Below are 72,089 nucleotides of genomic sequence, written 5' to 3' on the forward strand. Positions count from 1 at the left end.
CCTCATATATGCTCGGATGACTGTTTCGGGCCATGAGGATGTCATAATACGAAATTTGTCCTTTTTCATGAAAAGTTGTGGGAGTGGCATTGCACTGTTCGTCAATAAAACAACGCTGATTATGAGGTTCTAAATATGAACAACAACTCGTGAAACTTTACACACACATCAGGCCGAGCAAATTTATCAATATTTTATACGTTAGTTGTGCAGCTTTTTTGAAATGGCTCACCATGGCCCTCGAGAAATGTTCAAAAAAGCAGCCCTGGTTGAGTGTTTCACCTCGCTTTTTGTAAATTTTATGGAGTACAGTGAGCCCTCGGTTATCGCGGTTAATGGGGACCGAGACCACCCGCGAAAACTGAAAATCCGCGAAGTAGCGGCCACCTTCAAAAATGCTTAAAAAAAATATACAATATATATAATAAATATATAAATATATATATATATATATATATATATATATATAAATATACGGGGGGAGAGAGAGAGAGACAGAGAGTGAAATTCATGTTATAACAAAAAAAACAAATTATTATTAAAACTTATTATTTTTTTATTCCCCATCCATTCTTTTTGTATTTATTTAATTACTCCGACTTTTACCTGCTGGTACGCCGTCCGGTGTGCCCTGTGAAATGAAAGGTGGCATTCTTTATTTATTTATTCATTTATTCATTCATAACTGACAGCCTCGCGCTCCGCTCGTGCCCGGGCAGAAGAGGTGCTCTAATTCGGCTTAACTGTGACACACGCCCGCCCTCCTCCCCCGGAGCTTCCATTCGGTTAAACTTAGGGGCCGCTTGGCACTGCCCGTGCCCGGGGAAGGTGCTCCTCTTCGGCTTACTGTGACGCGAGCATGCCCTCCTCCTCCGGAGCTTCCATTCGGTTAAACTTAGGGGCCGCTTGGAACCGCCCGTGCCCGGGGAAGGTGCTCCTCTTCGGCTTACTGTGACGCGAGCATGCCCTCCTCCTCCGGAGCTTCCATTCGGTTAAACTCAGGGGCCGCTTGGAACCGCCCGTGCCCGGGGAAGGTGCTCCTCTACGGCTTAACTGCCACGCACGCCGGCCGGAGCTCTGGTACGGTCCGAACCGCGCGAAACGTCGCCACCGATCGTGTCCGGGGGAACGTGCTCTTCTTCGTCCACTCTCCTCTTCGCCCACGCTCTTCTTCGGCGCCCGCCGGCCGTCTAACCGCTGCAGCGCCCCGTCGTGCCGCTCGGCGAAACTACAATGCCCCCGAATATTTTTTAGACCCGCGAAGCACTGAACCCGCGAAAGGTGAACCTCGAAGTAGCGAGGGTTCACTGTATGTATAAGACCAAGACCTACAAAAAAGTCTCTTGGAGCAATGAGCTAGGTTTTACAGGAAGTCGGCCATTTTGAATTTACTTAAAAGGGGGCGGGTCTCCACAATGGACTTTGTGTAGAAATTATTATTGGGGCCCGAGCAGCGACCGCGGCGAGGTCCCTATTGTTTTTGTAGAAAATATTATTACTTTTATTATTATTATTATTATTATTATTATTATTAGGGCCTGAGCAGCGACCGCTGCGAAGTCCCTATTGTTTTTGTAGAAATTATTATTATTATTATTTTTCCGATTGTTCGATCGCATTTTTGACCCCCGAAACATGCACAAAAACTCACCAAACTTGGCAGTCTCATCGGGCATGGCGAAAAATTTGATATTTTTTAACGTCTAATATGAACAGGAAGTGAGTTATGAATTTTTGAAAGTCCGACTTTTGCCCTTTTTTGCATGTTTACAGGGGTCATTCTTTTGCACCCTGATCCTAAAGGCTTCATCTGATTGCCTTAAAGTTCTGTCTGGAGCATCTTAAGACCTGGGACAAACACTGGGGCTAAAATTTTTTGTTTCCGAAATACTATATGACGGGGGCGGGGCTTCAAAGTTTTCACTTAAGATTTCCTTCGCCGCAATGGACAAAATGCTTAATAACTCTCCTGCACGTGCTGCTAAAAATCCAAAACTTCACATGTACATAAAGAGTCGGTACCTGAAGACATCTATATGTTTATATTCAGTTATACACCTTGCGCCAATCAATATAAATTTTTACATTTTGACGTACTGCACGGTGCCCTTTTAACGAATCCGATTGAAAATTGGCTAGAAAAGACTCAAGACATTGATCTTACTCTATCCCTATTTTTATGACTTTCCTTCAAAGGGCGTGGCTATTACGGTGCCGCAGAGTCTGATTATTCTCCGTGGCAACAAAAGTTCCTGCAAAATGATTCAGATGATCCATCTTCTGGAAATCTTTCACATTTGAGGATATTCAGGCCCTGAAGACGGCTGCCAACTTATTTTTGATCGCAGTGGTAGCGCCACCAACTGGTTAAAACAAATACAAATTATTTTCGTTGATGTTTTTCTCCGGGCAGGTTAACAAAATCTACCTTATATTTGCTCGGATGAGTGTTTAGGCCTTGAGCATGTCACAATACGAAAGTCTTTCGCCTTCTTCAGAGTGTCACATGATGGTGTCTTGTGACCCGTCTTTATCAGTTGATGTTCCATGAGGGCGTGACTTACCTGTCACAAGAATGAAGGCAAGTCACGCCCCCCGCTGTCCGTTCACTCCGCCAAGATGCTGGTCCAGGTGGTAGAGAGGATGAAGGCTCCCTTGTCTCTGTTCATGGTTTTTATGCCTCGCTTGCAGATCTCAATGGCCTCTCTGATCCAGCGCTGTTGTTTGTTCTCTTCTGTGCGGATGACCCTGCCCTTCTCCCGGTCCATGATGTGGTTTTCCCTTTTGCAGTGGTCAGTGATTGCTGATTTGTAATGTTCATGTTGTGCTTGTTCTTTTACTGCTCTGATTTTTTCATTTTTTTGACAGGTAAGTCACACCCTCATGGAACATCAGCTCAAGACACCATCATGCGACACTCTGAAGAAGGCGAAAGACTCGCCGAAACATGTCAGGTAAAAAATTAACCTAAAACATAATTGTCTGCTTTTAATGAATCAGTGAAATATCAATAATAAGAAGACAAAATGAACCTAATACAAATAAATGAATGCTTAATAACTCCCCTGCACATGCTCCTAAAAATCCAAACCTTCACCTGTAAATAAAACGTCCCGACCTGAAGACATCTTAATGTTATTATTTTGTTATACACACAGTGCCGCCAAGTGGAATCAAAAATGTGTTTTTATTTTAATTTTCACGTACTGCACGGTGCCCTTTTGACGAATCCGACTGAAAATTAGTCAGAAAAGACTCAAGACAATGATCTTACTCTCTGCCGAATTTTGTGACGTTTTGGCAAAAGGCGTGGCTATTAAGGTGCTGAAAAGTCCGATTGTACTCTGTGGCAACAAAAGCTCCGGCAACATGACTCAGATGATCCTATCTTCTCGAAGTTGTACACATTTGAGGATACTTCAGCCCTGAAGACATCTACCAACTTATTTTACATCGTAGTAGTAGCGCCACCAACTGGTAAAAGCTAATACAAGTTATTTTCTTGGATGTTTTTCTCCGTGCAACTCAACAAGGTCGCCCTCATATATGCTCGGATGACTGTTTCGGCCATGAGGATGTCACAATACGAAATTCGTCCTTTTTCGTGAAAAGTTGTGGGAGTGGCATTGCACTGTTCGGCAATAAAACAAAGCTGATTATGAGGTTCTAAATATGAACGACAACTCGTAAAACTTTACACACACATCAGGCCGAGCAAATTTATCAATATTTTATACGTTAGTTGTGCAGCTTTTTTGAAATGGCTCGCCATGGCCCTCGAGAAATGTTAAAAAAAAGCAGCTCTGGTTGAGTGTTTCACCTCGCTTTTTGTAAATTTTATGGAGTACAGTGAACCCTCGGTTATCGCGGTTAATGGGGACCGAGACCACCCGCGAAAACTGAAAATCCGCGAAGTAGCGGCGCACCTTCAAAAATGCTTAAAAAAAATATACAATATATATAATAAATATATATATATATATATATATATATATATATATATATATATATATATATATATATATATATACGGGGAGAGAGAGAGTGAAATTCATGTTATAACAAAAAAAACAAATTATTATTAAAACGTATTATTTTTTTATTCCCCAGCCATTCTTTTTGTATTTATTTAATTACTCCGACTTTTACCTGCTGGTACGCCGTCCGGTGTGCCCTGTGAAATGAAAGGTAGCATTCTTTATTTATTTATTCATTTATTCATTCATAACTGACAGCCTCGCGCTCCGCTCGTGCCCGGGCAGAAGAGGTGCTCCAATTCGGCTTAACTGTGACACACGCCCGCCCTCCTCCCCCGGAGCTTCCATTCGGTTAAACTTAGGGGCCGCTTGGCACCGCCGTGCCCGGGGAAGGTGCTCCTCTTCGGCTTACTGTGACGCGAGCATGCCCTCCTCCTCCGGAGCTTCCATTCGGTTAAACTTAGGGGCCGCTTGGAACCGCCCGTGCCCGGGGAAGGTGCTCCTCTTCGGCTTACTGTGACGCGAGCATGCCCTCCTCCTCCGGAGCTTCCATTCGGTTAAACTTAGGGGCCGCTTGGAACCGCCCGTGCCCGAGGAAGGTGCTCCTCTTCGGCTTACTGTGACGCGAACATGCCCTCCTCCTCCGGAGCTTCCATTCGGTTAAACTTAGGGGCCGCTTGGCACCGCCCGTGCCCGGGGAAGGTGCTCCTCTACGGCTTAACTGCCACACACGCCGGCCGGAGCTCTGGTACGGTCCGAACCGCGCGAAACGTCGCCACCGATCGTGTCCGGGGGAACGTGCTCTTCTTCGTCCACTCTCCTCTTCGCCCACGCTCTTCTTCGGCGCACGCCGGCCGTCTAACCGCTCCAGCGCCCCGTCGTGCCGCTTGGCGAAACTACAATGCCCCCGAATATTTTTTAGACCCGCGAAGCACTGAACCCGCGACAGGTGAACCACGAAGTAGCGAGGGTTCACTGTATGTATAAGACCAAGACCTACAAAAAAGTCTCTTGGAGCAATGAGCTAGGTTTTACAGGAAGTCGGCCATTTTGAATTTACTTAAAAGGGGGCGGGTCACCACAATGGACTTTGTGTAGAAATTATTATTGGGGCCCGAGCAGCGACCGCGGCGAGGTCCCTATTGTTTTTGTAGAAAATATTATTACTTTTATTATTATTATTATTAGGGCCTGAGCAGCGACCGCTGCGAAGTCCCTATTGTTTTTGTAGAAATTATTATTATTATTATTTTTCCGATTGTTCGATCGCATTTTTGACCCCCGAAACATGCACAAAAACTCACCAAACTTGGCAGTCTCATCGGGCATGGCGAAAAATTTTATATTTTTTAACGTCTAATATGAACAGGAAGTGAGTTATGAATTTTTGAAAGTCCGACTTTTGCCCTTTTTTGCATGTTTACAGGGGTCATTCTTTTGCACCCTGATCCTAAAGGCTTCATCTGATTGCCTTAAAGTTCTGTCTGGAGCATCTTAAGACCTGGGACAAACACTGGGGCTAAAATTTTTTGTTTCCGAAATACTATATGACGGGGGCGGGGCTTCAAAGTTTTCACTTAAGATTTCCTTCGCCGCAATGGACAAAATGCTTAATAACTCTCCTGCACATGCTGCTAAAAATCCAAAACTTCACATGTACATAAAGAGTCGGTACCTGAAGACATCTATATGTTTATATTCAGTTATACACCTTGCGCCAATCAATATCAATTTTTACATTTTGACGTACTGCACGGTGCCCTTTTAACGAATCCGATTGAAAATTGGCTAGAAAAGACTCAAGACATTGATCTTACTCTATCCCTATTTTTATGACTTTCCTTCAAAGGGCGTGGCTATTACGGTGCCGCAGATTCTGATTATTCTCCGTGGCAACAAAAGTTCCTGCAAAATGATTCAGATGATCCATCTTCTGGAAATCTTTCACATTTGAGGATATTCAGGCCCTGAAGACGGCTGCCAACTTATTTTTGATCGCAGTGGTAGTGCCACCAACTGGTTAAAACAAATACAAATTATTTTTGTTGATGTTTTTCTCCGGGCAAGTGAACAAAATCTACCTTATATTTGCTCGGATGAGTGTTTAGGCCTTGAGCATGTCACAATACGAAAGTCTTTCGCCTTCTTCAGAGTGTCACATGATGCTGTCTTGTGACCCGTCTTTATCAGCTGATGTTCCATGAGGGCGTGACTTACCTGTCACAAGAATGAAGGCAAGTCACGCCCCCCGCTGTCCGTTCACTCCGCCAAGATGCTGGTCCAGGTGGTAGAGAGGATGAAGGCTCCCTTGTCTCTGTTCATGGTTTTTATGCCTCGCTTGCAGATCTCAATGGCCTCTCTGATCCAGCGCTGTTGTTTGTTCTCTTCTGTGCGGATGACCCTGCCCTTCTCCCGGTCCATGATGTGGTTTTCCCTTTTGCAGTGGTCAGTGATTGCTGATTTGTAATGTTCATGTTGTGCTTGTTCTTTTACTGCTCTGATTTTTTTCATTTTTTTGACAGGTAAGTCACACCCTCATGGAACATCAGCTCAAGACACCATCATGCGACACTCTGAAGAAGGCGAAAGACTCGCCGAAACATGTCAGGTAAAAAATTAACCTAAAACATAATTGTCTGCTTTTAATGAATCAGTCAAATATCAATAATAAGAAGACAAAATGAACCTAATACAAATAAATGAATGCTTAATAACTCCCCTGCACATGCTCCTAAAAATCCAAACCTTCACCTGTAAATAAAACGTCCCGACCTGAAGACATCTTAATGTTATTATTTTGTTATACACACAGTGCCGCCAAGTGGAATCAAAAATTTGTTTTTATTTTAATTTTCACGTACTGCACGGTGCCCTTTTGACGAATCCGACTGAAAATGAGTCAGAAAAGACTCAAGACAATGATCTTACTCTCTGCCGAATTTTGTGACGTTTTGGCAAAAGGCGTGGCTATTAAGGTGCTGAAAAGTCTGATTGTACTCTGTGGCAACAAAAGCTCCGGCAACATGACTCAGATGATCCTATCTTCTCGAAGTTGTACACATTTGAGGATACTTCAGCCCTGAAGACATCTACCAACTTATTTTACATCGTAGTAGTAGCGCCACCAACTGGTAAAAGCTAATACAAGTTATTTTCTTGGATGTTTTTCTCCGTGCAACTCAACAAGGTCGCCCTCATATATGCTCGGATGACTGTTTCGGCCATGAGGATGTCACAATACGAAATTCGTCCTTTTTCATGAAAAGTTGTGGGAGTGGCATTGCACTGTTCGTCAATAAAACAAAGCTGATTATGAGGTTCTAAATATGAACGACAACTCGTAAAACTTTACACACACATCAGGCCGAGCAAATTTATCAATATTTTATACGTTAGTTGTGCAGCTTTTTTGAAATGGCTCGCCATGGCCCTCGAGAAATGTTAAAAAAAGCAGCTCTGGTTGAGTGTTTCACCTCGCTTTTTGTAAATTTTATGGAGTACAGTGAACCCTCGGTTATCGCGGTTAACGGGGACCGAGACCACCCGCGAAAACTGAAAATCCGCGAAGTAGCGGCGCACCTTCAAAAATGCTTAAAAAAAATATACAATATATATAATAAATATATATATATATATATATATATATATATATATATATATACGGGGAGAGAGAGAGTGAAATTCATGTTATAACAAAAAAAACAAATTATTATTAAAACGTATTATTTTTTTATTCCCCAGCCATTCTTTTTGTATTTATTTAATTACTCCGACTTTTACCTGCTGGTACGCCGTCCGGTGTGCCCTGTGAAATGAAAGGTGGCATTCTTTATTTATTTATTCATTTATTCATTCATAACTGACAGCCTCGCGCTCCGCTCGTGCCCGGGCAGAAGAGGTGCTCCAATTTGGCTTAACTGTGACACACGCCCGCCCTCCTCCCCCGGAGCTTCCATTCGGTTAAACTTAGGGGCCGCTTGGCACCGCCCGTGCCCGGGGAAGGTGCTCCTCTTCGGCTTACTGTGACGCGAGCATGCCCTCCTCCTGCGGAGCTTCCATTCGGTTAAACTTAGGGGCCGCTTGGAACCGCCCGTGCCCGGGGAAGGTGCTCCTCTTCGGCTTACTGTGACGCGAGCATGCCCTCCTCCTCCGGAGCTTCCATTCGGTTAAACTTAGGGGCCGCTTGGCACCGCCCGTGCCCGGGGAAGGTGCTCCTCTACGGCTTAACTGCCACGCACGCCGGCCGGAGCTCTGGTACGGTCCGAACCGCGCGAAACGTCGCCACCGATCGTGTCCGGGGGAACGTGCTCTTCTTCGTCCACTCTCCTCTTCGCCCACGCTCTTCTTCGGCGCACGCCGGCCGTCTAACCGCTCCAGCGCCCCGTCGTGACGCTCGGCGAAACTACAATGCCCCCGAATATTTTTTAGACCCGCGAAGCACTGAACCCGCGAAAGGTGAACCGCGAAGTAGCGAGGGTTCACTGTATGTATAAGACCAAGACCTACAAAAAAGTCTCTTGGAGCAATGAGCTAGGTTTTACAGGAAGTCGGCCATTTTGAATTTACTTAAAAGGGGGCGGGTCACCACAATGGACTTTGTGTAGAAATTATTATTGGGGCCCGAGCAGCGACCGCGGCGAGGTCCCTATTGTTTTTGTAGAAAATATTATTACTTTTATTATTATTATTATTAGGGCCTGAGCAGCGACCGCTGCGAAGTCCCTATTGTTTTTGTAGAAATTATTATTATTATTATTTTTCCGATTGTTCGATCGCATTTTTGACCCCCGAAACATGCACAAAAACTCACCAAACTTGGCAGTCTCATCGGGCATGGCGAAAAATTTGATATTTTAACGTCTAATATGAACAGGAAGTGAGTTATGAATTTTTGAAAGTCCGACTTTTGCCCTTTTTTGCATGTTTACAGGGGTCATTCTTTTGCACCCTGATCCTAAAGGCTTCATCTGATTGCCTTAAAATTCTGTCTGTAGCATCTGAAGACCTGGGACAAACACTGGGGCTAAAATTTTTTGTTTCCGAAATACTATATGACGGGGGCGGGGCTTCAAAGTTTTCACTTAAGATTTCCTTCGCCGCAATGGACAAAATGCTTAATAACTCTCCTGCACATGCTGCTAAAAATCCAAAACTTCACATGTATATAAAAAGTCTGTACCTGAAGACATCTATATGTTTATATTCAGTTATACACCTTGCGCCAATCAATATCATTTTTTACATTTTGACTTACTGCACGGTGCCCTTTTAACGAATCTGATTGAAAATTGGCTAGAAAAGACTCAAGACATTGATCTTACTCTATCCCTATTTTTGTGACTTTCCTTCGAAGGGCGTGGCTATTACGGTGCCGCAGAGTCTGATTATTCTCCGTGGCAACAAAAGTTCCTGCAAAATGATTCAGATGATCCATCTTCTCGAAATTTTTCACATTTGAGGATATTCAGGCCCTGAAGACGGCTGCCAACTTATTTTTGATCGCAGTGGTAGCGCCACCAACTGGTTAAAACAAATACAAATTATTTTCGTTGATGTTTTTCTCCGGGCAGGTGAACAAAATCTACCTTATATTTGCTCGGATGAGTGTTTAGGCCTTGAGCATGTCACAATACGAAAGTCTTTCGCCTTCTTCAGAGTGTCACATGATGCTGTCTTGTGACCCGTCTTTATCAGCTGATGTTCCATGAGGGCGTGACTTACCTGTCACAAGAATGAAGGCAAGTCACGCCCCCGCTGTCCGTTCACTCCGCCAAGATGCTGGTCCAGGTGGTAGAGAGGATGAAGGCTCCCTTGTCTCTGTTCATGGTTTTTATGCCTCGCTTGCAGATCTCAATGGCCTCTCTGATCCAGCGCTGTTGTTTGTTCTCTTCTGTGCGGATGACCCTGCCCTTCTCCCGGTCCATGATGTAGTTTTCCCTTTTGCAGTGGTCAGTGATTGCTGATTTGTAATGTTCATGTTGTGCTTGTTCTTTTACTGCTCTGATTTTTTTCATTTTTTTGACAGGTAAGTCACACCCTCATGGAACATCAGCTCAAGACACCATCATGCGACACTCTGAAGAAGGCGAAAGACTCGCCGAAAGATGTCAGGTAAAAAATTTACCTAAAACATAATTGTCTGCTTTTAATGAATCAGTCAAATATCAATAATAAGAAGACAAAATGAACCTAATACAAATAAATGAATGCTTAATAACTCCCCTGCACATGCTCCTAAAAATCCAAACCTTCACCTGTAAATAAAACGTCCCGACCTGAAGACATCGTAATGTTATTATTTTGTTATACACACAGTGCCGCCAAGTGGAATCAAAAATTAGTTTTTATTTTAATTTTCACGTACTGCACGGTGCCCTTTTGACGAATCCGACTGAAAATTAGTCAGAAAAGACTCAAGACAATGATCTTACTCTCTGCCGAATTTTGTGACGTTTTGGCAAAAGGCGTGGCTATTAAGGTGCTGAAAAGTCCGATTGTACTCTGTGGCAACAAAAGCTCCGGCAACATGACTCAGATGATCCTATCTTCTCGAAGTTGTACACATTTGAGGATACTTCAGCCCTGAAGACATCTACCAACTTATTTTACATCGTAGTAGTAGCGCCACCAACTGGTAAAAGCTAATACAAGTTATTTTCTTGGATGTTTTTCTCCGTGCAACTCAACAAGGTCGCCCTCATATATGCTCGGATGACTGTTTCGGCCATGAGGATGTCACAATACGAAATTCGTCCTTTTTCGTGAAAAGTTGTGGGAGTGGCATTGCACTGTTCGGCAATAAAACAAAGCTGATTATGAGGTTCTAAATATGAACGACAACTCGTAAAACTTTACACACACATCAGGCCGAGCAAATTTATCAATATTTTATACGTTAGTTGTGCAGCTTTTTTGAAATGGCTCGCCATGGCCCTCGAGAAATGTTAAAAAAAGCAGCTCTGGTTGAGTGTTTCACCTCGCTTTTTGTAAATTTTATGGAGTACAGTGAACCCTCGGTTATCGCGGTTAATGGGGACCGAGACCACCCGCGAAAACTCAAAATCCGCGAAGTAGCGGCGCACCTTCAAAAATGCTTAAAAAAAATATACAATATATATAATAAATATATATATATATATATATATATACGGGGAGAGAGAGAGTGAAATTCATGTTATAACAAAAAAACCTAATTATTATTAAAACGTATTATTTTTTTATTCCCCAGCCATTCTTTTTGTATTTATTTAATTACTCCGACTTTTACCTGCTGGTACGCCGTCCGGTGTGCCCTGTGAAATGAAAGGTGGCATTCTTTATTTATTTATTCATTTATTCATTCATAACTGACAGCCTCGCGCTCCGCTCGTGCCCGGGCAGAAGAGGTGCTCCAATTTGGCTTAACTGTGACACACGCCCGCCCTCCTCCCCCGGAGCTTCCATTCGGTTAAACTTAGGGGCCGCTTGGCACCGCCCGTGCCCGGGGAAGGTGCTCCTCTTCGGCTTACTGTGACGCGAGCATGCCCTCCTCCTCCGGAGCTTCCATTCGGTTAAACTTAGGGGCCGCTTGGAACCGCCCGTGCCCGGGGAAGGTGCTCCTCTACGGCTTAACTGCCACGCACGCTGGCCGGAGCTCTGGTACGGTCCGAACCACGCGAAACGTCGCCACCGATCGTGTCCGGGGGAACGTGCTCTTCTTTGTCCACTCTCCTCTTCGCCCACGCTCTTCTTCGGCGCACGCCGGCCGTCTAACCGCTCCAGCGCCCCGTTGTGTCGCTCGGCGAAACTACAATGCCCCCGAATATTTTTTAGACCCGCGAAGCACTGAACCCGCGAAAGGTGAACCGCGAAGTAGCGAGGGTTCACTGTATGTATAAGACCAAGACCTACAAAATAGTCTCTTGGAGCAATGAGCTAGGTTTTACAGGAAGTCGGCCATTTTGAATTTACTTAAAAGGGGGCGGGTCACCACAATGGACTTTGTGTAGAAATTATTATTGGGGCCCGAGCAGCGACCGCGGCGAGGTCCCTATTGTTTTTGTAGAAATTGTTATTAGGGCCCGAGCTGCGACGGCTGCGAGGTCCCTATTGTTTTTGTAGAAAATATTATTACTTTTATTATTATTATTATTATTATTATTATTAGGGCCTGAGCAGCGACCACCTTGCACCACCCAGTGGTGACAAAAATTATAATTTTTTACATTTTGACGTACTGCACGGTGCCCTTTTAACGAATCTGATTGAAAATTGGCCAAAAATGACTTTAGACATTGATCTTGTTGAATCCTTTTGGGCAATTTATCGATACTCATAGTGGTGTCTTTGAAAAAGGTACCGATGACGCGCTGGTCCAATGATCAGCATCTCGGTTTTATCTGAGTTAAGACGCAAAAAATTGAAAGACATTCATAGTTTAATTTCGGCAAGGCATGCCTCTAATTTATAGCAATCACACGGATTCGTTATATCCAACGGCATGTATAATTGCGTATCATCAGCATAACAATGAAAACTAATGTTATATTTCCGTATAATATCACCAAGCGGTAGCATCTAGTACCAATCCCTGCGGAACTCCGCGTGTGATCTTACAAAGATCAGAAGTCGCATTGCCATGAATTACACGGTGCCTCCTCTCCGACAGATACGAATTAAACCAAGAAAGCGCTGAACCTGAAATGCCAACACAAGTTTCAAGGCGTTTTAATAATATGTTATGATCAAGTGTCAAAAGCGGCGCCAAGATCGAGTAAGAGTAATACAGTGAACCCTCGGTTATCGCGGTTAATGGGGACCGAGACCACCCGCGAAAACTGAAAATCCGCGAAGTAGCGGCGCACCTTCAAAAATGCTTAAATTATATATATATATATATATATATATATATACGGGTAGAGAGAGAGAGAGTGAAATTCATGTTATAACAAAAAAAAATTATTATTAAAACTTCTTATTTTTTTATTCCCCAGCCATTATTTTTGTATTTATTCAATTACTTATTTTTGTATTTATTTAATTACTTCGACTTTTAACTTCTGGTACGCCGTCCGGTGTGCCCTGTGAATGTTATGATCCTCCAGCAGAGCTGGAGGATTGAGCAGGACTCTCCAAACGCAGACACAAGTAGGATAACAATCCGACGCCAGGTAGTCAGTGTAGGTGGTAGTGAGTGTAATCAGTGAGTGAATGGGAATCCGGTGCGGGGCTGGTGAGCGTCTCGCAGCAGCTGACCGCATGGCGCGAGACGATCGCTGGAGGAACGCCCACACAGCTGAAAAAACAAAAACACACGCGGCATGACAGGCACGGATCATGCCAGTGAAATGAAAGGTGGCATTCTTCATTTATTTATTTATTCATTTATTCATTCATAACTGACAGCCTCGCGCTCCGCTCGTGCCCGGGGGGAAGAGGTGCTCCTCTTCGGCTTAACTGTGACGCGAGCATGCCCTCCTCCTCCGGAGCTTCCATTCGGTTAAACTTAGGGGCCGCTTGACAACGCCCGTGCCCGGGGAAGGTGCTCCTCTTCGGCTTAACTGTGACGCGAGCATGCCCTCCTCCTCCGTAGCTTCCATTCGGTAAAACCTGATTGGAAAGGTTCAAATTGATTATTACTAGTCATATATTCATTAAGTTTTTCAAGATTTTTGCAATAAACGGAAGATTTGAAACCGGTCTATAGTTGTTGAGACTCTCTGGGTCGAGGTTTGGTTGCTTAAGTAGCGGTCGCATAATGGCGGTCCTAAAGCTGCTGGTACTATACCCGTGGTAAGTGATAGATTAATAATATTTAAGACAGACGGTCCTAGGGTCATAAACAGTTCTTTAATTAGTTTGCCAGGAAGCGGATCGAGCACACAAGTTGTCGGTTTTGCCCCACTAACCAATTTTGTTTGGCTTTCAAGAGATACTTTTTTAAATTGAGATAAGGTTATCGGACAGTTATCAGCCCTAATGTCCCTATTAACACCATTTATGACGGAATTCAACGGAATTGTAAGAACAGTGTCTTTAATCTCATCACGAATACACTCAATCTTCTGAGTAAAGAATTGCATGAAATCGTGAGCTGAATAGGAAGAGCTATCCGAGGTTGGTTGCTGTTGCGTTAGCATTGCTACAGTAGCAAATAAATATTTAGGGTTGTTTTTATGTAAAACAATTAATCTAGAGTAATAATTAGTTTTGGCTAGATTGAGCGCTTCCTTGTATAAACTAGCGCACCATGCCTGACGGAAGACCTCCAGTTTGGTCGCACGCCATTTGCGCTCAAGCTTCCTACAAGAATCGTTTCAGTATGCGTGTTTCCTCATAAAACCACGGAGTCAGCCTCTTTGGACAAGTTTTAGTTTTTAAAGGTGCGACGGAGTCAGGCGCATTTAACAGAGCGACATTAAAGTTGTTTGTAAGATCATCAATCGTACCAATATAATTAGGAAACGAATCGGTTACTAAAGGGAGTAGCTCAGAGAGCGCAGCGGTGGTTAAGGAGCTAATGTTGCGGCTGCTATAGCTTTGATCATGGTCAGAACGATGGCAATGCGCCAAGACTTCAAATTTGATTAAGTAATGGTCAGCTATAGCACTAGTATATGGTAATACAATTATTTTTGAGGATGCTAAGCCCCGGGTTAATACCAAATCTAACGTGTTACCATTTATATGCGTTGCTTCATCTATTATTTGCATGAAACCAAACATATCAATTATTGTCCGAAACGCCACGGTAAGTGGTTCCGACGGGAGATTCATATGAATGTTGAAGTCGCCCATGATATATTATCCGCATGAGTTACCAAATCAGCCACAAATTCAGAAAATTCATCTAAAAAGCCTGAGTAAGAGCCAGGGGGACGGTAAAAAACGGCAAGATAAAACGGCAGTGCGGCCGTGGATCGCATAATGAGAACTTCAAATGTTTTGAAGGAATTGCTAGGACGAGGACTAAGTTTTAGATTAAATTCGGAAATGAGGGCTACACCCCCATCTTTCTCATCATTGCCTCTCGCAGGCAAGGGGCCAGAGACAATTACTCGACTCAGACTCATCTTTCTGGCGAGATCACAAGTCCTTGCTATGTTTTTTCTTTGTGATCTCTGATTGCTTCATCCTAGTTGTTGGAGCAGTTTTCTTTTGAGTAATGCAGTATGGCAACACCACCACTAGGGCAATTGATGACGTCAGCACTGGTTGCGTTCATCCATAAATAACAAATGCAGGACAGGTGGGGGAACGCTGGTCGGATACCGTTTTTCAACCGCACTTACTCAAGACGCATTATTTATGTACAAACTGGAAGATAGAAGATAGTATATTGTATTGATTACCGCATATGCGCGGATGTTTTTGATTTGAAGTTTGGAAGACCGTAGCCATTGATTTATTTATTTGATTTACTTGACTTCACGGCATGACATCTGGACTGAAATGACTACGATTAAGACTAACCCTTGACTGTTTGACGTGACATACATAACTACACATCAACATCAAGACCAGTGAAGCCGAGCGAACGTCATCGCAACTTCAACCCATGGTGAGTGAGTGCGCGTTAAAACTTTCTTTAGCCAGCGTATCATTGAAACGGCAGTAACACTAGTGTCATTGGAGCCGACGTGTATTACTATATCTGAATAGCTAGCGTTGTTTGCACTGCGCTGGTGTCTAGGTCTCTTGTGTGCTAGCTCCATAAGATTAGCTTCAATGTCGGGTGCTCTGGCCCCAGCAATACACATTCTGTGGTTGGATTTTCAAGCTTAATGTATCGAGTAATGGAGTCACCTTTCACTAAAGTGCGGGAGCCAGGAGACCGAGGTGGAATGGAACTGCTCTGTGTCTTAACAGGCTCAACGCGATTAGCAAGCCGTTTACGGCCAATGCTAACCGGTGCTGTCCGCCACATTTACGCTTACCACAGTACTCTGCTCTAGCTGGCGGACACGTCCCTCCAGCAGGGAGAGTCTTTCCATGAGAATGGTGCAAGTGTTGCATGTGGTGGTGCACGAAACCATAGTTGCGTTTTCACTTACTTTTGATACATTGTATCTGATAGTCCCTTGCAGACTAACCATGTGTTGCACGTCATCGCCCAAACAGACTCTATTGTGAGCTACTTCTAATAATTTATTGACGTCCTATTTTGTTCTTCCAAATGTAGCAACCGATAATAATGTGCCCTTTTAAAGTTTTGACGTTTGTTTGAATTCGCCCTTGCTTATTGACTCTGATATTAAGGTCCAATTGTGTCAGTGTATCACGGCCTAATAAGTAAAACGCACGTTCATGTAGAACTGCTTCTCCACTTGCTTTTTTTGTTTGTTTTTTACGTCACGTGATCCTCCGTTGCTTTCACGACTGGTCCTGACAAATCACAAATTTCTTATCAAACTTGATTCTGTCTGTGTAAATTGTAATCGGTTTTCCTGGGTGGTTGACGGCAGTTTCGAGCAAAGTGGCCATGTTTCCTACAGTTGTAGCAGACGTCGTCTTTTGTTGGCAGGTGTCCTCTTCCTCTTCCACGTCCTTGGTAGAAGATCGGTGCTGACGGGGTGGTCGTGAGGCCCGCAGCCCATTTACGCATATTATCTTGGATTGGTGTGATTGTTTGGCAGGCCGCTTTGCATTCATCTCTTGTGGCAGGCTTCCCAGGGCGCTGTTGTCCACTTGTTGAGGCAATCCCGGCTCCTTTTCTCGCTGGCCCTCCTCCTCAGCTCTCTCACCCTGACTTCCTTTTTCACTGTCACTGTCTCTTTGATCCTCGGCTGGTGCATTTCCTCCTTTTTTTCTCGCTCCTGTTTCTTCGTCTTTCTTTATCTCCATATTAAGTACTTTCTGCTTCTTCTCTTAAACGTCTTTCACTCTCTTTCTAAATCAGCACACATCTTTCTTGGAGATGATAACCACCGGACTGCACCACTCCGACTTGGAAGGCTCAATGACTCCAAGCTTCAGCATTTCCTGGAGCTCCTTGGTTAGTCTCTCCACCAAGTGTTGCGGAACTCGGTAGGGGCGCTGACGAATTGGTAATCCTTCTTTGAGACGAATGACGTGTTCTACCACCGTCGTCTTCCCTGGGCTGGCGGAAAAAAGAGAAGGCACCGTCTTGAAAATTAAGCACATCTCTGTGACTTGCTTGGGTTTCCGACGTGCCAGTGCAGGCGCATCTGTCGTCGTCGAGGACTCCAGCTCTGCCTCGTCATCATCATCATCATCATCATCATTGTCGTCGTCCTCGTCCTTGTCGTCGTCGTCGTCCTCCTCCACCTTCCGCGCGAGTATGACCTCCTTTGGAGCCTGGTTTGAACGCTCCTTCCACTCTTTGAGGAGGTTCACATGATAAGTTTGTTTATTTTTTTTCTTCTCCGGATGGAAAATCTCATAGGTCACTGGACCCATCTTCCGGGTGACCTCATATGGCCCCTGCCACTTTACTAAAAGCTTGTTGTTGCATGTGGGGAGAAGCCGCAATACTTTTTGGCCGGGTTTAAACTCCCGGTGGCGAGCTTGCTGGTCATACCAGGTCTTCTGGCTTTTCTGGGCCTCCCGCAGGTTGACCTCTGCCTCCTACTGGTACCTGGCCAGTCTCTCCCTCATTTCCAGCACAAATTTCACCACCCCCCGATCACTTCACGTGGTGGAAGGTGCCTCCTAGGCCTTTCGGAGCAAGTCCAATGGCCCCTGAACCTCCCAAGCATGCAAGAGTTCAAAGGGAGAGAAACCTGTTGACGCCTGAGGAACTTCGCGATAGGCAAACAGCAAAAAGGGCAGCCACCGGTCCCAGTCTTTTCCAGTATCATCCACAAATTTCTGGAGCATCTTCTTTAAGGTCTGATTGAACCTTTCCACTAGTCCATCAGTCTATGGGTGGTATGGAGTGGTTTTGATGGCGGAGATGCCCAGTTGTTTGTTGAACAGTTGCATTAACCTTGAAGTGAAATTGGTTCCCTGGTCTGTTAGAATCTCATCTGGTATGCCAACTCTGGAAAGGAGTTGCACCAAGGCACAAAGTACTGCCGGAGCAGTGATTGTGCGCAATGGAAATGCCTCTGGGAAACGTGTGGCGTTGTCACACACTACACCACTGCTTTTTGTCAAAGGACCCACAATGTCCATAGCAATCCTGCGGAATGGAATGTGCAGCTTTTTTAAAATGGCTTGCCATGGCCCTCTAGAAATATTCAAAAACATCAGCCCTGGTTGAGTGATTCACCTACTTTTTGTAAATTCGATGGAGTATGTATAAGGCCAAGACCTACAAAAAAGTCTCTTGGAGCCATGCGCTAGGTTTTACAGGAAGTCGGCCATTTTGAATTTACTTAAATGGGGGCGGTTCACCACAATGGACTAAATGCTTAAAAACTCCCCTGCTCATGCTCTAAAAAAATCCCAAACTTACCCTGTACATAAGGTGCTAACTTTGATAGGTAAGCTAAACTTTAGCCACAGTAGACGCGTCAGCGACTATGCAATCGGTGGGTGGCATTCATGAGAATCGGGATCGCTCAACATACAGATAATAAATAAAATCACTGTAACTGGAGGGATTGTAAACTGCTAAAGCAGGTACAACAAGCGGATCCAAAAAATTTCTGAGAGTTACCGGTGAGCAGTGGCAGCCAAACGTGCCAGCGTCCACCCAACCGGGAGTTGATTCAATATTCACAATATTTTATTATTTTGTCGTACAGTTGTTTAAAAATGGCTCGCTATCGCCCCCTAGAAAAAAAAAACAACAAAAAAAAACAGCCCCATATCTCTGTTTCACCAAACTGAAAATTTGATGAAGTGTGTAGAAAGCCAAGACCTAATAAAAAGTCTCATGGAGCCGTATGCTAAATTGAACAGGAAGTCGGCCATTCTAAATTTATCAGAATCCGAAATCCTTTTATTGTCATTGTACAGTGTGCAACAAGATTAGGGAGCTCCCCTCTCCAGTGCAATACAACAATAATTTAATCAAATATATAAATTAGATAAATAAGAGAATAAATATTGTGATGGAAAATAGTATGAAATTGGAGAAATACAACACAATACGTCGCTGTTCAGCAAGGTAAGGGTGGTCGTGTGTGTGTGCATGTGTGTGAGAGTTCAGAATGGTGATGGCTCTCGGAAAGAAAATGTTTTTCAGTCTATTAGTCTTTGATTTGATGCACCTGTAGTGCCTGCCAACAAATTTACTTCAAACATTGACGAGGCTTTGAAAACAAAAGCTGCTCTAACTTTAACTACAAGCAAATTCCTCTTGAAGATTCCTCACGTTATTTCTCGGAAATATTTCACATTTCCAACGTGCCAGTACCCCAACGTTGTCCGGGTGGCGAGGGCCCTTTATAGCTGCTCGCAGCTCTAGTTTTTAATTAATTTTTTAAAATCAATGGTGATGACAGTGAAATATGTCTGGTCTGGTATCATGATAGCTGGAGGATATTTTGTCATGATATTTTAGTCAGGCGTGATAACAGTGATGTATGCTGATTTCAGGCTACTTTTATTTTGAAATGCCGTATCACATTTTGGTGGGACCGCAATTGATGGACAACTGGGGTTGTCTAGTGTCCCCCAAAATGGGTCTGATATCACGATAGCTCGAGGGTATTTTGAAATGATTATTTTAAAATCAGTGTTGATGACAATGAAATGTGCATATTTCAGGTGTTTTTTTTTTTATTGTGAAATTACACCAGATTTTGATGGGACCACTTTTGATGAACAGCTGGGGTCGTCGAGTGTCCAACAAAACTAGTCTGGTATTACGACAGCTCCAGCTCTTTTATTTTAAAATGCCTCCTTACATTTTGATGGGACTACTTTTGGTGGAAAGCTGTGTTGTCTAGTGTCCTCCAAACCTGGTTTGGTATTACCATAGCTAGAGGATATTTTTTAATGAAATTTTAAAGTCAGGCATGATGACAGTGAAATGTGCAGATTTCAGGCAACTTTTAGTTTGAAATTACAAATTAGATTTCAATGGGACCACTTTTTATGGACAGCTGGGGTAGTCTCGTGTCCCACAAAACTGGTCTGGTATCACGAAAGCTCGAGCTATGTTTTTTTTTAACTCAGTGGTGATGACCGTGAAATAAGCGAATTTCAGGCTACTTTTATTTTGAAGTGCCACATCACATTTTGATGTGACCACTTTTGGTGGACAGCTGGTGTGGTCTAGTATCCCCAGTCCTGGTTTGGTATCACGATAGTTTGAGGATATTTTTTAAAGATTTTTCTTTTAAATCAGTGTTGATCACAGTGCATATTTCAGGTGATTTTTTTATTTTGAAATGCCACATCAAATTTTGAAGTGACCACTTTTTGTGGACAACTGGGGTGGTCTGGTGTCCCGCAGAACTCGTCTGGTATCACGATAGCTTGAGGATTTTGTAATGATTTTAATTTTTTTAATCATTGGTGACGACAGACAAATAAGCAAATTTTCACGCTTTTATTTTTAAATATCCAATCAGATTTTGATGGGACCACATTTGTTTTTCCGGTTCCGTCGCCACGCGAGTGGCTACCTGCTAGAGCAGCACGGCTCACTATTTGAGCCTTTTTCGCGTGTTTTTCCCTTTACCCAGTTTTATTTATTTTACCTCATCGCAGCAATGGACATCCAAATTGCGGTGGTTTTATTGCTGCTGAGGGCTGTTTTTTGCGTGATCGTGTCCGGAGATGTCACTGGGAGCTACGGATCAATCGTTTACACAAGAGATCAGCTGTTAGCACTTCGTGCTAACCCCGTGCCGACTCCCGGAGCGAGACCCGATATCCCCCACGAGTTGAGGAGGAAGAGACGGGGGATGTCGCGCGGGGGCGAAACGCCAGGCAAAGAGGAGGCGTGACCACCCCGTCCTCCCGTCCGTTTTTATGGGAAATGTTAGATACCTTCCCAAGAAAATGGACGAGCTAACAGCGCTAACGCGGCACGAGAGGAACTTCCAATGAGCTAGCTTGCTGATGTTCACGGATTCATGGCTAACAGAGCTAACGCCGGACACCGTTGTGGAATTTGACGGCTTCCAAATACTACTTGCGGACAGGACACTGGAAAGCGGTAAGAGGAAAGAGGAGGGCTGGCTGTGTTTGTTAATGATAGATAGTGTAACCCTAGGCACATCACAGCTAAGGAGCAACTTTCCAGTCGGGACAATGAGCTGCTAGCTGTTAGCATGCGTCCATACTTGACAAGCATCGCGAGTTAACAAGGACGCGCACGTAACAGGTGCGTGAGTAAACTGCTTAAAACTTTGATCGTCATTCGGCTGACCTGCAAATTGAGACGCTACAGTCAGTTTGACGTTTTTGTTTGCTTCATTGTGGATTGACATGGAGGAACAAGACAGTGGAAAGCGGACATTAAAAATGACGGAGAAAAGCTGTAGAAGATCACAAGCCTAAACGGATGCAGGCACGCAGCTGCAAATTTGCTCAATTGACCTCCATGCAACGTCAAATTGAACAATTGATGGAGGATGATGCAAATGTTGACGCTGTAAAAAACTGAGGTTCGTGTTTGCTTTAGCGGCATGGAGCAAGAATTTGTGGACCTCAATTCCGGTCTGCAAAATTTAAAGACTGAAGAGGATTTTGCCGATGACCAAAATAACTGGTTTGATCCAAAAAATGTAATTAATGGAAATGTGAGCAATGGAAGAAGGACGTTTTGAAACGTGCAGAGGAAGGATGCAATAAACAAATATCACCTGCTGATAGTAGATCTGCATCAACTAACTACACCCATAGAAGTAGAAGTAAAGAATCTAACAGACAGAAGCTCACTTCTGTCAACGTCTTCAATTAAATTAAAGGCTCAAATGGAACGAGCATGTTTAAAGGCAAAGGCTGCTGATTTACAACAAAGGTTGGCACTTGAGCAAGAAGAAGCTGCAATTAAAGCAAAGAAGGAAATGCATGCAATGCAAACGGCACTCCCTGAGTCTGATGCTAAATTGGATGTCTTGAGAAGATATGAAAATACCCAGGAGGATGGTATCCACATTCCTGATGAGTGTGTTACAATTTAAACAAAGAAAAACATTCAATTACCATCACAGCCTATCAGAGCAACAAGCAGTGTTGACCTGAAATGCTCCCACTTCGACTATTCCAATGGCTAGATTTCCACATCAGACAGAAAGTAGAGAACAACAGGGACATGTGCTTGATGGCCTTTGCCACGCAATCTCACAGCAAGCCAGTGTCGCAGAATACTTAGCAAAGAGTCAAAAAGCATCGCTTCTTCCCGAACTTTCCATTCCTACGTTTTACAGGCGACCCTCTGCATTATAAAACCTGTATAGGTGCCATTGAACATGGGATTGAAGGCCGTACAAGTGATAACCGTGATCATCTTCAATTTTAGCTGCAGTATACTAGTGAACAACCACATGAGTTGGTGAAGAGCTGCATCCATATGGAACCTCTGACAGGATATACCAAAGCAAAACAAATCTTGAAGGAGTTTTATGGTGATGACTTCATGATAGCAGAAGCATATTTAAAGGAAGCCATGGATTGGCCAACAATCAAGTCTGAAGATGGTGTTGCACTTCAGTCTTTCACATTATTCCTTATGGGCTGTTCGAACATAATGGCAGATGTTAATTACATGGAGGACTTGGACAACATGGCTAATATAAAGGCATTGGCAAACAAACTTCCATACAGACTTATAGAATCTTGGAGAAAATTTGCCTGCAATCTCCAAGAAAGAACAAATAGAAGAGTGAAGTTTAAGGATTTTGTTGACTTTGTTGACAAGCACGAAAGATTTCTATAAAACAGAAAACAAAATCACAACACACAGAAACAACAAAATCAAAGAAAGTCTTCACAACAGTCATTGTGCCCGCCAAGATGGAAAACAACAAAACCACCACGCCAAAGGCAGAACCTGTTTCAGTGGATGCTATTGCCAAACCATGTGCTAATTGTAATGGAGAGCAACACAGTCTCACAATTGGTAAGGAATTTAGGAGAAAGCATCACAAGGATAAGATTGACTTCTTGAGGAGCAAGGGTCTGTGTTTTGCATGTTTGATGCACGGTCGCATTAGCAGTTGCTGGAAACAAAAGCTTCAATGTCAAGAATGCTCTAGACTGCATCCTACAGCACTACACATTGTCCATAAACTTCTGCAAAGAAACAGCCTAAGACGATTGTGAATAGCAGTACCTATTAAGCGCCCTCGTACAAACAACAGAAACCTGGGGTGTCACTTGGGCCTGTAAATAGGACTGCATCCTTTCAATAATTCCGGTATGGGTCAAGGCACAAAAAGGAACCAAGACAGTGGCGACTTACTGTCCGGTTTAAAAATGCCCTGACGCCTTTTTTAGACTGAAATAACTTACTAAAGTTTTCGTTTTGTGCCATTCAGAATGGGAGAGGGAGCCAGGAGGTGAAACAGCCGTCTTGCCAGTTCAATCCCGCACACCCTCTGACTCTCACCCTCCGTTCTGCCTTTTTATTGAAACTAACTCATCAATAACTAATCACCAGAAGACAGAAAAGCATCAACAACTAATCACCAAGAGACAGAAAACATCAATAACTCACGGTATAAAGGTCAGTTTAACTAAAGCATCAATAACTAATCACCAGGGACTCCAGCAGGCAGAAAATCATAACCCAAGGTCAGTTTAACTAAACACATCTTCAGGATACGGTGTCTGTGTGTGTGTGTGTTAAAATAACAAGTAAGTGTCTCTGTGTGTGTTCAACATTAATGAGTGTATAAAAACATGATTATGAATACACAAACTGATTACCTATCCTCAGCCCATCTTACATTTCCCCCCTGTTGTGGATTTAAAAATCATGTCCTTACGGCTTTAAGACAGATCATCATAATGAAATCATACAACAGTGTGATCATCAGTGGAGGAGCGAAAACCTCACATTAGGGAAAAATTCCCCTCCTCCCTTCCAGCGTAGAATGAGATCCTCATAATTTGATGACCATCAGGGAATAAAACTTGTCCCTGGGGTGACTTGGTGGAGGCCCTTGCCTCGTTGTAGGAGAGATAAGATAAGATAAGATAAGATAAGATGTCCTTTATTAGTCCCACAATGGGGAAATTTGAGGTGTTACAGCAGCAAAGATATAGATCACACTGAGTCGGCGGCGTAATGTAGCCGTTAATGTATAACATTAGCAGCAGACATTCAGAAAAAGCATGCAAATATACACAGTATAAACGTATCTAAGTGTAAGGAAACACTCCTAATGTTTGTCCATTATACGGAGGGGGAAACGCTGTAATGATAAAAACTACTGAATGATTGAAAATACTGCAATCATAAAAATATTGCAATGATAAAAGTACTGTAATGGTAAGAGTACTGAAATGATAGAAAAGTACTGCATGATAGAAAATACTGCAATGGTAAAAGTACTGTAATAGTAAAAGTACTGCAACGATAGAAAAATACTGCAATGATGAAAGTACTGCAATGGTAAAAGTACTGCAATGGTAAAAGTACTGTAATAGTAAAAGTACCGCAATGATAGAAAAATACTGCAATGATAAAAGTACTGCAATGATAAAAGTACTGTAATAGTGAACATCCTGCAGTGGTAGAAATACTACAGTGATAGAAGTATTGTAATAAGAATACTGTAATGGTAAACAAAATACATCATTGGTCAATATTTAAGTACACCCTTGGCTGAAAGTACAGTAGTAGTTAATATTGCATCCTAGGACTGCACAATTGCACTAATGCCCTCCCGTTTGTAGGCCTGACCCAATGTTCTTGTTAAAAAGTCTGACAGCAGTTGGCAGGAAGGAGCGGCGAAATCTCTCTTTGGTACAGCGAGGGTGTAAAAGTCTGTCACTGAAGGAGCTGTAAAGTGTTCTCAGAGTGTCATTGAATGGGTGGGCTGGTTTGTCCAGCATTGATGACAGTTTTGCCGTCATCCTTCTGCCCCCCACTGAGTCCACAGAGTCCAGGGAGCAGCCCAGGACAGAGCTGGCCCTCCTCACCAGTTTGTCCAGTCTCTTTTTGTCTCGGCCCGAGATGCCTCCTGCCCAGGAGACCACTCCATAGAAGATGACTGATGAAACCACCGAGTCATAGAAGTTCCTGAGGAGTGTTCCCCGAACGCCAAAGGACCTCAGCCGCCTGAGTAGGAAGAGTCTGCTCTGACCCTTCCTATAGAGAGCGTCTGTGTTGTCGCTCCAGTCCAGTTTATTGTTCAGATGAACACCCAGGTACTTGTAAGTTGAGACCCTCTCAACGTCTGTTCCCTGGATATTCACTGGTGCAGGTGGAGAGTGCCGACGCTTGCGGAAATCCACCACCAGCTCTTTGGATTTCCCAGCGTTGATTTGGAGGCGGTTCTGCTGACACCAGTCCACGAACCCCTGCGTAACCCCTCTGTACTCCCGATCGTCATCGTCAGTGATGAGGCCGACAATCGCAGAGTCATCAGAGAACTTCTGCAGGTGACAGGTTGTGGAATTGTATTTGTAGTCCGAGGTGTAGAGGGTGAACAGGAAGGGAGCCAGCACAGTTCCCTGCGGCGCTCCCGTGCTGCAGAGGAGCACGTCAGACACACAGTCCTGTGTTCTCACGTACTGTGGCCGGTTTGTGAGGTAGTTGTGAATCCATGTGATGAGGTGGTGGGCCACTCCCGCCTGCTCCAGCTTGTCTCCCAATAAGGCGGGCTGGATGGTGTTGAAAGCACTTGAGAAATCAAAGAACATGATCCTCACCGTGCCCCCCGCCTTCTCCAGGTGGAAGAGTGAAGTGTGGAGCAGGTAGATGATGGCATCATCCACACTGATGCCAGGCTGGTATGCAAATTGGAGTGGGTCCATTGAGGAGCTGACCAGGGGGCGCAGATGGACGAGGACCAGTCTCTCCAGGGTCTTCATCAGATGAGACGTCAGCGCCACTGGTCTGAAGTTGTTGAGCTCCTTCGGATGGGGTGTCTTTGGAACCGGAACCAGGCAGGATGTTTTCCACAGCTGGGGGACTCTGCCCAGCTTCAAGCTCAGGTTGAACATGTGCTGGACGATTCCACACAGCTGGTCTGCGCAGGATTTGAGGAGCTGGGAGCTGGTCCCATCTGGGCCTGCCGCCTTCCTCGCCTTCATCTTCCTCAGCTGGTTCTTCACCTGAGATGTTGTGAGGAACAAGGCTGAGCAGGAGGAAGTGGTGGTTGTCTGATGAGGCTGGGAACTGGAGCCTGTGGAGAGAGAGAGGGGCGAGAGAGGGGGAGAGAGGGTCTTGTTCGCAGTGGCAGGAGGGGTGGGTGGGGGCTGCATCAGGGAAGCCTGAGCGGGGTCAGACATTTGATCAAACCTATTGAAAAATAGGTTCAACTCATTTGCCCACTGAAGCCCCCCCCCCTTCTGGGTCTTACCTGCTTGTCCGTGGCCTGAGATGGTCTTCAGGCCCCTCCAGACATCCCTGGCATTGTTCCGCTGCAGTTGTTCTTCCATCCGCATCCTGTAGGACAGCCGTCCTTACCTCCCGGATCTTCGTGTATGGTGTGTGTGTGTGTGCACGTGTGAGGACAGGGGCAAGAAGTCCATGTGTTTTTACGTTTCAGTGTCCAGTTTGAGTTCGTCATTCTCAACATTAATCAGGTTGTAATGGTACATTTGGGCAACAAACCTACGATTAACCATCGTCTTTGTCATAAAAATAATGCAACATGAACAGACTACACATAACAAAATGAAAACTATAATTATCCCTATATATTGTTTTTTAAATTCTTCATAGTGGTCATAACATCAATAATTGTTTCATTTTTATTAAAAATTTAAATGCAGTAATGTACTCCAATCAAGGCTGATATTCCTTTATGTACGTCATTAATTTCCAAACAATATCTAATCTTTTTGTTCTGTGGCTTCAACATATTTATCATCTCATCAATATTAGCACCACAGAGTACTGAGTTTCGAGATCCTCACAATAGTCGTTCTCAAAATGATATTTTATTTTTATCAATTTAGCTTTGTTAAGGTAAGATATTTTATTGACAATCTAACATTAATATGCAAAGAACATGTACATTAGTACGAAATGTAAAAGAAAATTGTGGTGGGGGGGTGTGAATTGTTTTCTTCTTGGTAGGGGGGGCATGACAGGAAATAATTGAGAACCACTGGTCTCGTCACACACCAGCTCGGGTTCATTCCCTACCAGAGAAATGACATTCCATGTCCCCAGAGCTAGGCGCTTTATGTTGCCGGGGATTGGACTGCCTTTGACTGCCTCCTAGCTCAAAGGAAACCCAAATTCTTTGGTCCCGCCCACTGGTAGTGAGCCGAAGCCCTTGTATTAAATAATAAATAAATACATAAAATAAAAAAATTAATAAATTTAAAAAACGGACCGATCCACTGCTTGGGTTAGTTTGACCCACCTTGAGATCCGTTCCCACTCAGTGACAGTGTCTACAAGCCACTGCCACCAGGCCAGTGAACCCAACGTCCAGGCAGTGACAAAAAACGTGATCAAATTACATTGCTCATCATAAGGTGTTTGTGAGACGCTCTTTGTATGTTTCCTCAATTAAGACCTGTTTTCCATTGGTGTATTTGAAAAAAGTGGTGAACCTGTTAAATTCACTACAAAACGTTAAGAAGATGAAAGTAATGTTTGAAGGAATATTATTTTTCTATCGACGTGCCGGCGGGCGGGCACAGATAGAGAGTGATAAAGCAGCACCACCCGCGCGGGGCGTGCTGACGAAAAGGCAAGCGCTCCTCCTCTCATCGCGTCCTTATTAAGACAGAAAAAAGACGCTGTTGAATTTGACCTATTCGCAGTTCGAGCAGGTGCTTAACGCTGGAGAATATCACCACTTCGAAGTTCGAACTGCTGTTGAAACGGAGAGGTAAGTGTTTTTCGTTGGGTTTTTTTCAAAACATGCGTCGAGTGCATTTGTTCATAGTTAGAGATAGTTGTGTGGAAAACACTATACAAAGTAGCACCATGGATGTGGGCCTACAACACTGGCCTAGCAAACATGTGCTCCTACATCGACATAATTGACGAGCTCCAGTTAAGCATTGAATAATTATAAAACGTCATGGTGCTTTTACTCATTTAAAGAACTAAACCGACGCGTATTGTCATCCGGTGGTCAGGTTTGCATTGAATGTGAGCACGAGGGACGCTAGCTTGTTGCGTTAGCTTTGCGGAGCTAACAGCTTGCACTTTTGTTATAGAACCACAGAATGCAAGTACCATGATAATTTCTGTCATTAATTTTTGTGTAAGACACGATGTTCACTGGTTAATTACATGATTCTTAAAGCAAAGGTTACTGTGAATGCAATTTTGGTAAGATTTTTGTAGTCGCACTGCATAAATCTGTCTGTGTCTGTTGTTTAAACTTCAATATAAACTATTATGGTTGAAATCGTTAATTGGGATGGAGGAATTGATATTTTTTTAATTTATAATTTATTTTTCTTACACTGATATTGTTAAAACTCCATTTAGCCCATAGTATTAATAATTCTCAACACAATACTGTCTTTTTTCTTTATAGAATAAACAATGCCTTCCCTGAGATGCAGGAAGTCCCCAAAGCAGGATACTATTGAACATGCAGTCAAGGGTCTGGACAAGACTGCAGAGTTAGAAGCGAAGTATATAAACTAATTTAAAGGTATGATGTTAACGCTTTTGCTAAGATATATTATTGTTTTCTGATAACCAAGCTGACATCGTTTTTTAAGTGGTTATTTTACATTAAGAGTGTCTTGACCTTTTCTTTTGCCACTTTTGTCAGTTTCAAGTTATTTCAGTGAGTGTGAAACCTGATGGTAGGAGTTCTATCTAAATTAAGGCTGTACTTGATGACGCCCTCCGGCATTTTTATACCACAATAGACCGGTGAACAAGTCCGATATTGATAGTCTAGTGTAAAGCACGTAATACGTCACAGAGATCACGTGACGCGATCCAATATGACTGTGTACAGTGTATGTCATTGTTTTGAAACTAAATAATCTTAAAGTTTTTTTTTTTACGTAACCAGGTGCAATTGACATTTGTACTTTCAGTCCTAATACATACTGGCTAATGCAATGCTGGAAAATGAATTTTGGCTGGTCTGTTCCTTTAAAATCATAAAGAAGGGCTCTGCTCTATCCCTCACAAGAAGCAATGTTTCAAACCACCCTACATTAGTATAGTGGCCCAAATGAATATGATGACTCCTTATTTGTGTGCTTAAAAATATGACGAAGCTAACTTGATTTCCCTGTTAACTAGGTCGAGGAGTATTTACCAAGGCCCCTTTCAGGAAAGACGACTTTATTCTTTATTATGGAGTACAGAGGAAAATTGATAGATTCTGATGAATCTCAACGCAGGAAGATGGATGGAAGAGGCACTGTCTTTTTGTTTGACTTCCGCCGGCAAGAAAAAACTTGGAGGTGAGGCAAAGATTGAGATGTTATCTTATTTTTGTTTTTATTTAAAAAAATAAACACATACTCATCCCATAAGTGTTAGGGGAAAAATCATTCTCTAAGCAAAAATGTATAATTACTTTTATTCATGCGTTGAATCTGTACAAATGAAAATATAGATCATGAAGTCTCAAAGACAAGCTGTTAATAGGGTCTGATTCCAATAGAAATTTCTTGTATGATTTGATTTAGATTTAAAAATTGTGGATTTCCTATTTTTATGTTTTGTGTACACAAGATTGTCTCAAAGATTAATTTCTGACATTGATTGAATAATTGTTTTTGTTTTTTTTAATCTATTTTAAGTGTTGATGCAGCTCAAGAAGATGGCAGTCTGGGAAGACTGGTTAATGATGACCACATGCACCCCAACTGTAAAATGAAGAAGATGACAACAGAGGACAGACCACACCTCTGTCTGTTTGCGCTCCGAGACATTGATGTTGGCGAAGAAATAACTTAAGACTATGGACCAGCTGGCCTTGGAGAACACAGGTTTGTAAGATGCATCTTTAAGTACAATAACAGAGCCCACTTGTGGTGTTCTGGTGATGTAGTTTCCAATTAGTTTGGCAATCTAATAAATGTATGTGAAGTTTCTATGGAAGTTGAACATGATGACTGACTGGGGGAGTTCTCCATTGTCCACTATCTGTAATTCAAATTTGTGGGTCTGAGTCAAAGTTTGGCTCTGCAGGAACAACGAACTGGTCAGGGAGTGACAGTATTACAAAGTTCTGCGTTACTCCTTTCTGGGCGGTGGCCCTGTTAGGCCATCATATGCCATATTGCAAATATCCCCATTGTGGGACTAATTAAGGACATCTTTATGTTGTGGTTTCCCTACCAGAACCAGCACCAACCCTGTATATTCATGATATAAAACACTGTTTCAATTTGATATTTAGCCTTTCTATACTGTAAAAATAGAAGACCCCAGGCTTTCCTGCGCTCCCTTGCCCAATTGGTGGTGTTCAGGAGACAACCTGGGACTGAAATATCAGTCACAACCAGTGTTGTTTTCGTCACTGATGACTATGACGAAAATACTTCGTTAACGCCCCTTTTTTAATGACGATGACAAGCTATACGAGGTTCTTTTATGACGAAAACATGACGTGATGTACATGAATTTTTTTCGTTGACTAGACAAAATTGTTAGCATGTGGTTCATAAATTATTTTATGTTGCTTTTAGTGAAATAAAGCCACAACAGTTGCCCAACAAAATGTTTTGCTTCTCTGCTTATTTTGGAGTAGTGAGTATTGATTCCACTGTTGCCACTTTTTTCTGTTTGTAATGAAGAATCCTTAGTAGTCCATCCAAAAGTCTTTGTTATTGGGTGGAAACCTTGAATGCCTTGTTTTAACTCAAATGGACTTAAACCCATCCATCCATCCATCCATCCGTTATCTGTACCGCTTCTCCTCACTAGGGTCGCGGGGGGTGTTGGAGCCTATCCCAGCTGTCTTCGGCAGTAGGCGAGGTACACCCTGAATTGGTGTCCAGCCAATCGCAGGACATGCATAGACGAACAACCATCCACGCTCACACTCATGCCTCGGGGCAATTAGAGTGTCCAAGCAACTTGCCATGCATGTTTTAAGAATATGGGAGGAAACCGGATTACCCAGAGGAAACCCACGCAGGAAGGCCGGAGCCAGAATCGTACCTACGACCTCAATATTGTGAGGCCATCATGCTAACCAGTTGGGCCACCGTGCCGCTTGGACTAAAACCTTTGTGAATAAATTGACGAAAACTAGGGTAAAACTTTTTTTGCGTTTCCGTCGATTAAAACTGGACTAAAACCCTTTTTTTAGTTTTCGTTGACTAAAACTGGACTAAAACTATAACGAATTGGGATGACTAAATGTGATGTAAACAAATCAGCACTTTGTCCAAATGACTTGGACAAAATCTAAAATGCCTGCCAAAAACAACACTGGTCACAACACGTGTCTACAGAAGATTAATTGGCATGGGCGAAATTAATTAGTTTTATTTCATTCATGAGCTTATGTTTTGTTTTGGGTGGCTAAGGCTTAAAATGTGTAAAAATCTAATCCAACCTCAAATATAATTAATTCAATAAATTTATGATGCTACTAAAACATCGAAGCAGCCTCCTCCAGGCTTTACAGACTCAGAAATGGAGGTATGCGTATCGTGTGCTCATCCTGTCGTGTCTCGAGATGTTAAAATTGCAGTTAGATAGACGTGTGCTGATTAGACAAGACTTCTAATATATCTGGTGTCACAGGATATTTGTCAGTGAATGTGTATGTCTGGTTTGAGGCTCACTCAGCTTTTTCTTGTGTTGTGGGGTCCAGTTGAGTTGAATTGCGAGTCAGGTATGTTGGCCATCTGACACCCAACTGTCAGGTTTGCGTTCGTGGGGACCCCGTAGAGCCATTTTTATTGTTGACATAAATCATAGCTAATCATCTTTTCCTTCATTATCATATGAAATACAGTTAGGAGTTGTATGTGCCTTTACTATGTTATAATCTTAGAACCTACCAGCCACTACAGCTGTCCGACAAGAAGACTTTTGGCTGTCCTGTACTCCATTGCGGCCCTGGTGGCGTTCAAAAGACAACCTGTGACTGAAATATCAGTCACAACATATCTCTACTGAAGATTAATTGTCATGCGCTAAAGTAATTGGTTTTGTTTCATTCGTGAACTTGTTCGTTAAAATGTGTAAAATTCTGATCCATTTTCTTTTTTTTAATTCATTAAATTAATATTCAACTTGTTCATTAGGATGGAGGACAACCGACAATGACTGAATCGGCTGAGGTTGATGCCACCAGAACATCGAAGCAGCCTTCTCAAGGTTTGACAGACTCTGAAAAGGAGGTATGCGTATCATGTGGTCATCCTGTCGTGTCTTGAGATGTTAAAATTACAGTTAGATAGACCTGTGCTGGTTGGACAAGTTTTCTAATATATCTGGACATAAATCGTAGCTAATAATATTTTCCCTCATCATCATATGATATACAGTTATGCGTAGTGTATGTCTTTACTATGTTACAATCTAAGAACCTACCAGCCACTACAGTTCTCTCATTGGGAGACTTAAGCTTTCGTCAGGCTGTCGACTGCTGCATTGCCCTCTTATTGGCTTTAAGTACACAACCTGTAACTGAATTATCTGTCAGAACAGAACCTATGTGTCCACAGCAGGTGATTTGGCATGTGGATTCTTCAGATTTTTAGAAAATAGGTAAAATTGTGATCAAAAGTTTAAAATGTATAAAATTCTGGTATAGTTTGCAATAGTATATCTATTAAATCATTTCAAAACTTCTTAACAAGGATGGAGAACATTGGCTGTGACCGAATTGGTTGAGGTTTACATTACCAGGACCATTGAGCAGCCTCCTCGGGATCTACAAATTTAGGAATGAAGATATGCATCCCATGTTACAATCCTGTTATGGCCCGAGGTTTTGAAGTTGCAGTTACATATTGGGCTGGGCGATATGGCTGATAAGTACATAGCGATATAAGTATTTCATATGGGTCCATCGATACACATTGAATTCTTTTTTCGTATTATTTTATTCATTATTTTTTTTATTTTCCAATATTTTCACTGCCCTGTTAAAAAAACATTTAATGTAGTTTTCCTCCCGGGAGCTTTTTGTTACGGTCAATTAAGTGTTTTTGTTAAATATAGCTGCGTAGAATAATTATATGCATTATTATCGTACCACAATGTTTTGGTTTTGCAAATAATTTCCTAAAATCATTCTAATTTTATGACATTATTTTGTCATAATATCATTCATCAATATTTTAGTTTTTTTTTTTTTTCAAATAGAATTAAGACCTTTTTCTGTGCAGATTCCTCTGGGGATTAAGTATTTAATGGGTTCTCAATTTTCTCTTGGACTCTGATGCAACCCAGTCTCCTCCCTTGGACAAAAAATATGGGCTGAATCTTCCTTGGAATAACGACACAGATTCTGACGAATCATTGTCAAATCCTGCCCCTGAACTTTGTGCCTCAGACCCAGACCATATTACTATCCCAAGGCTCAGGAGGACCAAAAGTATACAGGTAAACAACCCATATAGATTTCAGGGAATCTTACAAGCAAATTGCATATATTTTATTGGTCTCCTGCCTTCTATCCTTTATATTTCGTTGTTGTTGTTGTTTTTTAGATTAAAAAAACAGGCTGACTTTGGAATGGAGAAGCATTATTACTCCAACTCAGATGACGGTGGAGATGAATATATTCCGGATACAAGTGAGGCCTCTGATTCAGACGGAAGTGAATCTTTGAAAATTGTGGACCCTCTCTTGAAGTCTAAGAATGCCTTCAGAGATTTTTCTCCCACACCACGAATCTCAAAAGCCACCTCAACGCAGGTTGTTAATCAAGGGCGTTCACCCGTTCGGAGGAGTAGCAGCACTGGTGTGATTCTTGAATTCTATGGCTCTTCAAATATTTGTGCAGTTTAACACAAATCATCCAAAATAGAATTCAAGCACATCTGTGACAGAAATTCAAATTCAGAAGTCAAAGAGAGAGAACAAAAAAAAAATCTAATGCTGCGCTTCTTCCGAAGACATATACTGTAAACAGTAAATGTATGTTAGGACAATCTTGAAAAAAGTATTAGAACACCCTTTACTTTTATTTCTTGTTAATTTTATTAACCAAAATATGTCCATTTTTATTACAGATTAATGAATACAAAATTAAAACTCTAATCAGCTACTTTTTAATCGTTATATTTGTATAAACAAATGTTATACATCTGTGTGTTAACTTATACAAGAAATGACGGAAAAGCAAGGGTGGTTTAGTATTTTTTTATCGTATATAGTCTGTATAATATCTTTAACCTATGCTGATGCTGTTTAATACTGATTTAAATAATAATAATAATGTCATAATCTGTTGGTTTTACATGAACAAAACCTTTCAAGCACTTTTTAAAATTCTAAATACTACCTCTTGTCAGTAAGTTGGTTCACAGCACTGCCTTGGAGTGAAAGTGTGTAGTGCTGAGACAGTCGGTATGTGCTGAGTCGTCTGACGTTTGTGTGACTGGTACCCAGGAAGGTAGCAAAACCAGGCAGTGTGTATGTCGTACCCAGGAAGGCAGAGAAACCAAGCAATATGTATGTGGTACCCACGAAGGCAGAGAAACTAAGCAGTGTGTATGTGGTACCCGGGAAGGTAGCAAAACCAGGGAGTGTGCATAGATACAGACCCCAAAAGTGATTAAAACCAAATAAAGTCCCCAGAAGATCATCTGTAGTCAGGTGAAGGACCCTGTACTTTGTTCAACTCATTTACTCCCTTAGACGTACAAAGACGTCTTTTAATGCAATGGCGCCCTCTACCAAAGACGTATAAGTACGTTTCCTGTCTTTTTTACGTCATAGTGTACATAAGGGTCTGATGCAACCTCTGACTGAGAATCAGCCTTGTCCGCATTGTGAATCATGTAAAAATCACCCAGCAGGGGGCAGAGGTGCAAAAGATCCGCCTTGAATCTGCGCCAGAGGTACAAATGGGGGGGCGGGATCCTGGGGTAGACTTATAAGTGTGGAGAGCAGCGTGGGTAGCAGCAGCATCGGCAGCACTAGCAGCAGTCGCATTAGTAGCGTTAGCAATGAAATCCTCCAAGCAAATGACGATCGAGGAATGCTTTTTTTTTAAAAAAAAGCTTCCTAAAAGCATCAAGGCGATGGAGACGCTTTGGTTGAGAGGATGACGCTTCGTCGTCGTCACAACAAAACGGCGTCTAAAGAGGGTGCGCGTGCCTTGCGGCCTGCATCGCCTGCCTTCGGACAATAGCCAAAGCAGCTGAGAGTCCTCACCAGATCCCCCCGAACGAGGAGGTAAGCGCTCGCAAGTTACCATTGAACATGTGGTTTTACCCCTCATGCTTTTATTGTACATATCATGCATCTTGCGGGCAGAAAATGTCGCGTAAATGTGCAGTTAGACGCGAGCTTGCTCGCTGACTTCCTCATCCGGCCGCCTCTATTGCACAATTACACGCGAGCGTAAGTCCTCGCCGACGAGGAAGTAAACGCTCGCAAGTTACCATTAAACATGTGGTTTTAGCCCTCATGCTTTTATTGTACATATCATGCATCTTGCGGGCAGAAAATGTCGCGTAAATGTGCAGTTAGACGCAAGCTTGCTCGCTGACTTTCTCGTCCGGGCGCCTATTGCACAATTACACGCGAGCGTAAGTCCTCGCCGACGAGGAAGTAAACGCTCGCAAGTTACCATTGAACATGTGGTTTTAGCCCTCATGCTTTTATTGTACATATCATGCATCTTGCGGGCAGAAAATGTCGCGTAAATGTGCAGTTACGCGCGAGCGCATCTCCTCCCCGACGAGGAAACAACAATACTGAATGGTGTGGTAATCATGCATACTTTCTAAAATTCACAGATTGTGCATCCCGCGGCAAGAAAGTTCCTCCTCGTCTTGTTGGTGTAAAGAAAGGTAAATTATAATATGAAACTTCACACGCCAGCAATAAAATGCAGCAATAAATATATATTTCCAATTGTTTGTATTTCTGTAATTTACAGGTTGTGCATCAGGAAGCAGTGGTTCCGGATGGCGTCACACTGGATGGCAACCGAGGAAAATCGACTTTACAGCAACCCCTGGACCACTGAATGCCGCTGCCCATTTGGAGTCTGAGGAGCCAGCTGATTTCCTGCAGCTGTTTCTCACGGATGAGCTTCTGCAGCACATCGCGGATGCCAGCAATCACTTCCCAGACAATTATTTTCACACAAACCCCAGTGGACAAACACAAGCTCGCCTATTTTCCACGGACCAGCAAAGCCAGACCACAACGAAAGTGTCGGGTCTGTTTGTGCAAAGGCAAACGGAGTGAAACAAGAATGTGGTGTGAACTATGTTGTGTGCCCTTGCATCAAGGCAACTGTTTTATTTTATATCACACAAAAAAAAAGTATGTATGACACTGATGTATTTCATTTTTGTACATAGTTCAACAGTTCAGTCGTTTAGTGTTATGTGCAAATAAATTTATTTTATCAAAAACATTTTTTGTGCTTTTTTTTGTTATTTTATAGAAGGCATGCATTATTTAGATGTTAGAGGTGTCATAAAAGCCATAAATAATAGTGTCAAAATTCAAATTATGGTCAAAATGCATCAGTTTACAAAAAGCTCATTTTCTCAGTTTTTTCCCCAGGGATTGGAGTTTTCATGAAATTTAGCTATTTTCAAATGCCGATTGCTCAAGAATGGAAAAAGATAGGAACAAACATTTTTTTCTGTTGAAAGAAGAGAGTCTCATCTTTCTTCGGGTGTGCTCCATGTCTATATAGCATTAGAATACTATATTCTGTGGGCCTTGCAATATTAGTCAAAACCCAGGAAAACGCTGGGATTGAGCGGGTTGCTCCAGTGAAAATGGCTGGTATTTAATGAGTTAAGACTGGTTAGGACATCCGGCTCGCAGTCCCAAGATGCAGGGTTCGATCCCGGGACCCAGCTTTCCTGTGTGGAGGTTGCATTTGTGAGTGAGTTTGAGCGCAGATGGTTGTTCGTCTTTGCGTGCCCTGCGATTGGCTGGCAACCACTTCAGGGTGTGCCCCGCCTACTGTCCGTTGACAGCTGGGTAGGCTCCAGCACGCTATCCTTGTGAGAATAAGCGGATTGGATATTACATGTATGTGTTTATGCCCTAGGCCAGGCGAGGGCAAACTACGGCCCGGGGGCCACATGCGGCCCGTTAAATTTTAATCCGGGCCGCCGAACTTGAAAAAAATTTAATGAATAAACCTTGTTAATGTTTTATTTTCTAAACACTGTGGTTTTCAAAGACAAATATTATTGTTGGAATGCTTTTATTCACTTTCCTTTAAAATTAAATGTATTTTTTTTCTCAGATGAGGTGAGGTTTCCAAAACACTCCATCCATCTGCTCCTGGTCCGGCCCCTCTGTCATATTTTAGAACCCATTGTGGTCCTCCAATCAAAAAGTTTGCCCGCCCCTGCCCTAGGCTTTGTGTCTTTGCTTGGTTGACTGTGTAATGAGTGTATGAATGCATTTCTTTCTACCAGACACCTTGGACTTCCCATGGCAGATTAATAATCTATTTTATCTATCCATCAGGGTCACGAATGTCATTTGATGAGTAGAGAATTTAGAGTCTCCAATTAACCTAATATACATGGATTTGCGCATGGAAACCTGAGAAAAAGCCCTTAGTCCTACTTTTCCATCTGAACCACTTTATCCTCACGAGGGTCACAGCCGTGACATCCCAGCTGACTTCAGAAAGTAAGTGGGCGACGACTCATGATCTCTTGGTTGAATAATATTGTTAGGGGCTCAAAATGGCCCTCTACAATAAAATGGCAGAAGAATATTACATACTCTCTGGCAGAAGAATATTGCGTTTTTTTTGTTTTGTCCAATTAACTTAAATAAAACTTGGGAAAATTTAATGATTACATGTAAACCAGCTGGTCTTCCCCATACCAAGCCCTGGCTAAAACTGACTGAAAAATGCATGATGTGTGCCTTTTAAACTCCTCGGCCCATCCACTATGCCAGGGATGGGCAAACTTTTTGATTGGGAGGGGGGGGGCACAATGAGTCCTAAAATACATTTAATTTTAAACGAAAGTGAACAAAAGCATTACAACAATATATATGTCTTTGAAAAACCACAGTATTTAGAAAATAAACCATTAACAAGGCTTATTCATTTAATTTTTTTCAAGTTTGGGGGGCTGGATTGAAACGTTTAACGGGCCACAAGTGGCCCCCGGGCCGTAGTTTGCCCAAGTGCCCTAAGCCAATTGATTCTAAAAAATAACAGTTTTCTTCATCAAAACAACATTTTATGATCAACATAAATGTTAGTGAGTACATAAAGGTATACTCATTCGATCTATCATAACCCCATGCACTTAGACTGTACAAAAAAAAGAAAATTTTTATTTTAAAACCTAGTATTTCGCCATGACGTCACACGCTAGCGTCAAGTGCTTGGCGCTAAAAACCCGGAAGTAACAGCGGCGCTCGGTTTGAAAGTGGAGAGTTGTGCATGGTAGGCGAATTCGGGAGAAATGTTTGTTGAACACGAGGACTGTGGCGTAGAAGATGGTTTAACAGCGATCTAGTGCGCACCCAACCGTGATGGCTGACCAACGAAATAAATGCGGACCGACGGAGTGGACTGACAGGACGTGGAAAACAGGTGTGAGGCATGTGTGCGTGTGCACGAATGTGGGAGCGCGTTCACTATGGTGGCAGCGATCGCAAAGCAGCAGCACCACTCCTTGACAAAAGTATTGTACTTTCTCTGATGTTTTGGGTTTGCTCTGCTTTGGGGTTTGTAGTTCTGGCCACGCAAAAGTAACAAAGCAAGTTCTTGGATGTCTGCTTTTTTCTTGAACTGTTAATTGGTTAACATCGTGGCTCTTATTTTTATCTAATGTATGGAGTTTGGTGGCTATCTATATGCACAACTATATTAGTTGCACTTGAAATTGCATACAGAAAATTAGTATAAATAGGTTACGCTATAAAGTATAACAATATTAACAATCGTTATTGTTGTTACTGTTTATTTATTTTATTTTGCAATAACTGTGCTCCAAGCTTAGCTGTTGTGCCAGCTGCCAAGTAAAAATATGTAATCTCACTCAATAATAGGAATAAATACTTAACTAACATCTCAATTTTTCGGGTTGGGCTGTGGGGGAGGGGAGGGTGGCTGCCTGACATAAAGCAGACTGTCCTGCACATGCGCAGACCAGCCGAGTGTGTGAAGTGTGCGTAAGTGCAGTACCGGGACCGACCACTAGACAGCGATCCTGAGTAATTTTTCCGCACACACATTTCTAGCACACTCGTCTTGTTTTTGTGACCTTCCTGGGAAGCCCTGAAACTTTGACAGGACCTCCCCCTGAGCTTCTTATCACTGAATTCAATGCTCTTTTTTGTGGGGCCCAGATTTTTGGTCCCCACAAAAATTTTGGTCCCCTACAGTGGGTGTGCTGTCCGATGTTGGTCCCCAACATGTAGCTTATACAAACACACACACACACCCCTACTTGTTTTTGTGACATTGTTGGGCCACCTGAGCAAAACTCACATTGTGGGAACCACCCTTTCTAGTGGTTGTACAGCTCTGAAAAAAATCAGGCAGTGTCCAGGAATTTAGTTAAACACAAAAACCACTTCAAATTACCAATTAATGACCTGGAGGTCAAATGAGTGACTCAAGTGCATGTAATTCAGTCACTGTAGCCCAAAGATTCTCTGGGCCAGTGGATGAACCATTATTCGTCTTGGACAGCATTGAAGCAGGCCGTAGCCTGGTTTCTAAAGCTGAAAGACTTACTGACAGAGTAAAGGAAAATAGAAAGGAGTTAATCACATTAGGTGAAGAAGGCAAGATGAATTTATTCAAGAGAACTGTCAAAGGAAAGTATTTGACCTGCGACGACTTGGATAAAGCAGAAAGAGAACTTGTGAAATACTGTCAAAGGCGAAGTTTCAAAAAAGATTTAGCCATATTTGAAAAACAAAAAAGGGTGAAGAAAAGTAGCCCACTTTACAAGTTCAATATAGTACTTCAAGATGGTGTCATGAGGGTTGGTGGACAGTTGAGCCACGCAGCCATGCCTGAAACAGCAAAACAGCAAGCCATCTTGCCAAGGATTCACATAACACAAAGCTAGTCCTGAGATACATTCATGAGATTACAGCTCACGCTGGAAGGAACCACATGATGGCTAATCTGCATCAACAGTTTTGGATACCTCGAGCTGCTAGAGTCATCAGAAGAGTGCTACCTGACGATCCGCCTTTCAAGAGAATTGGCGTTGATTATTTTGGTCCATTCTAAGTAAGTAGGGTTAGAGGACAAGTAAAGAGATACGGCGTGATTTTTACATGTCTCGCTGTACGAGCCGTACATCTGGAAATTGCATCTTCACGTGACACAGATGCTTGTCTCAACGCAATCCGAAGATTTCTTGTCAGAAGAGGACAAGTGAGAGAGATGTATTCTGATAACGGAACCAACTTTAGATCAGCTGACAGTGAAATGAAGAAATCAATCAAAGAATGGAACACTAAGTAAATCGAGAAACACTTGCTGCAAAAAGGTATTCAGTGGCATAGCAATCCCCCAGCAGGTTCCCACCACGGAGGAAGCTGTGAGCGACTTATTTGGTCTGTGAGAAAAATCCTGAATGTCACTGTAAAAGAACAAATTTCGGGTGAAGAAAGTCAATATACCTTGCTTGGTGAGGCTGAAGCAGTTATAAACAGCAGGCCTATCACAAGGACATCTTCCGACCTCAACGACTTGGAAGCACTCACACCCAACACTCTGTTGTGGCTGAAGGTCAAACCTGAGTTACCTCCTGGAGTCTTCTGTAAAGACGACCAATACGCCCCAATACGTACCTCTGGGAATGAGCTGGTCAGCTCTTTAAAGAGTATTATGTAAGTTGAAATACATTAATCCATTTTTCTTTTTTGGACCATCTTTAACTGTGTAGTGTGTAATGTCTAAAATACAAAATGATCAGATTTTAGGGTGCAGTTGACGACTGTGGCACAGGTCCTCGCTCTACAAGTGCTAATAGTCTTCGGCAAAGAGAAAAATCTGCCATAAGGTACAGAAAACATTGGCATCAGAGTAAATGGATGCATGTTTTTGCAATGTGCGAGGAAACTGGCGAACTCAGAGAAAACTACGCAGGCTTGGGAGAACATGCAAACTCTACACAGGAAGGCCGGAGCCGGAATCGATCCCACAACCTCTGCATTGTGAGACCATCGTGCTCACAAGTCGCCCACCGTGGCGGCCGTCCATTATGAATGCCATCCCACCATCCATTATCTGTACGGCTTCTCCTCACAAGGGTTGCGGGGGGTGCTGGAGCCTATCCCAGCTATCTTGGGGCAGTAGGTGGGGTACACCCTAAACTGGTTGCCAGCCAATCGCAGGTCACACAAAGACAAACAACCATCCGCGCTCACACTCACACCAATTTAGGGTGTCCAAACAACCTGCCATGCATGTGTTTGGAATGTGGGAGGAAACCGGAGAACCCACGCAGGCGTGTGGGAAACATGCAAACTCCAAACAGGAAAGCCGGAATCAATCCCGCGACCTCTGCATTGTGAGACCATCGTGCTAACAAGTCGCCCACCATGCATCCCTGCTAAATAAATGATTAATTTTTACATTTTAGTATTTGTAAGCGATATTGTGTTCATGACAGCATTTTCAACAGTGTGGGTGTTTGTATGAAAGCATTTCACTCGTGTATGGGCATGAGCATGTTTCAGTTGTATTTATGAATAACAATAATTTCACAATTGTGCCTGAGCGCCTTTCACTGGTGTGTATGAGAATGTTTCACCTATGTGTATGAGCGCATTTGACGAGTGTATGAGCAACAACTATTTCACTAGTGTGTATGAGAGCGTTTCACTCGTATGTATGATAGCGTTTCATAAGTATGCATGAGCAACAACAATTTCACTGGTGTGTAAGAGTGCATTTCAGAAGTGTGAAGCGATTCCTGACTTTTGTCCCCAACGGCACCTCATACTCCCCATCTCCCGCTCACTTCTCCTGACCCCATGAGCCATCCCCGTTGCTACTACATGGAGATTTGATGTGTTTTTTTGTTTTTTTTGTTATTAGCTTCTTCAACATCTCTTCTGATTCTCATCTCTTCTCTGGCGCTCGTCTCCGCCTGTCTGATTTGAAGTCGACCTCAGAATTTGCACTATTTTGACATGACTTCTGTGGTAATCACTACTGACATATTGTGTCATTTGCTCAATAATACATTAAAATTATAATAAATAATTAAAATGGGTCCGGTGCCGAGCTCTGGCTTCATATCTTTAAAAGTGGTCTTCTCAAATCTGTTACTAATGGCCTCTAAATCAGTTGTGGTAGAGAAGGGGCAAATTAGACCTTATGGCATCTTAATTTGGTCAAGTCTTGTACCCATTTTCAAGGCCAGCGACTATTGCTTTAGCTATATACAAGAAAAGGATTACTCTGAATATACACAACAACAAATCCCAGATGTCCAACCCAAATGTTGTTTCAAAATAATCCAGTTCAGATGATAAACAAATGTATTGGTATGTTGAGGTCATTATTTCAAATCAAAATATACACTTCTTTTTCAGACAATGGGGAGGATCGAAGAAGTGGAAAAGTTGCAGGAGTAACTTCAAAACAATGCAAAGAGACAGAATCTGGAAGAATGTCAAGTTTGTCCATGTTTATATTTCTGGAATTTAGTGGGCGTGCATCTCGAAATGTTTGGGGATGGTTCGGGCTGCCAGACAAGACTTTCACTGCGAGCGCTGGACCACTGGATGCTGCGGCAAACAGCGGACTTCTTGCAGCTATTTATTACCAACAAGCTACTCCTGCACATCAATGATGCGGATGGCACAGACTGCTTTGCAGACAATTATTTTGAGGCAAAACCAAGAGGTCTGTAAGCACTCTGAAAACAAAGTAAAATATTTGACACCCACGGCAAAAAAAGCCATGCTACAGCATAGGGCTGGGCGATAAACCGAAAATTTACCGTTACCGAAATTTATTACAATGACCGAAATCATTTTGCCCATGTCGGTAAATTCGATGAATAAAAAAAGAAAAGCCTTTTGTCTGCGGCAATGTTCATGCCCCTTTAAGACCGCTACAGCGCCTCTAGTCATGTGACTCCACCCGTCTGTCGCTCTCGTTGCTGGCGATTCAAATCCAGAAGCTTTCTCACCACCCACAACACAACCATGCTGTGCTGAAAGTTCAAAGTGAGAAGCAAGGTTCGACAAGTGACAACAGCCCATGAACGGAGGCGACACCATACGAGAGAACGTCTCAGAGGTGGACGCGATAGCTTAGCACATAGCTAAAGATAAAGCTCCTCTAGTTACGTGGCGCGCACAGGATTTAAACGCTTCATGAAAGCCGTATTTCCCGATATGGACTACATCGGGCCGGGAGCTTAGACATGTCAAGCATTTTGCATCTACATCCGACTTGTGGTCGGGTCGCAACATGGATCCCTGATTGAGCCTAACTGTGCATTACATAGATGACAAGTGGCGACTGCGCAGCAGAGTACTCGAGACGGCACATTTTCCCCGATAATACCCACTTGTTTATTTGGCTTGCATTGACATTTTCTTTCATTTTATTTAGCGTTTTTTTATTTGCCATTATTTACATCATGAGAGCATCTTGGCGCAATCTATTTGCAGAAAAAGATTTCGCAAGAGGTACCCTTTTTCTTTGTGACATTGTTCAAGTCATGCAAAGCAAGCTCAGGGTTCGCGGTTAACCGCTTCCCGATTGCCCGGGGCAAGTGAAATTTGGCCACGGGCAAGGTAAAATTATGGGCAACTTGCCCGACCGGGCAAGCATTTTTTAAAGCAGCCAAATATCTTTAATTTTGACGAAAACGGTGGTGTGATCTGTTTGTGTGCACTGTATGGTGATGGTTTAACCCAGACAACCCCTTATGTTTTGGTATGGTCCATTGGCCTTATCGGGGGCAATGGGCGGGCGCTACGGGGATCAGTTAGTTCAGTGAATGTCGAGTTAAAGTGGACGTCAATAAATCCCGCAGTATTGGAACTCGCTGTCGTAGCATCCTCATTTGAAGTTTGAAAAACACAACAAAAACCTACGATATTTTGGCCGAAAATTGGCGACGAGTTCGTTCAAATCCGAACATTTCGGATTCCTCTGACATGACTAAAATAGCTCGAATATTTTTAAGTAGACAATTCAGTTGTGAGTAAGGAAGGGAGTAATATTTGATTATTGGCTGTTAATTCATTAGCTCCATGATGTGACCTGACATAGTGTCAGTGACTGTGTTCTGTTTATGCTATGAAACTTATGGAGGCAGCACCACAGGCACTGGTCTTAAAGGAATACACAAATTTGCCACACTCATAATTTACTCATGTGATTCCTCAATTAATACGCTCTCCTGGACTTAAAATTGATCATCTGGATTGCTGTAATATCATTTTCCCAATTTAACATGCAGATTTGTTAATTATTAAAACTACAATTAACATTTTCAATAACTGCACAGGATGATACATTTGCTCTTGTGAGTAGGGTTTCATGGTTGACGATGAAAACAAGATTAATTTATGCTTATCAGATTATATGTTTATTTACATTTGTGGCGCACATTTTACAACCATAAACATTTTATTCTTAGAGAAAAAAAATTGTCACTTGCCCAAGTCGGGCAAGTAATTTGGCCACTCGGGCAAGGCAAATTTTAGTGGCACTTGCCCTATGGGCAAGCAGTTTTTAAAGTTAACCGCGAACCCTGCAAGCTATTTGGAATGTTCATACAAATGATTTTTGTACTTTTATTTTTCATTGAAAGTAAAGTGTACCAGTTGGTCAATAAAAAAAACAGTCAATATGCAATTCCTGCATTTATTTTGATTTTAGTCCACGTGGGAATTTATTGTGCATTTATCGTTATCGAGGTAAAATTGCTCGATTTCTCGCGATATTGATTTGAGGTCATATCGCCCAGCCCTTCTACAGCATGTATACAGTGTGAGACGTGTTGTGTTCACTTGCTCCAAGGCAATTGTTTTTAAGTGTATACCACATACCCAACGAATTGTGTAATTTGTATGGCGGGGTGTACACATGCGTTGCAAAAACACATGCACACACTGTCACTCACGCACTTCCGTATATAGTTTATTTCAGCACCTTTTGTCATGCTGTTTTTATTTTATAGAAGGAAAGCATTATTTTGATGTCTGAGCTGTCACAAAAGAAAAAATAGAACTGTTGAAGTCAAGTCAAGCTTGTGCTTGAAATGTTTGTTCTTAGTTTCTCAGTTTTTCGTGAGCAATGGGAATTCAGTTATATTCAAACGCTGTCAGGTAAAGGCTCCATATTTTTATAGCATTATAGCACACTATTCTGTGGGCGCTAGAATTGAAGGGTTTGCGTTAGTAAAAATAGGTGGGATTAAATGAGCTGAAGTGTATCTCTTGAGTGCTCCTTAAATATTTGCCTGTGTTGGTATATTTTATTTTGGTCGTGTCATGTTTATTCTTACGCTGAAAGAGACATGAGGTGTTCGAAAAAAATAAATGATTTTTTTTTCCCGGTCAAAACTACCAATGGTGTCTGTTTTTTTTCCCTCCGTGAAATGTACGAGTTATCACTTTGACGCGCATGATGTCACGTGGCTGGAGGACTGGAAACTTGCACGAACAACATTTACGTTGAAATGTAACAATGACACATATATCGACATCTAACAAACATGCATGGGCATCTAACATTGACACTTACATTGACGTCTATAACATAAACCATTACAATCACATCTAACAAACACGGACATCTAACAGACACATCGACATCCATCATAAACATTTACATAGACATCGACATCTAACCAACCTTTACATAGACATCTTACACACATCGACATCTAACAAACATTTACATAGACATCTAACATAAACACATCTAATATAGACACATAGATTGACATCTAACATCGACACATTGAGATCTAACATAGACATACATTGACATCTAACAAAGACTGTTACATCGACAACTAACATCGACACAAGGCTTTGTCAAATGACACGTCATGACGACATATACAGAGACACAAGGCACAACAGCATATTTTTGGTACAAATTGAACCCGATATGTTAGCTACCTCGTTCGACTTAAAGGGTTAGCGAACTTGTTATGGTGGTTGAGGCGTGGTGGCTACCCAGCTCGTGTAGTGTATATTAAACTTAAGTTAATAATTTATGACCAGTAAACACGGATGTTGTAACGCAAAACAATGTTCAAATGTTAGTTTTTTTTCAACACATTTCATGAGAAAAAGCTCTACTTGTCTGTGAGAAATGTATGTTGTAGACCCATTATATAACACAATATTACACAATTTTACATTGGAATTTCATTTAATAAAACATTGACAATTATCTTTACAAACACTGTGTATGATTCATCTTTTCATTTGTTGTTCAATGAGCAAAACAGTGGCGATCAAAACAGTGCAAATTAAATGACATTTTATAGGTATCTGGCTGCAATACAGTGAACCCTCGCTACTTCGCGGTTCACCTTTCGCGGGTTCAGTGCTTCGCGGGTCTAAAAAATATTCGGGGGCATTGTAGTTTCGCCGAGCGGCACGACGGGGCGCTGGAGTGGTTAGACGGCCGGCGTGCGCCGAAGAAGAACGTGGGCGAAGAGGAGAGTGGACAAAGAAGAGCACGTTCCCCCGGGCACGATTTGGGGCGACGTTTCGCGCGGTTCGGACCGTACCAGAGCTCCGGCCAGCGTGCGTGGCAGTTAAGCCGAAGAGGAACAACTTCCGCCCGGGCACTAGCGGGGCGACATTTCGCTCCGTTCGGGACCGTGCGAGAGCTCCGGAGGAGACCGGCCGGCGTGCGTGGTTGTTAAGCCGAAGAGGAACACCTTCCGCCCGGGCATGAGCGGAGCGCGAGGCTGTCAGTTATGAATGAATAAATGAATAAATAAATGAAGAATGCCAGGGCACACCGGACGGCGTACCAGCAGGTAAAAGTCGAAGTAATTAAATAAATACAAAAAGAAGTAATTGAATAAATACAAAAATAATGGCTGGGGAATAAAAAAATGTTTTAATAATTTTTTTTTTTGTTATAACATGAATTTCACCCTCTCTCTCTCTACCCGTATATATATATATATATATATATATATATATATATATATATTATTTTATTTATTTATTTTTTTAAGCATTTTTGAAGGTGCGCCGCTACTTCGCACTTTTTTTTTTTAAGCATTTTTGAAGGTGCGCCGCTACTTCGCACTTTTTTTTTTTAAGCATTTTTGAAGGTGCGCCGCTACTTCGCGGATTTTCAGTTTTCGCGGGTGGTCTCGGTCCCCATTAACCGCGATAACCGAGGGTTCACTGTAGTAAGTTACATTCTAATTTACATTTACAGGTAATGGAAATGACTACTGGTAACCTCAATTTAACTGTATTTCAGTCAGAATGCCTCAAACATCATAAAAAAATAAAACGTTGAGTATTATTTCTCCTTCAAAATGTCAGAAGAAATACTCTATAATGGCCTGACGACATTAACATAGTTTATAGTATATAGCAGGGGTGGGAAAACTTTTTTATTGGCGGGCCACAATGGGTTCTAAAATTTGACAGAGGGGCTGGACCAGGAGCAGATGGATGGAGTGTTTTGGTAACCTCATCTCATCTGAGAAAAAAAATACATTTAATTTTAAATGAAAGTGAACAAAAGCTTGTCTTTGAAAAACCACACTATTTTGAAAATAAAACATTAACAAGGTTTATTTTTTTTTTTTTCAAATTCGGCGGGCCGGATTAAAACGTTTAACGGGCCGCATGTGGCCCCCAGGCCGTAGTTTTCTCACGACGGTATATAGCATAGCGGCATAGGTTCCCTCGTCAACATCAAGTGAGTTACCCTCTTACCAAGACCAAAATACGGGGCTCCCCATCTCCCGGTCACTTCTCCAGACCCCAACAGTCACCCTCGTTGCGAGAACTTTAAGATTCGATGTTTATTTTTTTTCGCAACTTCAACTTCGTGTCTGATTCTTTTCTCTTCTCTGGCTCCAGGATTCCGCTGTCAATCAGATGACGATTGAGGCGGGACTTCCGGTTCAAAGTCACCCTCAGAGTTTGCAACCATTTGAGATGGCTTCTGTGGTAATAACAACTGTCATAGGTGCAATTTGCTCTATAAAGCATTAAAAAAAAAAAATAATAATAAATTACAAAAAATAGTCAAGTACAGCACTCGTCTCATAAACTAGGTAAGAATTTAGCGTTACTAACGTTGCTACACTATAAAGAGTGTTTTACTGACTAGCTAAACCCAGTTTTGGTTTAGCTGTTATAAAAGTTTGGTTTTTTAGTGCTGTAAATGCATTTTCAGCTCGCGCTGTACACATTTGCTATGATAGGCATTATCTCATAAGGGAAATATTGGACAATCAAATTAATGACTGCCCAGGCATCAGGATGTCTTTTTACACTATATAAAGGTGGAAATTTACATTGGAAACGTTTAGTTTAGCTGTTAATGAAGTTTCGTTTTTTTTAGTGCTGAAAATTCATTGTCTGCTGGCGCTGTACACTTTTTCTAAGTGTTGCAATATCTCATGAAGGAAATACTGGACAATCAAATTAATGACTTTCCAGGCTTCAGGATGCCTTTCTACACTATATAAAGGTGGAAATTTACATTGGAAACGTTTGGTTTAGCTGTTATAAAAGTTTGGTTTTTTAGTGCTGTAAATGCATTTTCAGCTCGCGCTGTACACATTTGCTATGAGAGGCATTATCTCATAAGGGAAATATTGGACAATCAAATTAATGACTGCCCAGGCTTCAGGATGTCTTTTTACACTATATAAAGGTGGAAATTTACATTGGAAACGTTTGGTTTAGCTGTTATAAAAGTTTGGTTTTTTTAGTGCTGAAAATGCATTTTCAGCTCGCACTGTACACATTTGCTATGTGAGGCATTATCTCATAAGGGAAATACTGGACAATCAAATTAATGACTGCCCAGGCTTCAGGATGTCTTTTTACACTATATAAAGGTGGAATTTACATTGGAAACGTTTGGTTTAGCTGTTATAAAAGTTTGGTTTTTTGTGCTGAAAATGCATTTTCAGCTCGCACTGTACACATTTGCTATGTGAGGCATTATCTCATGAAGGAAATACTGGACAATCAAATTAATGACTTTCCAGGCTTCAGGATGCCTTTTTACACTATATAAAGGTGGAAATTTACATTGGAAACGTTTGGTTTAGCTGTTATAAAAGTTTGGTTTTTTAGTGCTGTAAATGCATTTTCAGCTCGCGCTGTACACATTTGCTATGAGAGGCATTATCTCAAAAGGGAAATATTGGACAATCAAATTAATGACTGCCCAGGCTTCAGGATGTCTTTTTACACTATATAAAGGTGGAATTTACATTCGAAACGTTTGGTTTAGCTGTTATAAAAGTTTGGTTTTTTAGTGCTGAAAATGCATTTTCAGCTCGCACTGTACACATTTGCTATGTGAGGCATTATCTCATGAAGGAAATACTGGACAATCAAATTAATGACTTTCCAGGCTTCAGGATGCCTTTTTACACTATATAAAGGTGGAAATTTACATTGGAAACGTTTGGTTTAGCTGTTATAAAAGTTTGGTTTTTTAGTGCTGTAAATGCATTTTCAGCTCGCGCTGTACACATTTGCTATGAGAGGCATTATCTCATAAAGGAAATATTGGACAATCGAATTAATGACTGCCCAGGCTTCAGGATGTCTTTTTACACTATATAAAGGTGGAAATTTACATTGGAAACGTTTGGTTTAGCTGTTATAAAAGTTTGGTTTTTTAGTGCTGAAAATGCATTTTCAGCTCGCACTGTACACATTTGCTATGTGAGGCATTATCTCATAAGGGAAATACTGGACAATCAAATTAATGACTTCCCAGGCTTTCAGGATGCCTTTTTACACTCTATAAATGTGGAAATTTACATTGGAAACGTTTGGTTTAGCTGTTAATGAAGTTTCGTTTTTTTAGTGCTGAAAATTCATTGTCTGCTGGCGCTGTACACCTTTTCTAAGTGTTGCAATATCTCATGAAGGAAATACTGGACAATCAAATTAATGACTTTCCAGGCTTCAAGATGCCTTTCTACACTATATAAAGGTGGAAATTTACATTGGAAACGTTTGGTTTAGCTGTTATAAAAGTTTGGGTTTTTAGTCCTGTAAATGCATTTTCAGCTCGCGCTGTACACATTTGCTATGAGAGGCATTATCTCATAAGCGAAATATTGGACAATCAAATTAATGACTGCCCAGGCTTCAGGATGTCTTTTTACACTATATAAAGGTGGAAATTTACATTGGAAACGTTTAGTTTAGCTGTTATAAAAGTTTGTTTTTTTAGTGCTGTAAATGCATTTTCAGCTCGCGCTGTACACATTTGCTATGTGAGGCATTATCTCATAAGGGAAATACTGGACAATCAAATTAATGACTGCCCAGGCTTCAGGATGTCTTTTTACACTATATAAAGGTGGAAATTTACATTGGAAACGTTTGGTTTAGCTGTTATAAAAGTTTGGTTTTTTAGTGCTGAAAATGCATTTTCAGCTCGCACTGTACACATTTGCTATGTGAGGCATTATCTCATAAGGGAAATACTGGACAATCAAATTAATTACTTCCCAGGCTTCAGGATGCCTTTTTACACTCTATAAATGTGGAAATTTACATTGGAAACGTTTGGTTTAGCTGTTAATGAAGTTTCGTTTTTTTAGTGCTGAAAATTCATTGTCTGCTGGCGCTGTACACTTTTTCTAAGTGTTGCAATATCTCATGAAGGAAATACTGGACAATCAAATTAATGACTTTCCAGGCTTCAGGATGCCTTTCTACACTATATAAGGGTGGAAATTTACATTGGAAACGTTTGGTTTAGCTGTTATAAAAGTTTGGTTTTTTAGTGCTGTAAATGCATTTTCAGCTCGCGCTGTACACATTTGCTATGAGAGGCATTATCTCATAAGGGAAATATTGGACAATCAAATTAATGACTGCCCAGGCTTCAGGATGTCTTTTTACACTATATAAAGGTGGAAATTTACATTGGAAACGTTTGGTTTAGCTGTTATAAAAGTTTGGTTTTTTAGTGCTGTAAATGCATTTTCAGCTCGCGCTGTACACATTTGCTATGAGAGGCATTATCTCATAAGGGAAATATTGGACAATCAAATTAATGACTGCCCAGGCTTCAGGATGTCTTTTTACACTATATAAAGGTGGAAATTTACATTGGAAACGTTTAGTTTAGCTGTTAATGAAGTTTCGTTTTTTTAGTGCTGAAAATTCATTGTCTGCTGGCCTGTACACTTTTTCTAAGTGTTGCAATATCTCATGAAGGAAATACTGGACAATCAAATTAATGACTTTCCAGGCTTCAGGATGCCTTTCTACACTATATAAAGGTAGAAATTTACATTGGAAACGTTTGGTTTAGCTGTTATAAAAGTTTGGTTTTTTAGTGCTGTAAATGCATTTTCAGCTCGCGCTGTACACATTTGCTATGAGAGGCATTATCTCATAAGGGAAATATTGGACAATCAAATTAATGACTGCCCAGGCTTCAGGATGTCTTTTTACACTATATAAAGGTGGAATTTACATTGGAAACGTTTGGTTTAGCTGTTATAAAAGTTTGGTTTTTTAGTGCTGAAAATGCATTTTCAGCTCGCACTGTACACATTTGCTATGTGAGGCATTATCTCATGAAGGAAATACTGGACAATCAAATTAATGACTTTCCAGGCTTCAGGATGCCTTTTTACACTATATAAAGGTGGAAATTTACATTGGAAACGTTTGGTTTAGCTGTTATAAAAGTTTGGTTTTTTAGTGCTGTAAATGCATTTTCAGCTCGCGCTGTACACATTTGCAATGAGAGGCATTATCTCATAAAGGAAATATTGGACAATCGAATTAATGACTGCCCAGGCTTCAGGATGTCTTTTTACACTATATAAAGGTGGAAATTTACATTGGAAACGTTTGGTTTAGCTGTTATAAAAGTTTGGTTTTTTAGTGCTGAAAATGCATTTTCAGCTCGCACTGTACACATTTGCTATGTGAGGCATTATCTCATAAGGGAAATACTGGACAATCAAATTAATGACTTCCCAGGCTTTCAGGATGCCTTTTTACACTCTATAAATGTGGAAATTTACATTGGAAACGTTTGGTTTAGCTGTTAATGAAGTTTCGTTTTTTTAGTGCTGAAAATTCATTGTCTGCTGGCGCTGTACACCTTTTCTAAGTGTTGCAATATCTCATGAAGGAAATACTGGACAATCAAATTAATGACTTTCCAGGCTTCAAGATGCCTTTCTACACTATATAAAGGTGGAAATTTACATTGGAAACGTTTGGTTTAGCTGTTATAAAAGTTTGGGTTTTTAGTCCTGTAAATGCATTTTCAGCTCGCGCTGTACACATTTGCTATGAGAGGCATTATCTCATAAGCGAAATATTGGACAATCAAATTAATGACTGCCCAGGCTTCAGGATGTCTTTTTACACTATATAAAGGTGGAAATTTACATTGGAAACGTTTAGTTTAGCTGTTATAAAAGTTTGTTTTTTTAGTGCTGAAAATTCATTGTCTGCTGGCGCTGTACACTTTTTCTAAGTGTTGCAATATCTCATGAAGGAAATACTGGACAATCAAATTAATGACTTTCCAGGCTTCAGGGTGCCTTTCTACACTATATAAAGGTGGAAATTTACATTGGAAACGTTTGGTTTAGCTGTTATAAAAGTTTGTTTTTTTAGTGCTGTAAATGCATTTTCAGCTCGCGCTGTACACATTTGCTATGAGAGGCATTATCTCATAAGGGAAATATTGGACAATCAAATTAATGACTGCCCAGGCTTCAGGATGTCTTTTTACACTATATAAAGGTGGAAATTTACATTGGAAACGTTTAGTTTAGCTGTTAATGAAGTTTGGTTTTTTTAGTGCTGAAAATTCATTGTCTGCTGGCGCTGTACACTTTTTCTAAGTGTTGCAATATCTCATGAAGGAAATACTGGACAATCAAATTAATGACTTTCCAGGCTTCAGGATGCCTTTCTACACTATATAAAGGTGGAAATGTACATTGGAAACGTTTGGTTTAGCTGTTATAAAAGTTTGTTTTTTTAGTGCTGTAAATGCATTTTCAGCTCGCGCTGTACACATTTGCTATGAGAGGCATTATCTCATAAGGGAAATATTGGACAATCAAATTAATGACTGCCCAGGCTCCAGGATGTCTTTTTACACTATATAAAGGTGGAAATTTACATTGGAAACGTTTGGTTTAGTTGTTATAAAAGTTTGGTTTTTTTCGTGCTGAAAATGCATTTTCAGCTCGCACTGTACACATTTGCTATGTGAGGCATTATCTCATAAGGGAAATACTGGACAATCAAATTAATGACTGCCCAGGCTTCAGGATGTCTTTTTACACTATATAAAGGTGGAAATTTACATTGGAAACGTTTGGTTTAGCTGTTATAAAAGTTTGGTTTTTTAGTGCTGAAAATGCATTTTCAGCTCGCACTGTACACATTTGCTATGTGAGGCATTATCTCATAAGGGAAATACTGGACAATCAAATTAATGACTTCCCAGGCTTCAGGATGCCTTTTTACACTCTATAAATGTGGAAATTTACATTGGAAACGTTTGGTTTAGCTGTTAATGAAGTTTCGTTTTTTTAGTGCTGAAAATTCATTGTCTGCTGGCGCTGTACACTTTTTCTAAGTGTTGCAATATCTCATGAAGGAAATACTGGACAATCAAATTAATGACTTTCCAGGCTTCAGGATGCCTTTCTACACTATATAAAGGTGGAAATTTACATTGGAAACGTTTGGTTTAGCTGTTATAAAAGTTTGTTTTTTTAGTGCTGTAAATGCATTTTCAGCTCGCGCTGTACACATTTGCTATGAGAGGCATTATCTCATAAGGGAAATATTGGACAATCAAATTAATGGCTGCCCAGGCTTCAGGATGTCTTTTTACACTCTATAAAGGTGGAAATTTACATTGGAAACGTTTAGTTTAGCTGTTATAAAAGTTTGTTTTTTTAGTGCTGTAAATGCATTTTCAGCTCGCGCTGTACACATTTGCTATGTGAGGCATTATCTCATAAGGGAAATACTGGACAATCAAATTAATGACTGCCCAGGCTTCAGGATGTCTTTTTACACTATATAAAGGTGGAAATTTACATTGGAAACGTTTGGTTTAGCTGTTATAAAAGTTTGGTTTTTTAGTGCTGTAAATGCATTTTCAGCTCGCGCTGTACACATTTGCTATGAGAGGCATTATCTCATAAGGGAAATATTGGACAATCAAATTAATGGCTGCCCAGGCTTCAGGATGTCTTTTTACACTATATAAAGGTGGAAATTTACATTGGAAACGTTTAGTTTAGCTGTTAATGAAGTTTCGGTTTTTTAGTGCTGAAAATTCATTGTCTCCTGGCGCTGTACACTTTTTCTAAGTGTTGCAATATCTTATGAAGGAAATACTGGACAATCAAATTAATGACTTTCCAGGCTTCAGGATGCCTTTCTACACTATATAAAGGTGGAAATTTACATTGGAAACGTTTGGTTTAGCTGTTATAAAAGTTTGGTTTTTTAGTGCTGTAAATGCATTTTCAGCTCGCGCTGTACACATTTGCTATGAGAGGCATTATCTCATAAGGGAAATATTGGACAATCAAATTAATGACTGCCCAGGCTTCAGGATGTCTTTTTACACTATATAAAGGTGGAATTTACATTGGAAACGTTTGGTTTAGCTGTTATAAAAGTTTTGTTTTTTAGTGCTGAAAATGCATTTTCAGCTCGCACTGTACACATTTGCTATGTGAGGCATTATCTCATGAAGGAAATACTGGACAATCAAATTAATGACTTTCCAGGCTTCAGGATGCCTTTTTACACTATATAAAGGTGAAAATTTACATTGGAAACGTTTGGTTTAGCTGTTATAAAAGTTTGGTTTTTTAGTGCTGTTAATGCATTTTCAGCTCGCGCTGTACACATTTGCTATGAGAGGCATTATCTCATAAAGGAAATATTGGACAATCGAATTAATGACTGCCCAGGCTTCAGGATGTCTTTTTACACTATATATAGGTGGAAATTTACATTGGAAACGTTTGGTTTAGCTATTATAAAAGTTTGGTTTTTTAGTGCTGAAAATGCATTTTCAGCTCGCACTGTACACATTTGCTATGTGAGGCATTATCTCATAAGGGAAATACTGGACAATCAAATTAATGACTTCCCAGGCTTCAGGATGCCTTTTTACACTCTATAAATGTGGAAATTTACATTGGAAACGTTTGGTTTAGCTGTTAATGAAGTTTCGTTTTTTAGTGCTGAAAATTCATTGTCTGCTGGCGCTGTACACCTTTTCTAAGTGTTGCAATATCTCATGAAGGAAATACTGGACAATCAAATTAATGACTTTCCAGGCTTCAAGATGCCTTTCTACACTATATAAAGGTGGAAATTTACATTGGAAACGTTTGGTTTAGCTGTTATAAAAGTTTGGGTTTTTAGTCCCGTAAATGCATTTTCAGCTCGCGCTGTACACATTTGCTATGAGAGGCATTATCTCATAAGGGAAATATTGGACAATCAAATTAATGACTGCCCAGGCTTCAGGATGTCTTTTTACACTATATAAAGGTGGAAATTTACATTGGAAACGTTTAGTTTAGCTGTTAATGAAGTTTCGGTTTTTTAGTGCTGAAAATTCATTGTCTGCTGGCGCTGTACACTTTTTCTAAGTGTTGCAATATCTCATGAAGGAAATACTGGACAATCAAATTAATCACTTTCCAGGCTTCAGGATGCCTTTCTACACTATATAAAGGTGGAAATTTACATTGGAAACGTTTGGTTTAGCTGTTATAAAAGTTTGGTTTTTTAGTGCTGTAAATGCATTTTCAGCTCGCGCTGTACACATTTGCTATGTGAGGCATTATCTCATAAGGGAAATACTGGACAATCAAATTAATGACTTCCCAGGCTTCAGGATGCCTTTTTACACTCTATCTATAAATGTGGAAATTTACATTGGAAACGTTTGGTTTAGCTGTTAATGAAGTTTCGTTTTTTTAGTGCTGAAAATTCATTGTCTGCTGGCGCTGTACACGTTTTCTAAGTTTTGCAATATCTCATGTAGGAAATACTGGACAATCAAATTAATGACTTTCCAGGCTTCAGGATGCCTTTCTACACTATATAAAGGTGGAAATTTACATTGGAAACGTTTGGTTTAGCTGTTATAAAAGTTTGTTTTTTTAGTGCTGTAAATGCATTTTCAGCTCGCGCTGTACACATTTGCTATGTGAGGCATTATCTCATAAGGGAAATACTGGACAATCAAATTAATGACTGCCCAGGCTTCAGGATGTCTTTTTACACTATATAAAGGTGGAAATTTACATTGGAAACGTTTGGTTTAGCTGTTATAAAAGTTTGGTTTTTTTAGTGCTGAAAATTCATTGTCTGCTGGCGCTGTACACTTTTTCTAAGTGTTGCAATATCTCATGAAGGAAATACTGGACAATCAAATTAATGACTTTCCAGGCTCCAGGATGCCTTTCTACACTATATAAAGGTGGAAATTTACATTGGAAACGTTTGGTTTAGCTGTTATAAAAGTTTGGTTTTTTAGTGCTGTAAATGCATTTTCAGCTCGCGCTGTACACATTTGCTATGAGAGGCATTATCTCATAAGGGAAATATTGGACAATCAAATTAATGACTGCCCAGGCTTCAGGATGTCTTTTTACACTATATAAAGGTGGAAATTTACATTGGAAACGTTTAGTTTAGCTGTTAATGAAGTTTCGTTTTTTTAGTGCTGAAAATTCATTGTCTACTGGCGCTGTACACTTTTTCTAAATGTTGCAATATCTCATGAAGGAAATACTGGACAATCAAATTAATGACTTTCCAGGCTTCAGGATGCCTTTCTACACTATATAAAGGTGGAAATTTACATTGGAAACGTTTGGTTTAGCTGTTATAAAAGTTTGGTTTTTTAGTGCTGTAAATGCATTTTCAGCTCGCGCTGTACACATTTGCTATGAGAGGCATTATCTCATAAGGGAAATATTGGACAATCAAATTAATGACTGCCCAGGCTTCAGGATGTCTTTTTACACTATATAAAGGTGGAAATTTACATTGGAAACGTTTAGTTTAGCTGTTAATGAAGTTTCGGTTTTTTAGTGCTGAAAATTCATTGTCTGCTGGCGCTGTACACTTTTTCTAAGTGTTGCAATATCTCATGAAGGAAATACTGGACAATCAAATTAATCACTTTCCAGGCTTCAGGATGCCTTTCTACACTATATAAAGGTGGAAATTTACATTGGAAACGTTTGGTTTAGCTGTTATAAAAGTTTGGTTTTTTAGTGCTGTAAATGCATTTTCAGCTCGCGCTGTACACATTTGCTATGTGAGGCATTATCTCATAAGGGAAATACTGGACAATCAAATTAATGACTTCCCAGGCTTCAGGATGCCTTTTTACACTCTATAAATGTGGAATTTTACATTGGAAACGTTTGGTTTAGCTGTTATAAAAGTTTGGTTTTTTAGTGCTGTAAATGCATTTTCAGCTCGCGCTGTACACATTTGCTATGAGAGGCATTATCTCATAAGGGAAATATTGGACAATCAAATTAATGACTGCCCAGGCTTCAGGATGTCTTTTTACACTATATAAAGGTGGAAATTTACATTGGAAACGTTTAGTTTAGCTGTTAATGAAGTTTCGTTTTTTTAGTGCTGAAAATTCATTGTCTGCTGGCGCTGTACACTTTTTCTAAGTGTTGCAATATCTCATGAAGGAAATACTGGACAATCAAATCAATGACTTTCCAGGCTTCAGGATGCCTTTCTACACTATATAAAGGTGGAAATTTACATTGGAAACGTTTGGTTTAGCTGTTATAAAAGTTTGGTTTTTTAGTGCTGTAAATGCATTTTCAGCTCGAACTGTACACATTTGCTCTGTGAGGCATTATCTCATAAGGGAAATACTGGACAATCAAATTAATGACTTCCCAGGCTTCAGGATGCCTTTTTACACTCTATAAATGTGGAAATTTACATTGGAAACGTTTGGTTTAGCTGTTAATGAAGTTTCGTTTTTTTAGTGCTGAAAATTCATTGTCTGCTGGCGCTGTACACCTTTTCTAAGTGTTGCAATATCTCATGAAGGAAATACTGGACAATCAAATTAATGACTTTCCAGGCTTCAGGATGCCTTTCTACACTATATAAAGGTGGAAATTTACATTGGAAACGTTTGGTTTAGCTGTTATAAAAGTTTGGTTTTTTAGTGCTGTAAATGCATTTTCAGCTCGCGCTGTACACATTTGCTATGAGAGGCATTATCTCATAAGGGAAATATTGGACAATCAAATTAATGACTGCCCAGGCTTCAGGATGTCTTTTTACACTATATAAAGGTGGAAATTTACATTGGAAACGTTTAGTTTAGCTGTTAATGAAGTTTCGTTTTTTTAGTGCTGGAAATTCATTGTCTGCTGGCGCTGTACACTTTTTCCAAGTGTTGCAATATCTCATGAAGGAAATACTGGACAATCAAATTAATGACTTTCCAGGCTTCAGGATGCCTTTCTACACTATATAAAGGTGGAAATTTACATTGGAAACGTTTGGTTTAGCTGTTATAAAAGTTTGGTTTTTTAGTGCTGAAAATGCATTTTCAGCACGCACTGTACACATTTGCTATGTGAGGCATTATCTCATAAGGGAAATACTGGACAATCAAATTAATGACTTCCCAGGCTTCAGGATGCATTTTTACACTCTATAAATGTGGAAATTTACATTGGAAACGTTTGGTTTAGCTGTTAATGAAGTTTCGTTTTTTTAGTGCTGAAAATTCATTGTCTGCTGGCGCTGTACACCTTTTCTAAGTGTTGCAATATCTCATGAAGGAAATACTGGACAATCAAATTAATGACTTTCCAGGCTTCAGGATGCCTTTCTACACTATATAAAGGTGGAAATTTACATTGGAAACGTTTGGTTTAGCTGTTATAAAAGTTTGGTTTTTTAGTGCTGTAAATGCATTTTCAGCTCGCGCTGTACACATTTGCTATGAGAGGCATTATCTCATAAGGGAAATATTGGACAATCAAATTAATGACTGCCCAGGCTTCAGGATGTCTTTTTACACTATATAAAGGTGGAAATTTACATTGGAAACGTTTAGTTTAGCTGTTATAAAAGTTTGTTTTTTTAGTGCTGTAAATGCATTTTCAGCTCGCGCTGTACACATTTGCTATGAGAGGCATTATCTCATAAGGGAAATATTGGACAATCAAATTAATGACTGCCCAGGCTTCAGGATGTCTTTTTACACTATATAAAGGTGGAAATTTACATTGGAAACGTTTAGTTTAGCTGTTATAAAAGTTTGTTTTTTTAGTGCTGAAAATGCATTTTCAGCTCGCACTGTACACATTTGCTATGTGAGGCATTATCTCATAAGGGAAATACTGGACAATCAAATTAATGACTTCCCAGGCTTCAGGATGCCTTTTTACACTCTATAAATGTGCAAATTTACATTGGAAACGTTTGGTTTAGCTGTTAATGAAGTTTCGTTTTTTTAGTGCTGAAAATTCATTGTCTGCTGGCGCTGTACACTTTTTCTAAGTGTTGCAATATCTCATGAAGGAAATACTGGACAATCAAATTAATGACTTTCCAGGCTTCAGGATGCCTTTCTACACTATATAAAGGTGGAAATTTACATTGGAAACGTTTGGTTTAGCTGTTATAAAAGTTTGGTTTTTTAGTGCTGTAAATGCATTTTCAGCTCGCGCTGTACACATTTGCTATGAGAGGCATTATCTCATAAGGGAAATATTGGACAATCAAATTAATGACTGCCCAGGCTTCAGGATGTCTTTTTACACTATATAAAGGTGGAAATTTACATTGGAAACGTTTAGTTTAGCTGTTAATGAAGTTTCGTTTTTTTAGTGCTGGAAATTCATTGTCTGCTGGCGCTGTACACTTTTTCTAAGTGTTGCAATATCTCATGAAGGAAATACTGGACAATCAAATTAATGACTTTCCAGGCTTCAGGATGCCTTTCTACACTATATAAAGGTGGAAATTTACATTGGAAACGTTTGGTTTAGCTGTTATAAAAGTTTGGTTTTTTAGTGCTGTAAATGCATTTTCAGCTCGCGCTGTACACATTTGCTATGAGAGGCATTATCTCATAAGGGAAATATTGGACAATCAAATTAATGACTGCCCAGGCTTCAGGATGTCTTTTTACACTATATAAAGGTGGAAATTTACATTGGAAACGTTTAGTTTAGCTGTTAATGAAGTTTCGTTTTTTTAGTGCTGGAAATTCATTGTCTGCTGGCGCTGTACACTTTTTCTAAGTGTTGCAATATCTCATGAAGGAAATACTGGACAATCAAATTAATGACTTTCCAGGCTTCAGGATGCCTTTCTACACTATATAAAGGTGGAAATTTACATTGGAAACGTTTGGTTTAGCTGTTATAAAAGTTTGGTTTTTTAGTGCTGTAAATGCATTTTCAGCTCGCGCTGTACACATTTGCTATGAGAGGCATTATCTCATAAGGGAAATATTGGACAATCAAATTAATGACTGCCCAGGCTTCAGGATGTCTTTTTACACTATATAAAGGTGGAAATTTACATTGGAAACGTTTAGTTTAGCTGTTAATGAAGTTTCGGTTTTTTAGTGCTGAAAATTCATTGTCTGCTGGCGCTGTACACTTTTTCTAAGTGTTGCAATATCTCATGAAGGAAATACTGGACAATCAAATTAATCACTTTCCAGGCTTCAGGATGCCTTTCTACACTATATAAAGGTGGAAATTTACATTGGAAACGTTTGGTTTAGCTGTTATAAAAGTTTGGTTTTTTAGTGCTGTAAATGCATTTTCAGCTCGCGCTGTACACATTTGCTATGTGAGGCATTATCTCATAAGGGAAATACTGGACAATCAAATTAATGACTTCCCAGGCTTCAGGATGCCTTTTTACACTCTATAAATGTGGAAATTTACATTGGAAACGTTTGGTTTAGCTGTTATAAAAGTTTGGTTTTTTAGTGCTGTAAATGCATTTTCAGCTCGCGCTGTACACATTTGCTATGAGAGGCATTATCTCATAAGGGAAATATTGGACAATCAAATTAATGGCTGCCCAGGCTTCAGGATGTCTTTTTACTCTATATAAAGGTGGAAATTTACATTGGAAACGTTTAGTTTAGCTGTTAATGAAGTTTCGTTTTTTTAGTGCTGAAAATTCATTGTCTGCTGGCGCTGTACACTTTTTCTAAGTGTTGCAATATCTCATGAAGGAAATACTGGACAATCAAATCAATGACTTTCCAGGCTTCAGGATGCCTTTCTACACTATATAAAGGTGGAAATTTACATTGGAAACGTTTGGTTTAGCTGTTATAAAAGTTTGGTTTTTTAGTGCTGTAAATGCATTTTCAGCTCGAACTGTACACATTTGCTATGTGAGGCATTATCTCATAAGGGAAATACTGGACAATCAAATTAATGACTTCCCAGGCTTCAGGATGCCTTTTTACACTCTATAAATGTGGAAATTTACATTGGAAACGTTTGGTTTAGCTGTTAATGAAGTTTCGTTTTTTTAGTGCTGAAAATTCATTGTCTGCTGGCGCTGTACACCTTTTCTAAGTGTTGCAATATCTCATGAAGGAAATACTGGACAATCAAATTAATGACTTTCCAGGCTTCAGGATGCCTTTCTACACTATATAAAGGTGGAAATTTACATTGGAAACGTTTGGTTTAGCTGTTAATGAAGTTTCGATTTTTTAGTGCTGAAAATTCATTGTCTGCTGGCGCTGTACACCTTTTCTAAGTGTTGCAATATCTCATGAAGGAAATACTGGACAATCAAATTAATGACCTTCCAGGCTTCAGGATGCCTTTCTACACTATATAAAGGTGGAAATTTACATTGGAAACGTTTGGTTTAGCTGTTATAAAAGTTTGGGTTTTTAGTGCTGTAAATGCATTTTCAGCTCGCGCTGTACACATTTGCTATGTGAGGCATTATCTCATAAGGGAAATACTGGACAATCAAATTAATGACTGCCCAGGCTTCAGGATGTCTTTTTACACTATATAAAGGTGGAAATTTACATTGGAAACGTTTGGTTTAGCTGTTATAAAAGTTTGGTTTTTTAGTGCTGAAAATGCATTTTCAGCTCGCACTGTACACATTTGCTATGTGAGGCATTATCTCATAAGGGAAATACTGGACAATCAAATTAATTACTTCCCAGGCTTCAGGATGCCTTTTTACACTCTATAAATGTGGAAATTTACATTGGAAACGTTTGGTTTAGCTGTTAATGAAGTTTCGTTTTTTTAGTGCTGAAAATTCATTGTCTGCTGGCGCTGTACACTTTTTCTAAGTGTTGCAATATCTCATGAAGGAAATACTGGACAATCAAATTAATGACTTTCCAGGCTTCAGGATGCCTTTCTACACTATATAAAGGTGGAAATTTACATTGGAAACGTTTGGTTTAGCTGTTATAAAAGTTTGGTTTTTTAGTGCTGTAAATGCATTTTCAGCTCGCGCTGTACACATTTGCTATGAGAGGCATTATCTCATAAGGGAAATATTGGACAATCAAATTAATGACTGCCCAGGCTTCAGGATGTCTTTTTACACTATATAAAGGTGGAAATTTACATTGGAAACGTTTAGTTTAGCTGTTAATGAAGTTTCGTTTTTTTAGTGCTGGAAATTCATTGTCTGCTGGCGCTGTACACTTTTTCCAAGTGTTGCAATATCTCATGAAGGAAATACTGGACAATCAAATTAATGACTTTCCAGGCTTCAGGATGCCTTTCTACACTATATAAAGGTGGAAATTTACATTGGAAACGTTTGGTTTAGCTGTTATAAAAGTTTGGTTTTTTAGTGCTGAAAATGCATTTTCAGCACGCACTGTACACATTTGCTATGTGAGGCATTATCTCATAAGGGAAATACTGGACAATCAAATTAATGACTTCCCAGGCTTCAGGATGCATTTTTACACTCTATAAATGTGGAAATTTACATTGGAAACGTTTGGTTTAGCTGTTAATGAAGTTTCGTTTTTTTAGTGCTGAAAATTCATTGTCTGCTGGCGCTGTACACCTTTTCTAAGTGTTGCAATATCTCATGAAGGAAATACTGGACAATCAAATTAATGACTTTCCAGGCTTCAGGATGCCTTTCTACACTATATAAAGGTGGAAATTTACATTGGAAACGTTTGGTTTAGCTGTTATAAAAGTTTGGTTTTTTAGTGCTGTAAATGCATTTTCAGCTCGCGCTGTACACATTTGCTATGAGAGGCATTATCTCATAAGGGAAATATTGGACAATCAAATTAATGACTGCCCAGGCTTCAGGATGTCTTTTTACACTATATAAAGGTGGAAATTTACATTGGAAACGTTTAGTTTAGCTGTTATAAAAGTTTGTTTTTTTAGTGCTGTAAATGCATTTTCAGCTCGCGCTGTACACATTTGCTATGAGAGGCATTATCTCATAAGGGAAATATTGGACAATCAAATTAATGACTGCCCAGGCTTCAGGATGTCTTTTTACACTATATAAAGGTGGAAATTTACATTGGAAACGTTTAGTTTAGCTGTTATAAAAGTTTGTTTTTTTAGTGCTGAAAATGCATTTTCAGCTCGCACTGTACACATTTGCTATGTGAGGCATTATCTCATAAGGGAAATACTGGACAATCAAATTAATGACTTCCCAGGCTTCAGGATGCCTTTTTACACTCTATAAATGTGCAAATTTACATTGGAAACGTTTGGTTTAGCTGTTAATGAAGTTTCGTTTTTTTAGTGCTGAAAATTCATTGTCTGCTGGCGCTGTACACTTTTTCTAAGTGTTGCAATATCTCATGAAGGAAATACTGGACAATCAAATTAATGACTTTCCAGGCTTCAGGATGCCTTTCTACACTATATAAAGGTGGAAATTTACATTGGAAACGTTTGGTTTAGCTGTTATAAAAGTTTGGTTTTTTAGTGCTGTAAATGCATTTTCAGCTCGCGCTGTACACATTTGCTATGAGAGGCATTATCTCATAAGGGAAATATTGGACAATCAAATTAATGACTGCCCAGGCTTCAGGATGTCTTTTTACACTATATAAAGGTGGAAATTTACATTGGAAACGTTTAGTTTAGCTGTTATAAAAGTTTGTTTTTTTAGTGCTGTAAATGCATTTTCAGCTCGCGCTGTACACATTTGCTATGTGAGGCATTATCTCATAAGGGAAATACTGGACAATCAAATTAATGACTGCCCAGGCTTCAGGATGTCTTTTTACACTATATAAAGGTGGAAATTTACATTGGAAACGTTTGGTTTAGCTGTTATAAAAGTTTGGTTTTTTAGTGCTGAAAATGCATTTTCAGCTCGCACTGTACACATTTGCTATGTGAGGCATTATCTCATAAGGGAAATACTGGACAATCAAATTAATGACTTCCCAGGCTTCAGGATGCCTTTTTACACTCTATAAATGTGGAAATTTACATTGGAAACGTTTGGTTTAGCTGTTAATGAAGTTTCGTTTTTTTAGTGCTGAAAATTCATTGTCTGCTGGCGCTGTACACTTTTTCTAAGTGTTGCAATATCTCATGAAGGGAATACTGGACAATCAAATTAATGACTTTCCAGGCTTCAGGATGCCTTTCTACACTATATAAAGGTGGAAATTTACATTGGAAACGTTTGGTTTAGCTGTTATAAAAGTTTGGTTTTTTAGTGCTGTAAATGCATTTTCAGCTCGCGCTGTACACATTTGCTATGAGAGGCATTATGTGGGGGTTCGGGTTAGGGGGCCTGCCAAGCTTTTTCCCTTTTCCCTAGGTTCCGGCTGTTTTCCGCCAGGCACGCCTCCGACCGGAGAGGGCGTCGGCTCCTGCGCACCTGCTGCCCATCATCAGCAATCACCGCGGGGGTTTAAAGCTCAGCGCTGCCAGGAGCCAGACGCCGGATTATTCCGTGACCTACCTCGGTACCCGGTCCACGTCGACGTTCGCCTCGTGCACGTCCGCGCTTTGTGTTATGCAACCCGAGTTAACCATTGTCTTTCCTCGCTCTCCCTCCAGCCGCCCAGCGCCAGCCCGAGCCCGATCCTCCGCCGCCAGCCGCCGAGCCCCGGAGCGTCGATCGCACCTCGTACGCCCGTACGCCGCCTGCCTGCCCTTCTCAGCCTCCGCCGGCTCGCCGCCGCCTTCGCCTCCACGCCGCTCTCCGCGCCCGCGTTCCTCCCGCCACAGCACCGGTGCACACTCAGCGCGCCGTCTCCGCTGCACCTCCGCGAGCGCACATCTCGCCACCCCGGCGAGCACCCCGGCGCTGACTCGCCGCTCCTCCACCTGTCCTCCTGCCCTGCTACCGGAACCCGTTCCTCTCCCCCCGAACCCTTCAATAAATCCTCCTCAACCATCCTCGCTTGCTCTTGGGTCCAGTTTTCCTTTCTCACGGTTCCCTGAACCGTTACAGAATAATCCGGCCCCAATGGACCCAGCGAGCTCGGATTCCCTCCAAGAGGCCCTCTCCCACCAAGGCAGACAGCTGGGAAGACACGAGAGGATGATGCAGGAGTTCATGGACTCCGTCCAGGCTCTCCACCACCAACTCGCGCTCCTTTCGAAGCAGGTCAGCTCTCTTCCCTCTGCTTCCGGCCTCCCGGAGGGCACCTCCCCGGTCCCTTCTCCCCCTCCTCCGCCCGCCGTGTTCTCTTCGAGCGGCAGGGAACCCCATGTCCCCACTCCCGAGCCGTTTTCCGGTGATCTGGGCTCTTGTAGCCAGTTCATATTGAGCACCTCGTTGGTGTTCGATCTCCAACCCCAAAGTTACCCGACCGATCGAGCTCGCATCGCCTACATGGTGAACCTGCTCCGCGGCCGCGCCGCGAAATGGGCCACCGCCTTGTGGGAGGCATCGGCCCCGGCGATGGCCTCCTACTCCCACTTCTGCCAAGAGTTGCGGCGGGTATTCGACCATCCCGTCAAGGGACGCGAGGCCACCCGCCGATTGCTCGCACTCCGGCAGGGTTCCCGCTCCGCCGCCGACTTTTCGGTGGAGTTCCGCATTCTCGCCCACGAGTGCGGGTGGAACGAGCCCGCCCTTCGGGGAGTGTTCCTCAACGGGCTGACGGACCAGCTCAAGGATGAGCTGGCCGTTCGGGATGAGACCGCCTCTCTCGAAGACCTCATTGCCCTGGCTATTAAGGTAGACAACCGGTTGCGGGAGCGGCAGTCCGAGCGGACGCGTAGGTCGCCCCGTCCGGCGGCACGCGCTCCCGCACCTCCCGTCGACTTCCCTCCGCGACTACCGGTTACGCCTCCCGTCGGACAGGAGGAGCCCATGCAGCTGGGGAGAACCCGCCTGGATCCTCAGGAACGCCAGAGGCGCCTCTCGAGCCAGCTATGCCTCTATTGTGGCAACCCCGGTCACTACATCGCCGCTTGCCACGTGAAGCCAAAAGAGGGGGGCTCGCCGCTGATCAGGAGTCCCGCGGCGAGCCATAACGTGTCAGCTACGGGCTCCTCTTCACGCATGTCCATCCCAGCCCGCCTCCTCTGGCAGACCCAATCCCTCTCGGTCGCCGTACTGGTGGACTCCGGAGCGGATGGGAACTTCCTGGACCTGGCTCTGGCTCGCCGGCTGGGTGTCCCCCTGGAGCCTCTCCCTTCCCCACGGCGCGTGGTGGCTCTGGATGGACGCCTCATCTCCCAGGTCTTCCATCAAACGGGACCCCTAACCCTTATTGTTTCCGGTAACCACCGGGAGACCATCCAGCTCCTCCTAATCCACTCGCCACAAGTCCCCCTGGTCCTGGGTTTCCCGTGGCTCCAGCTACACAACCCCGCGATAGACTGGAGGAGATGTGCAATCACCGGGTGGAGCGAGCTTTGCCACTCACAGTGCCTTCTGTCCGCCGACCCCGCTCCCCGCTCGGTTCCTTGCTCCCCGGCTCCACCCGACCTGGCGTCCGTCCCCACGGACTACCATGACCTGGCCCAGGTTTTTTGCAAAGACCTCGCCCGCACCCTTCCTCCCCATCGGCCCTATGACTGCGCCATAGACCTCTTTCCCGGAGCTCCGCTGCCCAGCTCCCGGCTGTACAACATCTCCCGTCCCGAGAAGGAGGCCCTCGAGACCTACATCCGCGACTCCCTGGCGGCCGGTCTGATTCGGCCCTCTTCCTCGCCCCTGGGAGCGGGTTTCTTTTTTGTCAAGAAGAAAGACTCCTCCCTTCGCCCTTGCATTGACTTCAAGGCTCTCAACGGCATCACAGTCAAAAATAAGATCTCTCTGCCCCTCATAGACCCCTCGTTCGAGCCCCTCTGCGAAGCCCAAGTCTTCTCCAAGCTCGATCTCCGGAACGCCTACCATTTGGTCCGCATCCGCGAGGGCGATGAATGGAAGACGGCCTTCAATACCCCCCTTGGACATTTTGAGTATCTCGTCATGCCCTTCGGCCTCACCAACGCCCCCGCCGTTTTTCAAGCTCTCATGACCGACATTCTCCGGGATATGCTCAACCGTTTCGTCTTTATTTACCTGGATGACATCCTCATCTTCTCCCGATCCCTCGAGGACCACCGCCGCCACGTCCGATCAGTCCTCCAGCGCCTGCTGGAGAACCGCCTGTTCGTGAAACCGGAGAAATGCGAGTTCCACGTCCCATCGATCCATTTCCTGGGCTACGTCATCGCCCGGGGTCAACTCCAGCCGGATCCCGCCAAGATCCAGGCGGTGGTGGAGTGGCCTACTCCCACTACTCGCAAGGAACTCCAACGCTTCCTGGGGTTCGCTAATTTCTACCGGCGATTCATCCGCAATTACAGCAAGGTTGCTAGTCCTCTCACGGCCCTCACCTCCACCCTCACCCCCTTTCAGTGGACTCCGGGAGCGGCTCAAGCTTTCGGGCATCTAAAGGAAGCCTTCACCAGCGCTCCGGTCCTCAGACACCCCGATCCCGCACTCCAGTTCGTGGTGGAGGTGGATGCTTCCGACACGGGGGCGGGAGCGGTGCTCTCCCAACGGGACCCCGACACCCAGAAGACTCATCCATGCGCCTTCTTCTCCCGACGCCTGTCCCCCGCCGAGAAGAACTATGACGTCGGCAATCGGGAGTTGCTGGCAGTCGTCTGGGCTCTCCAGGAGTGGCGGCACTGGCTGGAGGGCACCGCCGTCCCCTTCCTCGTCTGGACCGACCACAAAAATCTGGCCTACCTGCAGTCAGCCAAGCGGATGAACCCCCGTCAAGCCCGTTGGCACCTCTTCTTGAGCCGATTCAACTTCACCCTTTCCTTCCGTCCCGAGTCGAACAACGGCAAGGCGGACGCCCTCTCCCGGATGTTCGCTCCGCCTGCCAGTCCAGAGACCACACAGACCATTCTCCCGTCCTCCTGTCTCCTGGGGGCGGCCTCCTGGGAGATCGAGCGCACGGTTCGCGAGGCGCAGAAAACCCAACCCGATCCCCGACCTGACCCCTCGGACCTCCTCTTCGTCCCCGATGCCGCACGCTCCCAGGTCCTCCAGTGGGGGCACTCCTCCTCGCTCACCTGCCACCCTGGCGTCACGCGCACCCTTCGCTTCCTCCAAGCGCACTTCTGGTGGCCCAGTATGACAAGAGACACGCGAGAATTCGTGCTGGCATGCTCGGTTTGCGCCCGCGGAAAGGCCTCACACTCGGCTCCGGCCGGTCTTCTCCACCCTCTGCCTATCCCGAGCCGCCCCTGGTCCCACATCGCTGTGGACTTCGTCACGGGTCTTCCTTCGTCCAAAGGACACACAGTTATCCTCACCATTATCGACCGCTTCTCCAAGAGCGTCCACTTCGTTCCCCTTCCCAAGCTACCCACCGCCTTGGAGACAGCCACACTCCTGACCCAGCACGTTTTCCGGCTCCACGGCCTCCCGCAAGACATCGTCTCCGACCGGGGCCCCCAGTTCTCTTCCCAGGTCTGGAGGGAGTTCTGTAAGGCAGTGGGCGCCACAGCCAGCCTTTCCTCCGGTTACCACCCGCAGACCAACGGGCAGACCGAGCGGGCCAATCAACACCTGGAGGCAGCGCTGCGCTGCGTGGTGGCCCGGAACCCCGAGACATGGAGCGAGGCTCTCGCATGGATCGAGTACGCCCACAACTCCCTCTCCTGCGCCTCGACAGGTATGTCGCCGTTCATGGCCTGTCTTGGCTACCAACCTCCCCTTTTTACGGAGCAGGAGCATGCAGTGGCGGTTCCCTCGGTGGAGGAACACATCAGTCGGGCCAAGGCCGTCTGGGCAGAGGTCAAGGCCTCCCTCACCCGCTCGGCGCAACGCAACAAGCGCCTGGCGGACCGTCGTCGAACCCCAGCTCCCGACTACCAGCCCGGTCAGCAGGTCTGGCTCTCGACCCGCGACCTTCCCCTCCAGACCGATTCACGTAAGCTGTCTCCGCGCTACATTGGTCCCTTTCCCATCACCAAGATCATTAACCCCTGTTCTGTCAGACTAAAGCTCCCCGATTCCCTCAAGATCCACCCCACCTTCCACGTTTCTCTCCTCAAGCCGGTCTCTTCCAGCGTCCTAAGCCCTCCGACCATCTCCCCTCCACCCCCCCTGATGATCGACGACCACCCAGCCTTCACGGTCTCCAAAGTGTTGGACGTTAGACGTCGGGGGAGGGGGTTTCAGTTCCTCGTGGACTGGGAGGGGTACGGTCCGGAGGAACGTTCTTGGATCTCCCGCAAGCTCTTCATTGACGACTCCCCGATCCGGGAGTTTTACGCCACACACCCGGACAAACCAGGAAGGACGCCAGGAGGCGTCCGTTGAGGGGGGGGTACTGTGGGGGTTCGGGTTAGGGGGCCTGCCAAGCTTTTTCCCTTTTCCCTAGGTTCCGGCTGTTTTCCGCCAGGCACGCCTCCGACCGGAGAGGGCGTCGGCTCCTGCGCACCTGCTGCCCATCATCAGCAATCACCGCGGGGGTTTAAAGCTCAGCGCTGCCAGGAGCCAGACGCCGGATTATTCCGTGACCTACCTCGGTACCCGGTCCACGTCGACGTTCGCCTCGTGCACGTCCGCGCTTTGTGTTATGCAACCCGAGTTAACCATTGTCTTTCCTCGCTCTCCCTCCAGCCGCCCAGCGCCAGCCCGAGCCCGATCCTCCGCCGCCAGCCGCCGAGCCCCGGAGCGTCGATCGCACCTCGTACGCCCGTACGCCGCCTGCCTGCCCTTCTCAGCCTCCGCCGGCTCGCCGCCGCCTTCGCCTCCACGCCGCTCTCCGCGCCCGCGTTCCTCCCGCCACAGCACCGGTGCACACTCAGCGCGCCGTCTCCGCTGCACCTCCGCGAGCGCACATCTCGCCACCCCGGCGAGCACCCCGGCGCTGACTCGCCGCTCCTCCACCTGTCCTCCTGCCCTGCTACCGGAACCCGTTCCTCTCCCCCCGAACCCTTCAATAAATCCTCCTCAACCATCCTCGCTTGCTCTTGGGTCCAGTTTTCCTTTCTCACGGTTCCCTGAACCGTTACACATTATCTCATAAGGGAAATATTGGACAATCAAATTAATGACTGCCCAGGCTTCAGGATGTCTTTTTACACTATATAAAGGTGGAAATTTACATTGGAAACGTTTAGTTTAGCTGTTAATGAAGTTTCGTTTTTTTAGTGCTGGAAATTCATTGTCTGCTGGCGCTGTACACTTTTTCTAAGTGTTGCAATATCTCATGAAGGAAATACTGGACAATCAAATTAATGACTTTCCAGGCTTCAGGATGCCTTTCTACACTATATAAAGGTGGAAATTTACATTGGAAACGTTTGGTTTAGCTGTTATAAAAGTTTGGTTTTTTAGTGCTGTAAATGCATTTTCAGCTCGCGCTGTACACATTTGCTATGAGAGGCATTATCTCATAAGGGAAATATTGGACAATCAAATTAATGACTGCCCAGGCTTCAGGATGTCTTTTTACACTATATAAAGGTGGAAATTTACATTGGAAACGTTTAGTTTAGCTGTTAATTAAGTTTAGGTTTTTTAGTGCTGAAAATTCATTGTCTGCTGGCGCTGTACACTTTTTCTAAGTGTTGCAATATCTCATGAAGGAAATACTGGACAATCAAATTAATCACTTTCCAGGCTTCAGGATGCCTTTCTACACTATATAAAGGTGGAAATTTACATTGGAAACGTTTGGTTTAGCTGTTATAAAAGTTTGGTTTTTTAGTGCTGTAAATGCATTTTCAGCTCGCGCTGTACACATTTGCTATGTGAGGCATTATCTCATAAGGGAAATACTGGACAATCAAATTAATGACTTCCCAGGCTTCAGGATGCCTTTTTACACTCTATAAATGTGGAAATTTACATTGGAAACGTTTGGTTTAGCTGTTAATGAAGTTTCGTTTTTTTAGTGCTGAAAAAACATTGTCTGCTGGCGCTGTACACTTTTTCTAAGTTTTGCAATATCTCATGTAGGAAATACTGGACAATCAAATTAATGACTTTCCAGGCTTCAGGATGCCTTTCTACACTATATAAAGGTGGAAATTTACATTGGAAACGTTTGGTTTAGCTGTTATAAAAGTTTGTTTTTTTAGTGCTGTAAATGCATTTTCAGCTCGCGCTGTACACATTTGCTATGTGAGGCATTATCTCATAAGGGAAATACTGGACAATCAAATTAATGACTGCCCAGGCTTCAGGATGTCTTTTTACACTATATAAAGGTGGAAATTTACATTGGAAACGTTTGGTTTAGCTGTTATAAAAGTTTGGTTTTTTTAGTGCTGAAAATTCATTGTCTGCTGGCGCTG

At 42.4% G+C, this 72,089-nt stretch overlaps 2 long non-coding RNA genes across 2 annotated transcripts; both read left to right on the forward strand.

Annotated features, from left to right (window-relative positions):
* The first annotated feature begins 27,773 nt into the window (after positions 1 to 27,773).
* LOC148315747 (uncharacterized) lies at positions 27,774 to 29,371 on the forward strand. Its single transcript, XR_015840622.1, has 3 exons — positions 27,774 to 27,841; positions 28,502 to 28,621; positions 29,230 to 29,371. It is a non-coding gene; the product is annotated as an uncharacterized LOC148315747 (long non-coding RNA).
* Positions 29,372 to 34,973: 5,602 nt separating this feature from the next.
* Positions 34,974 to 36,273, forward strand: LOC148315748 (uncharacterized). Its single transcript, XR_015840627.1, has 3 exons — positions 34,974 to 35,304; positions 35,871 to 35,924; positions 36,014 to 36,273. It is a non-coding gene; the product is annotated as an uncharacterized LOC148315748 (long non-coding RNA).
* Positions 36,274 to 72,089: the final 35,816 nt, after the last annotated feature.

This window comes from Idiotropiscis lumnitzeri, unplaced genomic scaffold (genome assembly GCF_059441095.1).
Source record: "Idiotropiscis lumnitzeri isolate Australia: NSW breed Sydney's pygmy pipehorse unplaced genomic scaffold, RoL_Ilum_1.0 HiC_scaffold_45, whole genome shotgun sequence".
In the NCBI taxonomy this organism is placed as follows: domain Eukaryota; kingdom Metazoa; phylum Chordata; class Actinopteri; order Syngnathiformes; family Syngnathidae; genus Idiotropiscis; species Idiotropiscis lumnitzeri.